The following is a 72,089-nucleotide window of genomic DNA, read 5'->3' on the forward strand; positions in this document are numbered from 1 at the left end:
AGGTGCTATAGTTGTGGGCAGCCGGGTCACATGTCGCGACAGTGTGAATTAACCAAAGATATAAAATGCGCGAGATGTGTGTAGAATGAATAATTTGATCATGAGATGTAATAATTGTGGTCAGGAAGGGCACACACAGGAAAGGTGTAAGATTTTACTAGAAAATAATTTTGATTTTTATGATAATTTTGTTAATAATAAATTTTTTAATTTTGTTAATATAAATCATGTAATAATAATAGAAGTAGAGATAAAATGAGAGATATAAAGATAGAAAATAGAAATTTTGAAATATATAGAACAAATAATGTGATTGATGAAGAGGTACGAAAAATTAGAAGGTTTTTTAAAGAAGAATAGATGCCCGAGAATTAATATAAAGATTAAGGAAGTAGAAATATCTTTTTTATTGGATACAGGAGCGGAGATTAGTCTGATGAGTATAAAGGATTTCAATAAATTTTGGCCAGAAAAAGAATTTGTTATAAGAAAGATAAGAGCCAAACAATTAGATGGTAGCATTGTGAATATTTAAGGTTATTATAGGATAAGGTTGCCTGGAATTAATAAAGATAAAACGTTATGGATAACTACTTTAAGTAGAACAGGATGAGACTGTTGAAGAGAAATGCAATAAGGAAATATACATTATATTAGATAAGTACAAGGAAGTTTTTAAAGAAGAATTAGGTACTCTAAAAAATGTTGAAATAAAGATATTAGAAAATTACCACGCTAAATTTTGTGGATTAAGAATATTATCGTTTTCTTGGATAGAAGAAATTGATAAGGAATTAAATAAATGGTTAAAAGAAGGTATAATCCGGCCAATGGTGCATAGTGAATGGGCCACACCATTAGTCCCAGTAAGAAAACCAGATAATAGCTTAAAGTTATTCATAGATTATAGAATTTCGTTAAATCCTTAGATTATCACAGTAAGGTATCCTTTACCGAGAATAGATATATTTAAAAGGAGCAACATATTTTTCGAAGATAGATTTCTCTAACGCATATTTACAGATTAAGGAGAAAACAAGTCGAATGTTAACAATTACAACACATAAAGGTTTATTTGCTTTTTTTCGTTTACCATTTGGATTGAAAGTATCGGCTCCAATATTTCAAAGAACTATTGCTGCGTTATTTCAGGGATTAAAAAGAATAATGTATTATTTAGATGATGTTTTAATATCTGGTAGAACAGAAGAAGAGCACAATACTAGATTAGGTGTTAGATATAATATTAGAAAAGGGTTTAAAAGCTAATATGAATAAGAGTGTTTTTGGAGTAAGGGAAATAAAGTATTTAGGACATATTATAAAGGGAGAAATTACTCCAATTGCAAAGAATATAGATAAGATAATGAACATGAGAGCACCAAATAATAAAACTGAATTACAGGCGTTTTTAGGAGCAACGAATTATTATCATCGTTTTGTTCAAAATTTTGCAGCAATTGCCGCATCGTTGAATTATTAAGGAAAAATAAAAGGTTTGAATAGGGAGAAGCACAGGAGGAAAGTTTCGAAAAATTGAAAATAAAGATGGTAGAAAAACCGATTTTAAATTGGTTTAATGAAAATTTAGATATTATATTAGCAGTAGATGCTTCTAATGAAGGTATAGGAGGAGCTTTATTACAGATGACAGATAATTTTGAGAAACCGATTTTATTTTTATCAAGAGGGTTTAATAGCACTGGGAAAAATTACTCCACTATCGAGAAGGAGGCTCTCGCTGTGAAATTCGGGCTAATGAAGTGCAAAGAATATCTGATTGGAAGAAGGTTTGTCTTATATACCGATCATAAGCCTTTAGTAGATTTATTCAAAAAAGAAAATAAGGAGCTTATGATTTCACCTAGGTTACAAAAATGGTTAATTTTAGTTGGTAATTTCAATTTTGAAATAAGATTCAGAGCGGGTAAACAAAATTGCTTACCATATATATTAACGAGATTGTTTAATAAAGATATCGAAGACAAAGATCCAGTAATCAATAGTTTAGATTATATAGAAGACGAAGAAGAATTAAATAGTAATGTTATAAGAGTTTTGAAGAAAAATACAAGAGAAAAACCCATAACTTTTGAAATATTAGGAGAGATATCCAAAAAAGATGAAGAATTAATAAGAATTAGAACTTGTTTGAAAGGAGATGCAGAATGGAAAAGTGAAGACAAAGCGTTTAAGAATATAAGGAGTGCAGTAACGTAGCTAGGAATTTTCCTTAGAGGGGGTCAATACATATAAAAGCCTGGGGGGATTCGCTTCCTAAACCCCCTTATACGAGCCTTCGCCCTTTTTGCCCGGGCCGGGTTTATCTTACAAATCATAAACATATCTTCGATAATATATAATAAATATATTTTTTAAATGCATCAATAATATGTTATAATTTAGTAGATTATTCTCAATGACTTTATAATAATACTATCCAGAATAATTTCAATAGTAATATTAATATAATATCCTTCTACAAACATCAAAACCAAAAAAATATAAATATTAATTGTATTTATTTGATATAAAGTCACTTTTAAGTCTTTTAACGTAAAATCTAAAAAAAAAATTTGCTCTGGGAGGGGTCCAAACCCGAAAACCACCCCCGTAGCTACGCCACTGAAGGAGTGAATTAAATATAGATGACAATTGTTTATTGAGAAGATATCGATTAGTGATACCCAATAAGTTAAGAAAAGATACATTAGCTGTAATACATACAGGACATCAAGGCATAGAAAGAATGAAGAATGAAGCAAGAGAATACATTTGGTGGCCCAAGATGATTAGTGAAATAGAGGAATTAGCTAAGAGTTGTGAAACATGTAATATGTGTGCAAATTTACCAGCAAGAAATAATGAAGATAAATGGCCAGAAACAAATGTGCCTTGTGAAAGAATACACATAGATTTTTTGGAATATGAAAGAAAGAAATATTTTATTATGGTAGATGCAGGTTCAAAATGGATAGATTGCCAACAGGTATCAGGTCTATCAACAAGAATAGCTTTGGATAAAATAAAAGATTTTGTAGTGTACCCAAATATTTATATGACTAATAACAATGCTTTATTATCGTTATCGGCGGAATCAGGAGATAATAATACAATGCTAGATAAGGACGCAGGAAAAGGTGGAGAACTTCCTTAATTAGATTATTCAAATAATTATTTTTAATATTTAAGCAAAAAGAAAATAAATTTTGTTGGATTATCTATATTATAATTTTCCGATGTCCTCACTACGTCATCGTGACGTCATGTCATCGTTACGTCATGTCATCGCTACGTCATGTCATCGTTACGTCATGTCATCGCTACGTCATGTCATCGTTACGTCATGTCATCGGTACGTATTTATTTATTTATTTTTTATTTGTTGATTTTTTTATAAACAGATGATCATACCAAATTTGAATTCCTGAAATCAGAAGAAGTAATTTATTTGTTGATTTTTTATGATCATATCTATTTTTAGAGACTATCATTTTCCTTGACTGAAATCGGAGTGCCAGATACCAATTTTTAGAGATTATCATTTTATTTGAATTCCTGAAATCATAAAAAGTAATTTATTTGTTCATTTTTTATGATCATATCTATTTTTAGAGACTATCATTTTCCTTGAATTCCTGAAATCGGAGTGCCAGTTATTTAAAAAAATTCTCTAAATAAGGGCACTCTTAAACAGACTTAATCAAAGTTTCCTTTTGAAGAAGTAAGATTATTAAATTAAGCTAAATTCTTTTTAAAAAAATGAAAAGATATATACTCAAATAAGAATATTAAATTAAGTTAATTATACTAATTATTTTATCTACTAGGCTATACCAAATTTGAATTCCTGAAATCAGAAGAAGTAATTTATTTGTTGCTTTTTTATGACCATATCTATTTTTAGAGACTATCATTTTCCTTGACTGAAATCGGAGTGCCAGATACCAATTTTTAAAGATTATCATTTTATTTGAATTCCTGAAATCAGAAGAAGTAATTTATTTGTTCATTTTTTATGATCATATCTATTTTTAGAGACTATCATTTTCCTTTAATTCCTGAAATCGGAGTGCCAGTTATTTAAAAAAAATTCTCTAAATAAGGGTACTCTTAAACAGACTTAATCAAAGTTTCCTTTTGAAGAAGTAAGATTATTAAATTAAGCTAAATTCTTTTTTAAAAAAAGAAAAGATATATACTCAAATAAGAATATTAAATTAAGTTAATTATACTAATTATTTTATCTACTAGGCTATACCAAATTTGAATTCCTGAAATCAGAAGAAGTAATTTATTTGTTGCTTTTTTATGATCATATCTATTTTTAGAGACTATCATTTTCCTTGACTGAAATCGGAGTGCCAGATACCAATTTTTAGAGATTATCATTTTATTTGAATTCCTGAAATCAGAAAAAGTAATTTATTTGTTCATTTTTTATGATCATATTTATTTTTAGAGACTATCATTTTCCTTGAATTCCTGAAATCGGAGTGCCAGTTATTTAAAAAAATTCTCTAAATAAGGGCACTCTTAAACAGACTTAATCAAAGTTTCCTTTTGAAGAAGTAAGATTATTAAATTAAGCTAAATTCTTTTTTAAAAAAGAAAAGATATATACTCAAATAAGAATATTAAATTAAGTTAATTATACTAATTATTTTATCTACTAGGCTTGAGAATTTTTTTTTATAAATTATAAGGTCTTGAACGCATGGATTTTTTCCAAATATTATGAGCTTGGACCTGGCTTGAAATTTTTTAATGTTAAATGTGAGTCTTATGTAACCAGTAATATATTTACAAAGAATTTTGGTATTGGGTACTAGCTCATTTAAATATATTTTGACTCAAATAATAGTTTCCAATCTTAGTCCTAATGGGTTGGACTCAATGACATTGCTTGGACTTAACCTAAATGGGGATGGGGGGGGGGGGTTTAAAAATTATATAAATTGGATATGATTTTTAAATAAAAGGTAACATCTTTCTTAAAAAAACTAATAAAATTCTCATTCTCCGTCATTTTTGACGGGCTATCTACTAGTGCAAATAAATATTTAAGCAAAAAAAAAGAAAATAGATTTGATATGAAATAAGTTCAATTATAGATGATTATTCAAAGTTATGAATTGTATTATAATTAGATGAACAACTATAGAAAATATAGTTTGTAACATTATTCAAATTATAAAGAGTATATAATGCTTGAAAAAAAAATCAGAAATTATAATTATAATGTTATGAAATACGAAATTGTTATTATAAATTAAATTTATTGTTTTTTAATATTAATTAAATTCATTATATATTATCTTGAAATAAATCAATTATTCTAATCCTTGTATTCCTTCTCTAACACTCACGACTCTTAATAACTATTCAGATTGGAATCGTTTGGTCGCGATTTTAACTGGTTTTAAAATTTCAATAATCTTATTATCTCTTTCCAATCTTCAGTCAATAAATAATCAGATTGCTCTGAAAAGAAATCTTCGATATTGGGTTTGAATAAAATCAGCCTTTCTAACATATCGTGGGGTGAATCATAGGCGTAAACAGGGGGGGGGGCAAGGGGAAATTTCCCCCCTCTTCAGAAATTTATCACTTTTTGTGAATATCATTTAAAGCTAATAAAAAATATACCCCTTAGTTTTTCCCCCACTTCATGACCCGCAAAAATGTATGCACACATCTTAAACAATAATTTAAAAGAAAGAATGTAAAAGTTGATATTTTTTATATAAAACTATTTATCATAATTTATATATTTTTGGAAAAAAGCATTTATATATAAAAAAAATGAACCAAAAATGTTTTTTAAGAAATATAATATAAGCCATTGATAAATCTTAAGACAAAAGGGAAATGTATTATAAAGATTAATAAAAGATACATAAAATTACTAAACAATATAATATATAAAATATAGTTTTTTATAAAGTGAGTAATTAATTAAAGTAAAATATAATTATAAAACTATTGATAAAATTAAATCATAAATTAAATAAAAAAATTAAAGCACAATAACAGTGGATTATTATATGTCGTAGATTTACAGTATATCTTTATTTATCAATTACCATATGACAATCAAATAATTATACTAATATAGCGAATTATATATTTTACAGAAAACTATAAAATATTGATAAGGTTATCAGAAAATATCATTTAAAAACATTGTGGGATGAATAATATGAAGATTAATTTTTAATATTATTTGAAATAGATGGCGTTAAATAATTAAATGCAAATTGTTGCTATATTTATTATCAAGAGCATTGATTAGTTAAATTTGTTATAATATTAACTGTAATATATCTCTAACTGTCAAATATGTCTGTAAAAGTGATATTTTACCGTATTTAACTAATTCTGTATAATTTAAGAATATCAACTATATGTCTACTTACTTTTAATAAATAAACCAAAAATTTTTAATTCCCCCCCCCCTCTTAAGAAAATCCTGGCTATGCCTATGAAGTGGTATTAAATATGTTATTTGAACCATAAGTTTTAAATGAAAAGTGTTGGGAGACTTCATTATTCAAAAGTAGATTCTACCCAATGTATGTCATTGATTCTACCTTACATTTTATATTTTTTTATGTTTAACGTTTTATTTTTGTTATAAAGTTTCTTTTTTCTGATATTTAAATTTTATTTTATATAAAAAAAATATTTAGAAAATATATTATTATAAATTTATAATGCATTACATTTCTTGTTCTAACGTGATTATACATTCTAATTTTACTAAATAAAATATAAAGAAAATAAAACTAAGCCATGTTATAATATTAAATAAACCATGGCAAATATGTGTGTGTTTTACAAAAAGTAATAAAGCATTTAGAAAGAAATTAATAAATATATTTTACAACTATATTATTTTGTACTTTTGAAAATTTTTTTTTTGCAAAACAACTTCTATAATAATCTATTTTCTTAAAATATTGATACTGAATGATAGTAATCAAGGGCGTCGCTAGCCTTTACAATCTCAGGGAGCTCAGCTTAAAAAAAACCCAAATTTGCGGGTATTGGCCCCCTTTTGCCCGGCATTCGGCCGGCTTTTATATTAATATATTATACATTTTTAAAATTTGCTAACTCTATACAATTATTCTGAATTATTTTGTCATTTATAATATTTTGCATACAAAATAAACTAGCATATAAATAATTAAAACAATACAATAAATTTCTAAAAATAATATTTTTTTAATACAAAATCTATTTATTACATTATAAAATATTTTCGATTGCTGACATTAAAAAATTTTGCGTAAATAAGTACAAGTGATAAAAAGGTTAATTAATTCATGCATATGCCCCTCAATTGATAATAAAAACCACATAAGGCTATATAATTTTAGCAAGTTACATTGACAAAAGGTCATGACACTCACGATGGTAAACCATAGAATTAATTATGTTAGATAAACTGATAAAGCAAAAAGAGCAAAAATCTTTAGAAGAAATTATACAAATATATTGAAGCTTTTAGTTATTTACACGGCAAGGATGCCATAATAGAAATGAAACATTTTTTAACTATAAAATAAGAACCAGAGTGATATGATGAAAGTAATTAAGATTTTATATATTATTGTCGCACCACCTATAGTTGGTTTATTATATCTTAAAATAATAATTGATTGTATATATATCAAAAATATATTCGTATTAAAAATTTAACTCAAAACTGTTTTTCAAAGAAGAAAAAAAATAGCTTGCATAAAAACACGTAAAAAAGAGAAGAAAAGATATCTAATTTATTACATCCATTGTGGGATGAATAATAAGAAGTTTAATTTTAATAATATATTTATTAAATAGATGGCATTAAATAATTGAATGCAAATTGTTACTTATATTTATTATCAAAAGCATTATTATTAAAATTTTAAAATTATTAACTGTAATATATTATATAACTGTCAAATATGTCTGTAAAAGTGGCATTTTACCTAATATTTTATAAATAATTATATATTATAAAGGATTATAAACTATTTATCTACTTACTTTTTATAAATAAATATCTTATACTCATTTGGATTTGGACTTTGAAAATAATAGTAGGAAGAGACATGATAATTAAATTTAAAAATAAATGAAAATGTAGTTGATTAGTGATTTTGAACTCGGCTAATTACAATATTAAATTTGTAATTATCAATTAAAAAATGATTATATTTATTTAATTAAGGTTATATAATAATTTAAATAATAAAAGTCAATTAAGCTTCGACTGTTAATGCTAAATTAATATTTAGTGAGTGATATTGATATATTTTTAACACAGAATTTGATTGCAAGCTGAGAGAGTGGACATATAATTTATATATTAAAATAGTATTCATTTAAAAAAATTTAGATGGTTTTATTAATTTTTAATAATAAAATTAAATCTATATATTACTCACTAGAATTATAAAAGAAATCGTTCAAGGGACAATTAAAAAAAATTATTTTTAGTTCAAGCGGATATTAAGGCTGCATTCAAAGTGGAGATGGATCCGTTTTTTACATCCGTTCCGTCAAAAGTCAATCTCATTAAAAATGATATATATTGATTTTCATTTTTAAAAAATTATAAGTAACGTTATAAAGCTCTATAAAATTTGCTGGATCCTTTTTTAAGACGGAAGGTATCGGAACGGACGCACTATGAACATATATATCATTTTTAATGAGATTGACTTTTTACGGAACGGATGTAAAAAACGGATCCATCTTCACTTTGAATGCAGCGGAGCAATTATAAAAAAATTTTTAATTAAAAATATTTTTTTTTTGCTTCAGGGGGCTATTAAATTTTTCAGGGGGCTCGAGCCCCTGGGCGCCCCTTCAGCAATGCCACTGATAGTTATTTAGTAAAAATTTGACATATTAAAGTTTAAAAAAAAACAATGTCAATCATAATATAATTTTATCATTTCTTTGAGCAACATATCAATATGTTTATTCGTTTCACAGCCGCATGGATTCTATAATAGTTAATCAACCAATAGTTATTGATAATGTTCCTTATTTTAGTAAATATGCATATATTTATTTATTATAGGGGTCAGGAATAATTAAAGCTGGTTTTGCAGGAGATCAAATCCCAAAATGCTATTTTCCTAATTAGTAAAAATGTATATTTATCATCATTTAATCAATAATTTAGTGTTGGACGTCCTAAACATGTAAGGGTTATGGCAGGAGCTTTGGAGGGAGATGTATTTATCGGGCCAAAAGCAGAAGTTATTATTCGTTAAAAATTAATATAACCTATCATAGGAACATAGAGGTCTAATGAATATAAAATATCCAATGGAGCATGGCATTGTTAATGATTGGAATGATATGGAGAGAATTTGGCAATACATATTTTCTAAGGAACAATTGCAAATTACATCTGAAGAAGTAATTAACCATTTAAAATAAAGTCTAGATATATTTTAGCATCCTATTTTATTAACAGAAGCTCCTCTTAATCCTCAAAAAAATAGAGAAAAGGCAGCAGAAATATTTTTTGAAACTTTTAACGTTCCAGCATTATTTATATCTATACAAGCTGTACTTAGCTTGTAATTATATTCTATTTAATAGTTTTAAATTTCTTATAGATATTCTTCTGGAAGAACAACTGGTGTTGTTATTGATTCAGGAGATGGAGTAACACACGTGGTCCCAATATATGAGGGTTTTGCCATGCCGCATAGTATATTTAGGTCAGAAATTGCAGGTGATTTTTAATGATATACTTTGAAATATATTTATCTCAGTGACAATGCTTCTTTTTAAAAGGAATTAGCTATGTCTCTTAACTTTTCAAAAAGGGCTAGCTTCATTTTCTTGCTGTAATTTTTTTTAAAGATCAACTCCTTGTTTTTTTGTTAAATTAACCTTACATTCTCTATGCAAAAGCAGTACTCAACAAAATCATATTTTAATTATTACTATAAAATAAAATGTTATCATTGATTTTTATCATTTGACCTAGATAAGCAACCACACTCATTGGGTGTATTTAGTGGTATAGAGATATTTAATTTTGTCTAGGTTAGTACAGGTATATATTTTAGAAAAAACTTTTTAATGATTAAACATAGTTAAGCTCAAAATATTAGAGCTAATAAATGGCTAAAACGTTTTTGCCAAAAACATTCAAGCCTCAATTTTGAAGAAATGAAATCATCTTTTGATTAAAGTCTCGTAGATAGGTAACCCTTATGAATAGTATTTTGTGCATCAGTAGCATAGGGTATATATGGGTCAGTGTCCAAGTTTTTAATTTTTTTATTTATATAGAGCTAACCTAATTTTTATAAATTATATTTAGAACTAAAAAATGTTATTAAAAGCAAAATTACAAATTGACTCCAGATTATAATTGAATATAAGTACATTATATATATTATATTATATCTAACTAGGGCTGTGCCGATCCACATATTTTTCACCGATCTCAATATTTTTTCAAAACCAATCCAATATTTATATATATTTTTTATATACCCCCTTTGAAATATAATTAAGAAATCAATATTTTTTATGAAAAAAATTGAATTGTACATTTAATTTTTATATTTCTACAATAATTAAAGAAAGTTTACGGATATTGGCAGTATTAAATAAATTTTTCATTATTCCTCCCCATGAAATTAGAATTCTGCAGATAATGCATTTTGCAAAATTATCTTTGTCTTTTGTAAAATATTTCTATAATTCAGATACCATATTTAACCCTTCACTACAAAGGTGGGGTAAATAATACCCCATGGCTTTTATAATCTTGGTAATTAAAAATCCTGAAGATAATTTGACCTGGTTTTTATAGTAGTTAATTATTTTGTTATAAAAACAAGTCTATCAAATTTCAAGATAATTGATTTGATATTTTTTAAAATATTTGCAATTTGTTGAGCTTGGGGTAGTATAGGTCCCACCTTTGTAATTACGGTATTTTTTTTTCCCAAATTTTTTTATTAATTAATATTATTGTATATTACAAACTAATATATTACAATTGAAAATAAATTTTTATTTTTAAATTTTTCATTGTTAAATTGTGACCCAAAATTTTATACTATTTTTTTTTCTTGTGGAGATAAATACTATAAAAGATGCATATGGAAAATTTAATATCATCAAGTTGAAGTATTGTCTATTTAATATTTGATATTTATAACATTTTATGTATATTGTGAGTCAGGTGATGATTAGAGATATAAATTTAGTTAATTTGCATTTCGAGAAAATACAATTGTAGTTTCATACATACCAAAGTATAAGAATATAGTGTTGCTTTCTACACACTACATTATGATAACAAAATTGATGTAAACTGTTGAGTTTAAAAAACCAGAAATTATAACTTTTTATAATTTAACAAAAACTGGAGTTGATACAGTTGATCAACTATCCTCCATATATTATATATTCAGGAAATCCAGATGGCTATTCACCATTTTTTATACTATAATAAATATATCAATAATAAATGAACTGATAGTTTAGAAAGCTAATAATTTATCGAATCTAAAAATTTATAAAATTATTGGCAATGGAACTGATAATTCTATATATGATCAGCAGATCTGAGAACCCTAGCATGTAGGATGTTCTCAATATAACTGATGAAAAACATATTCCATCAAATAAAAAGGGAAGATGTTATGATTGTCCAAGAATGAAGGACATAAAAACAACATTTATTTGTTTAAATTGTTCAAAATTCATTTGTAAAGATCAAATGCGTACATTTTGTCGTGAATGTTATTACAAAAATTTACATATTTGATGATTAATATTTTTTTTAATATTTGATATTTTTTTTATAAAATTTATATAATTAGTTTATTCAGGGATTTTAATATTAATTTTGCCCATTAATAGCTTAAACAGGGAAGGGAGAGTAGTATATTTAATGGGAGTTAAAAATTCGCAAAAAAGAAAAAAAATTAAATCAAATGATTTATTAAAATTTGCAGGTTATTTTTTGTGTTGTTTTAAATATAGCTTATATTCGGAGTATATGGCTAAATGGCATCTCTAAAAAAAATATACTAGTTTTATTCATTATCTTAAATAAGTATTTATCATTACTTGTTTGTGATATTTATGTATTTTTTAAATTAGTTTATTGTCTAATATGACTTATTAATTATTGTGTTTGTAATATCATATATATAAATATCATTAAAATCTCTTTTCAAATTTTTTTATATAATTCTTGCAAAATCATTAATTATATATAAAAAATATGAAAATAATGTACAAAATTATATTATAATTATTAAATACATAACAATTTTCTTTAATGCATTTTAAATTGATTAAATTTTGTAAATAAATACTGTAATATAATTTTACTTATATCATAAATAAAGTATCTAATAAAGTTAAATTCTACCTTATTATAATTATTTTATTAAGAGCCTTTTAAAATTATCTAATGTTATATATCAATTGTAGCTTAAATATTTCCTCTAATAAGAACTTGCTAAAATAATTATATATAAAATATATTAGGGATGTGCCAATATTTTTTATCAGATCAGGCCGATTTCATTCATTTTAAAATATCGGTTATCAGCCAATATTATAAAATTTGATCCGATATAAATGGGCTTCTTTAACAAAAATAAAATGTTATAAAAATTTTTAAAAAAATTTATATCTAAAATCATTTATTTTTATAAATAAAATCGAAAATCATTTTTATGTATATTTTTTTAATAATAATAATTAATTAATAAACATTCTGCCATATTGTTATTTTTGGGGGGAATTCTGTTAATAAAAGTGTGCAATATTCTCTTCAGAATCTGTTCTTAGTTAAGCTGGTGATATTGACAGTTACTATCACCGCAAGCTGACCTCTGATAAATTGGAAATATTGGTATTTCTAAAAATAAATCTTCGATATATTAATGTTAAATATTATTTTAAATATTTATTTCAAATTTCATAATATAATTTATTATGTATATAGATTAATGTTATTACTTATTATATAAAAGTGATTTAACAATAAAAATATTTTATATACTTTTAGAATTGCAATTGAATTGAATATAAACTATAACTGATCATTATAATATATTTAAATGACATAAGTTATGTATAGTTAAATTATAGATGTTATACTAATAAAAAGTATATTAAAAATTAAAACCATTGGTATCTTTACAGAATACAAAATTAGATATGATATCGGATCGGTAATCGGCTGATATTAACTTAATATCAGGAATATCGGATCGGCCTCCAAAAAGTGGCATCGATAAAAAATATATATCCAAAATTATTTTAATTTGATAATCAACCATCTTTTATAAAAAAATTTAATAACAATTATCTAAGAGGGACTTAAGTATAGGTATTATTATGTTAATAATTATAAAATAAAAATGTATAATATACTTTAATATGTTTAACAAAGTTTATAGAGGAGTTTGTTGAACTTTTAATAACTTTTTTACTTGTGGAATTTTGACATTCAGCTTATACCTTATTCTTTTTCACATGAATTACTTTATAAAATTTTCCATCTAGAATTTTAAGATTCGGATTTGATTCAGGAGAACCTATCTCCATAATTTCATCTTCACTACTATGATTGTTAAACATTCTACTAATTAAAAAATATTACATGTAAAATATATCCTTCTCTTATTTAGTTTTGGTGTTGTTATTTTTAATTTATCTATCTTTGTGACATGTAAAATTTCCAACTAATTTTGGTTATCAATATATTTAAAATATAGAGGGAAAAAATAAAGAAAATAATACAAGATTTCACAAAGAAAATAAAGTTACATTGTGTGATATGTAAATGTTTTAAACATGAATATTAAAAAGAATCATAAAGGATCTTAGATACAGATACTAGTATCTTATTAAAAATGTCAATAAGATACTGAGTACAAGATACAAAAGGATCTTGTATCTTAGATACAAGTATTCGCGGTACTGCCCAACTCTGACCGTTGGGCCTTTTATATCTGATATGTTAAGTCCTGCTGAAAGTAATGGGAATATAAACTGACGAAAGGTCTTTATGAATTAGAGTTAAGGACCCAATGGCATGAATGTCTACATTTATCTTTGAATACTAGTAGTGGAGTGCAAGTATTTACTGCTGCATGGAAGCTGCATAGATTGCAGATGTGTTGGAGGATTATATTACAGCTATCTGAATCTTTTATAGGAATCTGTGTGCCCAAGTTTTGATTTATGTTTTATTGCTAAATAAAAGCAGTTAATTAGTTCCTGTGAAGTGGGTTGGATATAGGGCTGAAATATCGGATCAGCACCAATATCTAGCATATATCAGATCGGGTCGATACCTGTAAAAAACCGATCTGATATTTTTCTTTTTCTTTTTGTTATTTTTCTAAATAATTTTTTCTAAACAATGCAAATGCATAACACCCCTTAGTATTTTAAAAGTTTTTTTATAAAAATAGAAAGGAACACCCTATTTATTTTAAATCTTTTTTAATAATAAGGCCAATTTTATTATTAAATAAAAGAATTTTTTTAACCCTTCACTACAAAGGTGGAAAAAAATCCCTTAACTACAAAGGTGGAATCTATTTTACCCCAAATTTTGATTAGCTATATTTCAGAACATATTAAAATTTGAGATCTAAAATTTTGAATATATATTAAAATATTTTTGGAAATAATAAATACAACATCTTAGATTAATAGTTACTTCTAAAAAAGTTATGCAAGTTTTCCAAAAAATTATAGTTTTATCACCATAAAAAATTTAAAAAATGCAAATTTTATTATATATTTTATTAAATCAATTTAATTCATTAATAAATATTTTATTAATTATTGCAAATATTCATTCTTATATGTGTTTGTGTATGCTATGTTCTTCATAAATAAATAATAAAAACTGTATTTTATAAACTATTCATTTAATTGTTAATGATAATTTAAAAGTATCTTGTATTTGAGATACTCTAATTTAGTAAAAAATACAAGTATCTTTTATCTTGTATTTTTTTGATATTTTGAAAAAGATACTAGTATCTGTATCTAAGATTCATTTTTTTATAAAGAATCTGTATCTGTATCTAGATTCTTTTTCTGTAGGACCTACCCAACTCTGCCAACGGTAACCCCTCAAGCCATATGCCAATGAATGATTTTTAATTTGAGAAGGAATAGTATAAACTCATTTGCCAAATCAAATGCTCTATTATATATCAAATTACAATTTTATTTATTTTATTTTTAAACAATTTATTTACTAATATTTGTCTCTCGACCTTATTATAGAAAGGTGCTAACTAACGCTCCCAAGTTTTATAAAAGCTAGACCTTTTTTTAAAAAAATATAATTAATATTATTGTTTATATTTATACCTTTATTTATTCAGAAGATATTAATTATTTTATTAGTAATTTACAGTGATGCACTACAAAAAATCAGGTAATGGCGTTGTTGTTTAGAAAAAGTAATTACCTTTACCATCATTTTTATTTTATTATTGTTTAATGTTTAAAACATTGTTAAAACAAATTATATGTGTATCTCATATCATTCTTCTTTCAGCTGTTATTTTTATTGATCTATTGGATTTCTTAAATTAAATTAGAGAATAGTTCTAGTGAAGATAATATTAATTGTGAATTATCTTCATTGCTCTAAAGAACAAACGAAGAAAAGAAACGATATTTAATATCTTTTTTGAAGAAAGATAATGTTGATAAAAATAATTTTTATTTATAAAGATATGTCTAATGAGATGAACTATCAAAATTTTTTAAGAATAAATATACATTTTTGGAAAACCTTAAACATTTTCCAATGATATACCTTTTTTATAAACATATTCCCCTGCCATTCTATTGATTGCGAGTGAGTACTGAAAAAAAGTGCTGAGAGATGATCTTGTTTATCTAAGGAAAATTGGAAATAATTGTTATTAAAAATTATCAATATATTTATAGGAATCATAATATTATAATAATGATAAAAATTATGTGTCATATTTATTTATTTAAATTTTGGGATTTATATAATAAATATATAATATCGACTGTTGAAATAAAAGAAAAACAATTTATGCGAAATCTTTTCATATTAACAGTTTCAATATTTTTTAAAAAAGTAAAGTAACGGCGTTATTTTTTTTAAAAGTAACACAAGATGTACGCTTTTTAAAAGTAACATCAATTTAAAGATTTTTATAGTAACGTAGATATACCGATGTTATTTTTTCAGAGTAATATCTTCAGCTCTAATAAATAAGCAGATTCACATATATTTTAAAGATATCAATTGTTTTATTTGATCAAGGTCGTGATATCACGCGCTATCTACGTCAGTTACTTAGAAAAGAAGGATTAAATTTTCACACCTCATCTGAAATGGAAGTTGTCAAAAATATAAAAGAAGTATTCTTTTAATTATATATAATTTAAAAAATAAAAATGTGGAATTTTAATAAAATTAGCTAAGTAAGATATTGTAACATTAACAAATAGTTTCTTACAGTGGTTATAATTTTTGAAATATCTGCTGCCCCAGATTTGGGTCTAGTTATCCCCTGACTGAGAAGCCTATAAGCGGGTTATACATAACCATAATAACTATATTTTAATTATTTATTAAAGATTTTACACTTTTTTTAGAAAATCTGTTACCTTGCATTAAGTCCCCAACAAGAAGAAAAAATTAATACTATTAAAGCTCAATATTTGCTTCCAGACGGAAATACAATTGAGGTTTTATTTTTAATATGATTGATATCTTATATATTTTTTCCCTGATTTCCGATATTCACAAATTTAAATTGATTTATAATAATTGACGTCGGGGCAACCTAAATTTTTTCACAATTTGAGCAATCCTTAATTTATAAAAATTTATATGGTTTTAATTGAACACCTCAATTTATTAAAAATATTTTTTAGCCTAAATTTAAAAAAAGGTAGCTCTTAAACAGTCTAAATGATCAGAGCATGTGTTATTCATCCTCTAATATATTAGATACATTTCTTAAAATAAAATAATAATTGTACATTAAAAAATAATCATTATCTTAGATATTTTTTATAAGTAAAATAGAGAATGATCAATTTATTTTTGAATTAAAAAGATGGTGAAAATTTTACTTGTGAAGAAATTATTGAAATTTAAAAATTATATTCTAAATCACTTATCAAAAATTTATAAATTAAAAAAAATATATTAAAGGAGAAATGTTATTGTTTATAAAAAAAATTGTCCTCATATTATCTGCAATATCGTTTTTCCTTTCACATGTCCTCTTTGTAACAGGGTTTCGCACCGTTAAGTATAGTCGGTTCGTTTCGGTTTTTAGTTTAAAATTGTATAAAGGTTTCGTTCCATTTCTGTTTTTTTAAAAAAAATTCATATCATTTCGGTTTATAATTTATAAAGGTTCTTTTCGGTTTGTTCCGGTTTTTATAGATTTGTTTTTTTAAAAAAATCTTTTTAGTTTATATTTTTATAAATTCTAATTTAATTTAACCATGATTATCTAATAAATATTTTTATTAAACTTAGTAAATATAAATCAGACAAATTAATTATTTTTATTTCATAAATAAATAATATAAAGACTAACATGCGCAAATACAATGAGGAATAAAATACCTCATAAATATAATGAAATTTATACTATTTATGTTTAAAAAGAGAATTAGAACGGATAACTAAAATATTTACTAATATTTTGGAATTTAATTTAGTTCTGCGAGAGTATAAACTTTGGGCTAGAAAATACTTTTTTTACTGATACCTGCATAGCTGAAATTGCCAGCACAGTTATAGCTAACTTATAAAGATTTGGTATACTAACATTTTCCCAATAATTCAAAAGATTAGTATCTTTTTTTAATCTCTCTATATTATCAAATGACCGAATTATATATTCTATTTCTATACATTTATTATAATTTTCTATGCCCTGTATTATTCTTATTAAGGCTTTCACGCGACTTTAATAAATATTCAAAATCATCATCTAAATTATCTTTCGAATGTGAACAAGTAGACATAGTATCTATAATTTCAATATTCTGATTACTAAAATTTTGTATAAGTTCCAAGTTTTAGAAAGATGTCTTTTGGCGATTTCTTTTCTTCAATTTTAAAAATATATTATATCTTGGGTCGAGATATATAGCTGAGCAATAAAAAAGTCATTTTTCAAATTTATTTCTCATAGAAACGAAAAGTCTGGCGGAGTTTCTACTTTGCTCGTTTGCATGATACATTTGATCCACGCGGCATAAAAATCGCCCATTTGTCAATTGTTCACTTTGTATATATTTTGTCAAAATATAAACTGGATATAAAGCTTTTAATATAACGCTAATTATTTTCAATTCATTCTCTGATAAACATTTTTCGCGATCATTGCTTTGGAGCGATATTTCTTAGCAAAAGTTTTTTAACTCTAGTAATCTCTCCAACATTAAATAGATTGAGTTCCATCTTGTGCAACAATCTGTTTTTTTCAAATTTTATTTGGACAGAATCCATTGTTGTCTGATTTCTTATTTTTTCGCATATGTTTCTTGATAATCACAATTTCATTTGAATTTTTAATGCAATCACTAATTGTTAATTGAAATGTATGTGAGGCACATCTAACCCATTAATATGGATCTGGCATTAGGTAGATTAATATTTTCAATATTAAAAGGCTCTTTATTTTCATCATCAATTATATCATTGTTATATTTAAATTATCATTATCTATATCATCAGTATTTAAATAAACGTTAAGCCTAGCATCTTCTTCATCTTGTATTAATAGCTTAATTAATTTAATCATATTTGCTGCATTATCTGTGGTTATCGTGTAAATTTGCTCAATTCTTATTCATTCTTTTAGAATATCTTAATAAATTTTTTTAAGATTCTAATGTGTGTCGTTCTTTTATCTCTCTCATGCATAGAGTTCTTAATTTTATTTTTCCGCTATTTATTAATTGAATGTTGATCCCCAATATGGACCTATCCTATCTAGTTGTTAACGAAATAAGGTTTGGTATATTTCCTTTTATTTTGCGAAAAATCAAACGCCATTTTTTAAAATATTGTTTGTATATATTTTCCGAATTGATAGTTAAATTTCCACCCAAACTATAATTATTGGGTTTATAATATTTCGAAATATTTTATCGTTCGTCAATTGATTTCATTGGTCTTTCGTGAACTGTTATTTACTCGATGCAGGAGCGGATTAAAGTTTCTTTATTGATATTAATTTATATTGTAGTAGTTTTGGCCTTAAAAGCATTTTGGATTGTATTATACTGATTTGCATTTTTCGTTATTTAAGTTTCTTTAATAGTCAAATTTTCTTTCTTTTTAAAATAATTTGAATTCCCTATCGTGGAACCTTTCTATATGTCGCTCGAGATTTGCAGCATGGTCAGCAGTTAAAACTATACCACAATCTTCAAGTTTACAAATTGATTGATTTTTTTATAATATGAATATCTAATTTTTGACTTTTCCCGAACCATTTAATAGATACTAATATACTATATGATGATGAATATATCAGAAAAAAAGCTTAATTGAACCAATTTTACATTCATTTATATTATAATATGGTTATTTTTTTATCTTTTAAAAAAATCTTGAATCATAGAATTTAAATGATAATAAATAAAATGTCAACAATATTTTAATGATCAGTATAATTTTTTATTTATAATCATATAGTTTTTTTAAATTCAAAATTCTAATATTCATTTAAGTCATTATAAATTATTTATTATTAAAATAATGTTAGTTAACAATATTATTATTCATAATGCAAAATAGAAAATATGATTAAAGAATGGCATTTGTAATGAATATTCTTCTAAATCTGTTTTTTTAAATGATAATAAATCTTACTATAAATTTTCAGCTTAAATAAATTAACTACATTTCATTAAATGATTTATTTTTATACTTTTATTTATGCGTTTTATATTAAATAGACTTTTTTTTTTTTTTCTTCTCTTTAGCTTTCACCTTTTCTGGTGGTAAGCTCCTTCAACATCTCTCTCCACTTTATGTTATTCATACAATCTCTTTTATCTATTTTATACTTCTTTATATTGGCTCTAACTTTATGGCCCCATTTTACGTTTGCCCATAACTTCCAAACTTTCAACTTTATTTCCTATGTAGTTCATAGGCCTTCTCATTGTGTGCCCATACCACCTAAGTCTGTTTACCATTAACTTAGTCTTAATGGGCACTACCTTTAAACTATTTAGTATTCTTGTACTGCGCACCTTATCCTTTCTTGTTAACCCAGCAATCATCCTCAGCATTCTCATCTCCATAGTTTGTAGACTTCTCTCGTCTGATTCTTTGGTTGGCCATGTTTCCGAACTATATAGAATAGTTGGTACTGTAGATTTTTCCCTTTAATTTGTGTGGGATTCTTTTGTCAAATAGCACTCCAGATAAAGATCTCCACTTTAACCACCCTTGATTAATCTTATTCTTTATCTCTTTTTCTATTGTGCCGTTTGTTTGTATAGTGGAGCTCTATTTGCAGCTTTTAATTGTCGATATCTGCCATTCATTTATATCATTACTCTCTGTTTCATCTCCTCCTATCATCATATACTCCGTTTTTTCTCTATATACTTTTAGCCCCTGCTTTTCTAGGATATTTATCCAACTTACTAATCTTTCTTTCATTTCATCCTTGGATTCGGCAAGTATCACAATATCAACTGCAAATATCATATTCCACGGGACTGTTTGAGGTATAAAGAGAAGTGGGCTGAGAGCCGACCCTTGATGAACTCCTTCGGCTATTGTGAAGTCTGCTGAAGTACCTGTTGTGCTACGGACCATTGTTGTATGTCCCATATACATATCCTGTATTATTCTTATATATTTTTCGGGAACTTTTTTGTGGCGTAGCGCCCACCAGATAAGTTTTCTTGGGATTCTATCGAAGGCCTTTTCTAGATCGAGAAAGACCATGTGTAGCTTTTTGTTCTTTTCTCTGTATTTTTCACTCATTTGCCTAATTGCATGGATAGCATCGGTTGTTGATCTTCCAGGCATAAAGCCAAACTGTGTCTCTCCTTTTCTATTATATCTCTTAATCTTTTTTCTATTATTTTTTCGTATAGTTTTAGACAGTGTGACATTAGTTTTATGCCCCTGTAATTTTGACAATTGTGTGGATCCCCTTTATTTTTGAAGATAGGAACTAGATAGCTCTTCCTCCATTTTTGGGGAACCTCTTCATTTCCAAGTATTTTATTGTACAGATTTGTGAGGAGATGTATTCCATCATCTCCTAGTGCTTTAAGGCTTTCTATTGGAATATCGTCTGGACCCCTAGCTTTGTTGTTTTTCATATGCTTGAGGCATGTGATTATTTCTTGTTCCGTTATAGGTTGTGTACAAGGTTTTGACAAGGGGAGTGTTCATCGAGATGCAATAGTTGAGAAGCTCCTGAAAATATTCTTTCCATCTATTCATTATTTCTTTTTCCTTTATTATCAATTTCCCATCTTTATTTTTGATTACTTTCGGAGCTCCTTTTATATCCCTAGAGTTCTTTTTCAGTCATCGAAGAAAAACTTGAAAGTTTTTATGGTTCTTACCAGGATTGAACCCGCGTCCTTGTTCATACTCGTGTTTCCAAGCCTACATCTTACCCATTAGGCCACCCCGGCGATATTAAATAGACTTACATTGAGTTAAAAATAATAGCAAGTTTTATATTTTGTTATTAAACTAAATATAAATACTATGTTTAACTTAAATTACCCATTTTGTCATATTCTATATAAACTAAGGTAAACTTTTTTTGAATATATTAATTATTAAGAAATTATTATAAAACAGTATTATATTAAAAGTGGTCAGTACTTGATTTTTATTAGATGTTAGTTATTAATGATAGAATTATATTATTTTCCCCTAAATTATTCACAAATATTATTATAAAAACTAATTAATAACTAATATATATATATAAGAATAAACTTGTAGCCAAGAATAGTTTTCTATGATTTTAAGATTATATCTTATCTAATTAATGGTAATTTGCCTAATCTCTATTAAATTGAGTATTTATTATAAAAACAATAAGCTTGGTATTGATTGATATTTAGATAATATAAAAAAATCTTAATTTGAAAATAAATCCGATTTTTTAAATTGCCCCCAAGGAAAATTAAAATTTCAAATTTAGGTTAATAATATTTTTTTTTGAACGTGTTTAAACCTGTTTAAAATATTTATAACAGTTCGGTTCGCTCTTTTTATATTTTCTTTATAACTGTTCGGTTACGGTTCAGAAAGTTTAAAGGTTTATTCCGGTTTGGCGGTTCGCTTCGGTTCGAAACTGCTTTGCAACATCAGTGTTGAAGATAATGGACACCGTCTATTATACTGCTAGTCCATTTCATGTCAAATCGATCAAAGGAGGCCCATTTTCGCCCTTTTAAAATTGTTAAAAATCTCTGGAAACATTTAGATCAGTAATAAATAAGAAGGCCGTTTGTTTTAACTCGCTAACACGCCTGGTTCCCACGATATAGCTTTAAATGTGCGAAAATTATTATCGCTTAAATATCAAAAACTATTTAAGGCATAAATTTAAATGAAAGCGAATATATTGGTCAAGCAGATTTTTCTGAAAATTTTACTGTTGTGGTTCAAGATGTAGTAACAAGGATTTTACTGGAATAAAGTGCAAGTTACCATTTATCCTCTTGTGATTTATTACAATTACAAAACACTTAATAATTTAAATCATTTAAGTTTCTTAATAATATCGGAATTTCTCATTCATAATATAGTCCGCTACTTAAATTATCCAATTTCTCAAGATAAAATTGAATCTGTATTTTATTTAAATTCAACAGATTCACAAATATTAAACATAACATTTCACTCGAATAGTGTTAATTAGTCGAGTTCTTTCGACTGACTATTAGTCGTAGTCTTGTAAATCGAGTAAAAACTTTAGCGACTAAAACGACTAATTTAGTCGACTAAAGCAAAATTTGGTCGATTAAAGCAAAATTTGGTCGACTAAAGCGACTAATTTAATCCACCCATTTAGTCGGCTTAATCGTCAAATTTAGTCTTCTAAATATAATTTAGATTTTTGAGGCGTACCGAACCTGCATCACTGTAGGGTCGGGGTTAGTGTTGTTAATTAGTTCTTCCGACTACTTGAGATATTAGAGAAGATGTACAAAAGTAATGTGACAATTGTCATAATCGTTATTTTTAATTTTTGAATTTTTTTGAAGCAATAGGATAAAATTATAATGCTAAATTAAAATTTAAATGTGGATGTACTATAGAAAAATGACAATTGTCATAAACGTTATTTTTTTTTGAATTTTTTCAAAGCAAATGTAAAAATATATAATGTAAACATGTTAAATTAAAATTTCAGTGAAGATGTTTCATTAAAAGTGACAATTGTCATAATCGTTATTTTTTAACTTTATTGAATTTTTTTTATAGTAAAGAGGTAAAATAAATATTGTAACGATGTTAAGATAAAATTTTAGTGAAGATGTATCATAGAAAAGTGACAATTGCCATAATCGTTATTGTTAAATTTTTGAATTTTTTTTATAGTAAATAGGTAAAAATAAATATTGTAAAAATGTTAAGATAAATTTCAGTGAAAATGTACCATAGAAAAGTGACAATTGTCATAATCGTTATTTTTTAACTTTTTTAAATTTTTTTAAAGCAAATAGGTAAAAATATATATAACATGTTAAGATAAAATTTCAGAAGATGTACCATAGAAAAATGACAATTGTTATTTTTTAATGTTTTTTAAAGCAAAGTGACAATTGTCATAATTGTTATTTTTTAACTTTTTGAATTTTATTTATAGTAAATAGGTAAAAATAAATATTGTAAAGATGTTGAAATAAAATTTCAGTTAAGATGTACCACAGATAAGTAACAATTGTCATAATCGTTATTTTTGAACTTTTTTAATTTTTTAAAGCAGATAGATATTGTAAAGATGTTTAATTAAAATTTCAGTGAATATGAAAAGTGACAATTGTCATACTCGTTATTTTAATCTTTTTTGAGTTTTTTTATAGTAAATAGGTAAAAATATATATTGTAAACATGTTAGGATAAAATATCAGTGAAGATATACCATATAAAAGTGACAATTTTTATAATTGTTATTTTTTAACTTTTTTGAATATTTTTATAGAAAATAGTTAAAAATAAATATTGTAAAGATGTTAAGATAAAATTTCAGTGAAGTTGTACCATAGATAAGTGACAATTGTCATAATTGTTATTTTTTAACTTTTTTGAATTTTTTTATAGTAAATAGCAGTGTTGTTAAACGCTACTTTTAAAAGTAGCGCGCTATCGCTACCACTATTTTATAAAAAAAGTAGCGCGCTATCGCTACCGCTATCGTTTTCAAAAATATCCCATGCTCATATTATCTTGCCCTTCTAAGATTTTAAGTGAGGCAGCAACATATTGCATAACCTAAAAAATTAAAATGGTTAAATATTATATAATATTATTTATTAATTAAAAATACTTCAGTATATTCTTTAATAAAAGTATGCTCCTCCACATTAAATGTATTCCCATTTGATCCAATATATAATTCATTTCCATTTTTTTCTCATCTAGAAACAATGCTAAAAGTTTCATAGCATTGTAAACACTATTCCACCTTGTAGTGTTTGGTGTCAATAAATAACGTCCTAATTTTTTTTTGAAAATATCAGAAGTCTTTGATGACTTATTTTGTTTATTCCAAAGAGCTTGGCATTTAGAAAATGTAGATCTTGATACTCTTTTAAAATCCTCATTTAATAATGCTTCTTCAGCATCCACTGTCGCAACTAAATTTAGGTTGTGGCAGGAACAACGATGATGGCTAGGTAACATAGAAGACTTTATTGAAGATCCTAAATATTATAAATTTTATTTTATATTTGTGAAAAATTAAATATAAAATAATTTAAAACCAAGGATGTCATGAACATCAATTATCTCAAACTCCATTTCATCATCCTCTTCTTGTTCTCCATCTTCAATATTTTTGTCAGGAATATTACTAGTATTGTTATTATTATTATCTTCCCCAAATATTCTATATTTTTATATCATATTATAAAAAAATTATAATAAATTTAAAACCTGAAGGCCTTCAGGAAATTAGACCCATTATCCGTAATCATCTTACAAACCTTGTTTTTAATTTTGTAAGACCTATGGATTTCTGCAATAATATTGGCTAGAATGTCATAAGTGTGACAGCCAATTATTCTCTTTAGAGCTAACGCTACAGATTTTCGTTTAAGATTTTTAGGATTATGTGCAGTTACTCCTAAATAAGCTCTAAAAATATGACATATTTTAAATCAGAAAATAAACATTTTTACCTACTATTGTGAGTCCAGCAATCTGCCGTTGTACAGACGTAGGAGACATCTGATAGATTTAATATCAAAGATTCTTTCATTTCCTTAAAGCTCTCCAAAATTCTTGCCATCAGTGTCTGCCGGCAAAATATCTTGGTCCGTGGAGAAAAAGTGTTTATCATCTTTATAAAAGAATCATTATCCACCAAGGATAATGGTTGAACTGTATCAATTATAAAGTTCATAATGAGTTTATCAGCCAATTTTTGGGATACACCAGGTGTTGATGAATCCATATTGGTTAATTTTGTTTGTATTAAATTTGATTTGGAAGTGGGTTTATCTTCTTCCATTACCCCAAAACTTTTGAGATATTTTTCAATCTCTTTATAATTTGAAGTGTGCACAGTTTAAAATTATAAAATACTTAGAATAAAAATTATGTAGGAGATAAGTACATAAAAATGATTGAAATAACTATTTTAAAATGTTTTAAATAATTTAGATAAAATTTATGAATATATAAAAAAAATGATTGGTTTTTGATTTTAATTTATTTTAAAAATTAAAGATTAGCCTACATATTGATATTAAATTTGTTTAATATATTACCTTTAAATGTTTTTTCAAATTAAAGCTGCTCGTATGATTTGAAGAGATAATTTTGCTGCACATCTTGCACCGAAACCGATATCCAGTATTAATTTTTTCTTCAAGGTTAAAGTATTTCTTGAATTTTGGGAAAGGATCATCTATATTTTGCTCATTTTCCAAAGAATATTTCAATATCTTCAACAATCTCACACATAACAAGATTTATAAAGCTTAATATAAAATGTAAAATGAAATATAAAATAAGATAAAAGCAAGGACATACCAATAACGGAATTTCAAAAATATATAATTTAATGAATGCGCGAAATATAAATTAAATACAGATTGCTATTTAACAACTGTTTATATCTAATATATAACAATAATGTATATTTTTAAATATAAATTTAAATTTCAAAATTAAATTAAATAAAAGGATTATAATTTTAGATTTTATAAAAAATATATTTTAATAATTTTTAGATGTATTTATTATGTAAAATTAAATTAGTAGCGAGCTACCGCTATCTCTATTTTTTAGTAGCGCGCTATTTTGACAACACTGGTAAATAGCAGGGATGTAAACCCGGACCCTGACCCTGAACTCTCCTGGACCCTCGTATTTTGGCTGAACCCGGACCCTTTTAAAAAGTGGAAGGTCCAAGGGTTCAGGGTGTTAAAAATTTTTATAGTGTTGTATATGCTTCTATATATTTAGACCCGCGATATCAGGTTTTATTAAGTAGTGAACAAAAACAAATGGCTATAGACCATCTTGAAGATTTATGGCATACCCAAAACTCTATTATTTACAATACATTGGTGGTTACAACAATATCTACTGGTTGTAGCGATAACAATGATAATGATAACGATATTGATGATCTGGAAATTTTACTATTAGATAGAGAAAAAAAAATTAAATTATCATCTGATAGAAAGGAGAAAAAAATATCTATTGTATCTTTAATAGAAAAATTCTCGGAAGTTATGAGAATAAATAGAGATGCAAACATTTTAAAATTCTGGGAGGAAAATTCTTCAATATATCTAGAATTAAATACCTTTTTGGATGTACCGGCGACACAAGTACAATAATTTATGTATTATAAAAATGACTATCTATTTTAGGTAAGCGTAGAACGTGGATTTTCATCGTTGACTAATTTACGTGGAAATCTGAAGGATGATATTTTAGAAGATATCATGATTGTGCAATTGAATAAAATATTTAAAATATAAATTATCTCATTTTGAATTATAAATGTGTATATATTGAAGTATAATAAAAAATGAATGAAAGAAGTCTATTTTGAGTCATTATTCTTATGTTTTCTCTAAACCCGAACCCTGGACCCGGTCATTTTAAATTTATTACCGAACCCGGACCCTTTTTTTTTGTCGAAGGGTTCACATCCCTGGTAAATAGCTAGGAAAACAATTATGACAATTGTCACTTTTCTATGGTACATCTTCACTGAAATTTTAACTTAACATGTTTACAATATATATTTTTACTTATTTTTTAAAAAGATTAACGAGTATGACATTTGTCACTTTTCTATGGTACATATTCACTGAAATTTAATTAAACATGTTTACAATATATATTTTTACCTATTTGCCTGAAAAAATTAAAAAAAAATACGATTATGATAATGGAACATATTCACTTTTAATGAAACATCTTCACAATACATATTAATACCTATTTGCTTTAAAAAATTAAAAAATAACGATTATGACAATTGTTACTTATCTATGGTGCATCTTCATTGAAATATTATCTTAACATCTTTACAATATTTATTTTTATCTATTTACTATGAAAAAATAACAATTATGCAATTGTCAATTTCCTATGGTATATCTTCACTGAAATTTTATCTTAATATCTTTACAATATTTATTTTTTATTTTCCTATAAAAATATTCAAAAAAGTTAAAAAAAATAACAATTTTGACAATTATCACTTTTATATGGTACATATTCACTGAAATTTTATCTTAACATCTTTAAAATATATTTTTTTACCTATTTGCTTTAAAAAGGTTCAAAAAATACGATTATGACAATTGTCACTTTTCTATGGTACATCTTCACTGAAATTTTAATTAAACATCTTTACAATATATATTGATACCTATTATTTGCTTTATAAAAATTCAAAAAAGATTAAAAATAACGATTATGACAATTGTCACTTTACTTTTGTTCATCTTCTCTGATATCTCAAGTAGAAGGAAGAACTAGATTAACAACACTACCCCGACTATACAGTGATGCAGGTTTGGTACGTCTCAAAAATTATATTTAGACGACTAAATTATTCGATTAAACCGACTAAATGGGTAGACTAAACAGACAACCAATTTGGTCGAGACTAAATAGATCAACTAAGCCGACTAAATTAGTCGCTTTAGTCGATCAAATTAGTTGCATTAGTCAACCAATTCATTATCATTCAATAACTAATGTTTCGCTTTCCTTAGCACATCTTGTTCTGATTCATATTATATTATGATTTTCTTTAATATTTTTAATCAGTTTTCCTGTTATCGAGATCTTCAGTCGATTTCAGTTTCAGTAAGAATATTAACCCAAATTGACCAATTTTTTTCTGAAAAAGTACTGAGCCGGTCTCGATTAAAAATCTGATGGCACGGCCCTCTTCAGCCATGGCAAGGGATATTTTTTTAAAAAATTCTTGCCAGGTCGGGCTCAAATTATGGACATGTTGGATGGAAAACGCCATTGACGTTTATGATAAAATTTTCTAAGTACTTAAGTAATTATTTGATTCTGATAGGTCGAGCGTTCCCTGGAGCTAGTCTAATTTGTTCTTCAATTTTGCCTCTCTCTTCTGTAGACAGATGCGGTAGGATGTCCGTCATCTTGCCTATCTGTTTTTGATGGCGTCGGTGCGTTTTAATCATTGCTTCCTGTTGTCAGGACTTCGTTCGAGAATCTTTTTTTATCTGATCCCAGGTGTCTTCTTACTTTCGTGTCGCCTTCATTTATTCTGTAAGTCTAGTTGCCTTCTCTGTCCGTGATCACACCTTTGCCCCATTTGTTGTCTTTGAACGTTTTAAACCATACTTTATAATCGACCTCTATCGTTCTCGCAGGCGATATAACTTTCTCTAATGGATTGACGCTTATTTTTGTTGGTTAAATAAATCCCAAGTGGTTCTTGTCGAGTATGGAAACATCGCTAAGCGAAATAACTGTTGCAGTATTGGGTGTGTTCCGGTAACAGAACAAAAACCTTTCCAGTGCAATCTTCTCGTCAATTTTATTATTCACCAAGCTTCTTCTCATGTGCGTTTTTTATGTCCTTATCATTCTTTCCGCCAGCCTATTAGATTGCTGATGATATGCTGACGTCACTGTGTGCTTTATCCCGTGATCTTTGCTTTTCGAATAATTTACAGGTGAAGTTTATGTCAATATCCGTCGAAATTTGTTCAGGTAATCCAAACAAGCTTATGGGTTGCATCAATTCGATGACAGTCTGTCCAGCCATGATAGAGTTCATCGATTTATGATGGGGAACTTGTTGTAAGCGTCCATTATCACCAACCAATATTCTTGAAGAAACGGCCCTGCGTAATCGATATGCACCCTTTCAAAGGGTTTATTAGGAAATCCATGCGTGTTGTATTTTTTTTGAATTGTCTGTCCATTCATTGCATGAATCACAATTCTTTAGTCTATGTTTATGTTGATGCCGGGCCACCAAATATAGTCTCTGGCCAATAGTTTTGTCATGTGTGCTCCCAAATGCCCTCTATGCAATTCCTGCATCATTGATTTTCTCATGCTGAATGGTATGATCACTTTTGATTCGTTGTAAAGGCAATTAGCTATTATACTCAATCTGTTTTCCATGAACCTGTAAGTTTTGTTTTGTATGACTTCGCCCTTTCTTATATCATTAACGACGTCCGTGATCTCTATCGTTTTGAGTCTCTAGAGCTACTTTCTCGAACTTTCGGTATATCCCATAGCTCCTCATCTTCCATCACGTGCACATCTTCATTGTCCGCAGCTAGAGGAAATCTGGATAAAGTCGGTTACCACGTTGAGCTTGCCCGATCTGTGGACTATCTTGTAATTGTGATCCCCCATCGCAATGTTCCATTTTTGAAGTCTCATTGAGATGGCGGTGTTATCCTTTAAACCTTTAGTGAAGTGTATAGTAGCGGTTTGTGGTCCGTTATTATAGTAAACCTCATCCCAATAAGATATTCTTGGAATATCTACGGCAAAGATTATTGCCATTGCTTCTCGCTCTATATTAGTATAGTTGACCTCAGCCTTCAACAACGATCTCGAGGCAAAAGCTATAGGCCTTTCCTTACCATTTTCTTCTACGTGAAATGGCAATGCTCCCAGTCTTTGTTTGAATGCGTTTGCCGCGATGCCAATAGGCAGGTTGGGGAAGAAGCTTAACGTTGGTGGTTGACTAATGACAATTTCCATTCGTTGAAGCTTTTTTTGTGACTTTCGTCCCAAGACCATTTTTCTTTATTCACTATTTTGTACAACGGTAGCTAGGTTGTCGAAATTTTCAATAATAGCTGGCCATTTCCAAGAACGTGGCAAGCTCTTCTTTAGATTTTGGTTCGGGCATGCTGGTTATTACTTCGATTTTGTCATTATTCGAATGTATGTCTTCTGAGTCGATGTCATGGCCTAAGAATCTGATTCATTCATGAATTATCTTTTACAAAAGTTAGGCGTTAATTCGTTCTTACGAATTCTTTCATATAATTTTTTGATGTTCTCAATATGTTTTTCGTCGCTACTACCAGTAATAAGAAAATCGTCAATATAGAAAATGACATCTTTAAGGTCGCCGAATATCTGGTCCATAATTTGTTGGAAGATAGCTGAAGCTGTTTTCAAGCCGAACGGTAGCTTGATGAATCATGAGTTAATCCCTGGAGTCTTCATATATTGGAATCTGCAGAAAAGCTTGCTTAAAATCTATTTTAGTAAATTTCCTATCCTTAGTCAACTTTGCAGCAGATCGTTTATGCGCGGTATTGGGTATTTGATACCCTCTAGAGCATAGTTTATGGTGTCTTTGAAGTCCGCGCACAATCTCATGTTGCCATCTTTCTTGAAAACAGGTGTCAGCGGTCTTGTCCATATGACTTGAGGTACAGGCTCTATGATATTATGTTTTAGCCAGACGTCTAACTCATGAGTCATTGCGTCGATCCTGGCATATGGCACTCTCCTAGGGGGTATGATTCTAGGCACAGCGTCATGCTTCAGGTGAATCTTCACTTGCCTGATCATTTTGGGTTCGTTGGAGCGTGTTGACTTAAGGTCTTTTTTCATTGTCGAGATCGCCTTCTCTAGATCATCGTCTACGTTACCCACAATGAATGTTTTAAATATATTAATGAAGGCGTGGAACCATACAGTATTAACTAGGGGCACTTATCACTTTTTACCACTATGGCCTCCAGCGTTTGTATGTTTCCTTCAAACTTCATGTTAACATTGGCTAAACCTATGTCTCGATAACGCTGCCGTCGTACCCTGTTAGGCGTGTCGTAGCTATTCCTACAGCCTTAGCTGTGTGCCTCGATAATATCGCGTACCTGGTGCCGGGGTCCACTTGCATCAATTATATCTGGTGGCATTAACCCCCAGATTGTTCACATCTAGACTCTGAAAATTGTACTCTTTGACGTTGGTGTTTGAGACATCCCCATCATCGATTTATTCGATGTTCATAGTATTGTTAGTATTCGATTGAAAAGTACGATCCTTATAGTCATAAGATCTGTTATTGGTATGATTGTCATTGTTGTAATGGTTGAGCCAAGCGAATATTTAGGAAAACCATTGCTATTTTGAGGGATATATCTAAAATGACCGCGACGTGGGTAGTTGTTCGATTTTCGCCTCTATAGTAATCATCGCGTTGATCATGACTTTGACTATGGTCAAAACGACAGTCGTGGCGGTTGTCATAGTAGTTGTACCCGCGATTGTCGTATAGATCATCATGGCGGTTGTCGAAAGGGTTGCGGTTGTCATGATGATTATCATAGCGTTGATCGAAACAGTTGTCATGACGAATATCATAGCGTTCATCTCAATGTTTGTCTCATCAGTTGTCGTGGCGTCCGTTTAAACGTTTGTAGCGGCAGTTGTCATGTCGTCCTTCGAAACGGTTCTTAGTGGTTGTCATACATTAGCGAGGTTGCTTGTTAAAACATCAATTTTTACAAGTACGATGTGCATTAGAGTCCTATTTGGGTTTCCCGGTCTCTTAGCTACTCTTGGCTCTGCCCATGTAATTTATCTCCTCTTTTATTCTAGATGATTCAATTGAATGTATGGCTTCTACTTTCACCATGACCTTGATATCATTTGGCTTCCTGATATCTTCCTCCAGACCTAGATTATATATGTCTTCTTCTTCTATGGTCATAGAGCTCATAACCGCTCTCCTGATCTCTTTGGAAATCGTAGCCACTCTGACCTTCTCAATGTAACGTTGAATGCCACCAAATTTGTATTCTTTATTGAGTCTGGCTATGCGCGTAGCCCATGCTGTAATCTCCTCCTTGCCTTGCATGGCAGCATAGAATGCGGAAGTTTAGCATTCTCGGTCTTTGAAGGATGTTGAAGTTTGAATTAGCCAAGAAGAGCTATTGGGTCTTGTAGGTCTGCCTCCGTACAGATTGCACCAATGTTGTTAAACTCGTTGTCAGGTAAACTTTGAAGAAACAAAGCGACCTTTTCCTCGTTGGAAATCTTTTTTGTATCGAAGAAATTTAGCAATTTCCCTATATAGGCGCTGTCATCGCTACTAAATTTAGGAAAACCTAACTTGACCAATTCGGTCATATAGGTGGAATTATTCGTTGCATCCATCGTTAAGGAATTTTATTTCGATATGAGCATTATATTTGCTTCGGAGAAAATAAAATCGTGAAAGAATTTTGCTTGGCCACCATGTAATATATATGAGAATGTGGATGAGTAAATAAAATTTTTTTTACAATGTTTTATTCAAATTCAAAATCTTTTCTTCAAATCATAAACATTTGTTTAATCATGAATTACATTTTTACATTTTAAAATCATTCCCTTTTCTCCAATTCATCATCCTTTTATATATGATATTTATTTTATTTAATATGTTAATATAAAATAATGAAACAATCATTTTTACAATGTTAACAATTTTAAGTTGGTCGCTCGAAGTGTTAACTAAAAATCTATTAAGTTAATCTATAATATTAAAAAATATTACTTTACGGTAAATGTATCATTTCAACAGGCGCCTTGTTTCTAGGAAAAAATTCTAAAATATATAACTAAATTTATCAATATTATGCTGAATAATATTATATTTCAAAATTTGGGCCCGACCCGGCTCGAATTTATTTTTAAAATGGTCTATATATAACACCCACGAAAACTCTTTCGGTAAACAATATTAAATTCGTTCCTGTTATCACATCAACCCTCGGAAACCTTTCCTTTCTGAAAATGATAGTAGGAAAAATTATCCATCGCACAGGCGATCCTAAATAATATTTCAATATTCGCCAACATTGGTTTGCCGTTCAAATTTTTTATCAATTCACGACTCACTGTATTCTATCATCCATCATTTATTATTATATTTTTATATGGCAAGTGATTCTTAAGTGATAAATTTAGATAATTATGTTTAGTTGAAATATAAAAATTTCATTTAAACCAGATTCATTTTTATTTCCACGTCCTGATTAATTTATAACTAAATATTCGGAAAAGTACTAAATGTGTCAAATTCTGGGTCGCGAATTAAGGTTTTCTTAATTATTGTCTAAACCACATTGGTTTCTCTCTCTTAGGCCTTGGCCTAATCTTTAAAGTTTAAAATGATCTTCGCATTTCTTGTCAGTCACTTTATGGCCAAGATGATGAGTCATTTTTATCTTATATACTTTATATGTTTGTATGTTTAAAAGGTGGGTCCATCTAGATACAGAGCTCCCGAATTACTTTTCAAACCCGAACTATTAGGCGAAGAGTATCCAGGGATTCACGAACTTCTCATATATTCCATCCAGAAATCCGATTTAGATTTACGCAAATTGTTATACCAAAACATTGTTTTATCCGGGGGTTCTACACTTTTTAAAGGTGATTTACACTCACTAATATAAGTCACAGAAAACCATTTTTTTTGATATTTTAAATTGTATGTATTAAAAAAATTTAAATAATTTTTTTGGTTTTACACGTTTTAGTTTTTTGTTTTTAAATAATTATAAAAAATAGCTTTTGGTCTGAGCAAATTAGATATTTATTTGGTATTTACAGTAATCATTTATTATACAATTCTGACGATTGGATTCTATCGTTGTTAAATCACCTAACTTTGACCAACTTCTTAGCCAAGCTTTTAGCCTAAAAAATTGATTTAAACCTCTAAGTTGAGTTTCAACTTGAAGATTGAACTAATTTTTTAGGAAAAAATGACAAGGCCGTTTTGGAGTTCATAAAAGTTAGATTATTTAACAACATTAATTCTATCAACCATGAACAATTTGGGTTGTGTTTATGTAATAAATTATATAGTTTATGGGTATTATACAAATTATTTCGTATATTATAACTAGTGTTTTTAAAAACGGCTAACTCAATATTTTTGCCAGAAAAATATTATGAAAACCTAGAGATTTTGCTCATAGGTGGCACATAGTATTGAACATCTATTGGCGAAATCTCGACGCTTAGACAATATTTTCCTGGCTATAATGTTGAGTTAGCCGTTTTTAAAAATCGGCTCAAATCGAGCCGTTTAACAACACTAATTATAACCTTAAAATATTTAGGTTTTGGTGAAAGGTTGTTCAATGAAGTCAAATCCATGGCTCCTAAGGATGTTAAAATCAGGGTAATAGTATATTTTTTTTATTTACACTATACCATTTCTTAAGATTATTCAATAAACCGAAAAATGATCGTTTTATTAATTAAGTTTTTAATTTTTCCACAATATTAAAAAATAATGAAATTTTATAACCTAAACTAAACCTATATTTTAAGTCTTCATAAAACGGCCCTCTATGCTACCAATAAACCGATGACGTTAAGACCTTCCTTTAAGACTACCCCCTAATTTTAGCTGCGGTTTCTACTCCTTCCTTCTTCAACACTTGTGTTGTTAAAAGGCTCGATTTGCCAATTTTGATTTAACTTAATAGATGCCTAAGCCTTTCTACCTTCTATAAGTATACTCCCCAGACTTGCATTATATCTTTTGGTTTAATTTTAGGCGAGTTATTTTTAAAAATCTGGCCGTTTACCAACACTATTCGACACTATCCCTTCATTCTAAAAATATAAATTGGGATCGAAACCCACTGTATCCCTCCAAGTCATTTTCGTAAAAATTACAAAAGGTATTTTCCATACTTCCAACTTTTTTAAAACTTGATGAAATTTGGAAATATAAAAAGAGATTTGTAAAATTTATGAAACTGTATGAGTGATGTATATTAGTTCTTTTATGAATTTTAAAGACTGATAATCGCATGTCAGATGAAATGATAAGTGAAATAATGCATTATATAAAAAATTAATAAAATTGAGACAAACATATGGAGGCGCGCAGTACAAAATACTGACATTATTTTAGGAAACTACATATCCAATGATAAAGCACGCCCTAAAGAATTGAATCTTACTAGTAAATTTTGATCATTTTCACGAAAAGTTAATATATCTAAGTCATCAAGATTATTCTGCACCATTTGCGATTTTTTTAAAATTCTTTATAAATCTTATACATTAATTCTTATTAAAGTAATTTAAAAGATGCTTATTCATTTTTTTCTATATTATAATATAAAAATTCATCAATTGGAATATTTATTATTTTTGAGATATATCGATAACTTTAATTTTTTATATTAAAGTTATCGATATTAATAATATTAAAAATATATAGCATAACCGACTGTATTACATACTTTTTTATAAATATTTTTAATTTATATACTCTTTATTGTTCTTCTTTAATACATGAAAATACTTTGTTAAAAAAATCTTAAAAGGTATCGTAAATTTACTATGTGTACAACCTATTTTAATCCTATAGAAAAAATAAGCCTTTGACAGATTAAAATATATAATCTATCTGCTCATATTTTCCGAGAGGAAGTTATAATAACTAAGAATAGAAATCTTTATTCGAAAAAATTAATTTTTTTAAATTGAGGTAGGGTATCGCTCTATAATGACTATAATTGAAAAACCAAAACCCCCAAAACTAAAATACGCACTATCCCCCCCCCCCCTTCCGCCAAAATTAATGAACTAATTGTGTCATATCACCACTCACTGTTCTAGAGGGCCTCTATAAATTATATTTAGACACCCCAAATTAAATATTTTTAATTAGATTTTAAATATTATATAGATCTCAGCTCCTAAAGAACGCTTATACTCAACTTGGATAGGGTATGAAATTATTTAATTTGGAATAAAATTTAAACCGATAAATAATTAAAATAAAAAGTTTATACTTTTTTGGTCTTATCAAAAACTACAAACTTACTTTATGAATAGTTAAACTTGGAAGACAATTTTTATTGGAATAAAAAAGATATGTGAGAACTGTTTTCGTACTTTAATTAAAACTAAATTCCAGAAATTACTAAAATTGTTGATTAATAAAAACTATAATTGTTTATTCGTACTGAATATTTTATTCCTCTTATTACAAAATTTTTTGCCCCCATCCCTCCATTAAATTATACCTGTCAATGGCAGAAAGCCGAAATATAGTTCGAAGCTTTTATGGCTAGCCTGACCAACCTTGACTAATCAAATTCGAAAATAAAAAAACATAAATTGTTAAACATTGAACTACACTTCAATCAGAAGTTGGCTTAAGAGTAAAAGTTAGGATTGATTCTGGATATATGAAATTGTAATATTTGAGTGGAGTACTATATTATAAAAATATATATATTAAAATGAGAAGGTAAACTTTATAAAACAATTTTTATATAATTAAAAGGCCTGTTCTATAAGAAAAAAAGAAACAATATAGCCTTAAATCGATAGATTTAGGGATTTTGAGATAATGTTATGCGCTATTAAGAAACATAGTTATGCTTCAAATAAACAAAAGAATATATTATAGTTTAGCCATTCGGAAAAAGTGTGAGATTAATGTATGTAGTTTAGTGAGCGGTATATAAATGTTTTTAAAAAATAAAGTGGAAGACCCACGCATTTGATAGAAAGAGGAAAGGGATGTAAAATACTTGGGTAGAATTGAATGGAGTAAGATGCTATCAGATAGGCAATAACCAGCAATGAAAAAAAAGCAAAAAAATCCTTCAATTTCCGATTTCATGGGTTTACTTTTAAAGTTAAACAGTGGAAAAATTAATTAAAATACATTTGTTTTTTTTATCTTGTACAGGGGATCAATATTAGCATCATTAGACACATTCAAAAAAATATGGATAACCAAGCGAGAATATCTTGCAGAAGGGGAAAGAATATTGCACAAGAAAACATTTTAAAAAATGTATTGATGCTAGTTATACATTTTATGTAAATGTTAAATTTTCATTCGCTTAAATTTCTATATTAATGAATAATAATATATTTATTTGTATCAAAATAGTCTCCATACATATTTTATTACAATTTAACATGATGATATACTTGATCTTTTTATACCAATAAATATACTAAGTTTAAAAAGTTTTTATAGGGTTGGCTACATTAAAAAATACATTCGATATTTTAAACAACCCAAAAACGTTTTATAACCCATAAGAGAACGTTTAAAGTTATTTTTTAATATTAAATAAGTTTTTTTTAAGTGGTTGGAATATTTTTAAGAAAGTTGATATTCACAAAATGTAGTTCGAAACAATTAAAATACACAAAGACTCCGACTTGCGTTAGTTTGCATCCGGGATTCGCTTTAGATTTATAAAGTCTCAAGCCATTCTTTTTTAGCTTAATTAACACACTTTGCATATAACCTAATCCATTTTTACCGTAAAAATGAAATTCGGCTACTAATTGTTTAACCTTGTACCGTAAGAAATTGCTATCACTTAAAGCGTTTAAAGAAGGCCATTCCCAAGTCTCTATATCTATTTTGAGGTAATCTATGACCTGATCTGATTGATTTAAATGCTTCATAATACTTGGTAAAGTAAGATAAGCCTTTTTTTCGTCTTTAAAATCGTATTCATCAAAATCTTTTAATCCTAATGCGTGAAAATTTATTTTATTATCCCTCATGTGAGATTTAATCTTTATGGTTGGATCGAAAGCGTGTACTTCGCAATTAAACATACGTGATACGGAATCATCAAAAGACCAGTCGTTGCCTATTCTTTGATACAAAATATAATTAATAAATAGATTTTTATTTTTTTCCAAATATTTAAATTAGCATGTTTACCCAAATGAATATACGATGCATGGAGATTTTGGAATATAGCTTGGATCCATGCACATGAACCAACCTCCGTTACCTTTGTTACCTATTCTTTGAGCATTTTTGCAGTCATAATCCCAATTATTTGCGTAACTTGTGAAATGTACAAAATAAATAAATTACCGATCAAATAAGCATAATTTTCCCTAATTATTACATGTCAACTCAAACTATGAATAGACTATAAACTTAAAAATGGAAACGTCGCCTTGTCGGCATAAGGAGTAGCAGGTGCCTTCCCCTGGGATTTTTTTGATTTTTTTAAAAATAAAAATACGATATTTATTTTTAAAAAGTTGTTTCTTTCCAAATAAAGTTTGATAGAGGCGGAAATACTCGAAACAAAAATTCTAAAACTTTGCATTAAATTGGAATCATATAAAACACTTGATTATGCTTGTATCTGTCTTGAAGCACTATTGGCATAGAGGCCAGATATCTTCAGGCACTTTTATCGGGGGGGGGGGGGGTTATGGCACAAGATTGTCATTGAAATTGAAGGAGGGTATGTAGTTGAAAAATTGTCATAATAAATATAAGTTATAATGGATAAGAATTGATTTCCTTTGCTTTTCTTTTTTCCAAAGATTCCTTTTTTTGCTTAGGGCAATAGAAGGTAATATCGGCATTGGCTGGAGAAGGGGGGGGGTGTAGCAGTGCCTGGTCTCGAGCAGTTTCGCTAAACTTTTTATTTAAAAATTTAATTAGATGAGGGGGTTAGATTTAAGACTGGGCTATTTCTTCGTCAGTTAAAATCATCATATGAGATGCATTACATTTATTAATTTAAAAAACAGAGTTCATACAAATGTATCTTATAAGATCAGATATTTTTACACATCGCAATAGAGGTAAAATATGGTAAAAATAGTAAGTTTATTTTATTACTATCAAACTTACATTTTTTTTAGAAGAATTTATATAGGGCAATGTGTAAATTTTTTTAAAGTTATATTATTAATTTAAGTTTACCTTTTTGTCGTTTATTGTTGCATGTTCAATTCATACAAATTTTAATAATAGAGACGATTTACTAAAAACCAAATATTGATAAATTTTGGAAGATACAGCAAGCTGCCGACAAAACTAGTGCCCATGTATTGTTTACATTGTTGTTAGGATTTACTGGTCGTATTGCATTGCGACCCTTTTACAATTATCAAACCAACGGAATTAAATGTAAAAACACCTTGGTCAAGTCTCGAAAAATATTTTGGATTTCCATATTAGTGTTAAATGTCTACTCTGCCTTCCAAAAAAAAGTGTATTTCAGCATCTAAGTCATCACAGCCAATATAAAATAACATATCTAAGTTTATTTTCACATAACTTGTCTTAAATAATTGTATAGTTATATATACAAACAAGATTTTTTTTTGCTTAATATTATATAGAATTATTAATTAAACTAATGAGCCATTCTCAAAAATTGTAAAAAAAATGTTTTTTTAAATTTGGAACCCCCTGAAATTGTAAAGGTTAGTGACGACACTGGGCTATTCAGATGAAAAATATTTTAAGAGAAAGATTATTACAAATTTTGTTTGTAGAACAGCTTCTTCTTCTGGGTTAACTTATATATATAGTAAAAATAAATCAAAATAAAAATATTTCAATTAAATTTATTTTTCCCAAATTTCTATAGCTTTATGAGAGTTGAGAGAAATATCCTTTTTCATTAATGTTGTTTATAAAATGCGGAAGTTTTTTGTTTTTAACAATTATTCTTTTTTCAAAAAGAACTAAATTAAATTAGAAAATATATATTAATAAAATATTATAATTGCAAACTTATATTCACAAAAAAACAATTTTGAAAATTAAAATTTCCGTGATTTACGAGGAGTTTATACCCGCGCCCGGCAAAAAATTGGGAAGGCCCGTCACGCCTAATAATTTTAAATTTATGCATAATCATGTCATGACCAGGGTTTCCAGGTCAAAATTTTCAAATTGCGGAAGAAATTTGGTATTATGCGAGAGTAATATAAAATTTGCGGTAGAAATATAAAAATTGCTAAAAAAAATTTTTGCGGGCGCCTATCATTTTTTATTTAGTTTATATAAATACAAAGTCGGTAATTATTTTTCAAAATAAAATAAAATAACATCTTGATTTATTAAAATATATTAATTTATAAAAAAAAACCAACGATCTTTTTTAAATATAAATGAATGTAAACAAGAATTTTATAAAAAAAAACGATTTTAATTTTACAATTAAAAATATATTTTATGCGAATGTCTGGCAAAACGACCGCAATTGGAAATCTACAGTGTGTGTATATAACATTATAGGGATAGGCGCTTTATCACGTATCACGTTTAAATACATAATAAGGTATACTCCCAAAATAATAAATAATACAGATGAAACTACAGTAGCGGCAATTGTAATCACTTATCTTATAGTACAACATTCACAGAGATACTTATCATCACAATGTTGGTAGAATTCTTTTCCCATAATATTTAACGACTCTAATATAAATGAAAACTACAAAAATGAGCAAGGCTATCATCAATGTTTTAGGATCTAAATCCAGGAGGTCAATTCTTGACGATTTGAATAATGGGCATACATATGAAATTCTAACAGATGCTTCTAATAAGGGAAATATTAAAATACCTCCCTTGATCCTCCGCTATTTCATCAAAATTAAGTTCGTTTCAATGAAACTATTAAATTTTTTCCCCTCAAATAGCGAAAAATCCAAAGACGCTAACCATATAATGGTAAATATAGCAGATTCGAGATTATCATAAATTGCATGTCAGCTTTCTGATCTGATAATACCTCAGTGAATTTGGTAAAAACAGAGTGTATTTACAGATTGAGTCAGCACAATGTTGGTTGCGATATGTTCCTAATACCCGCCATCGGAATTTTAAAATTTTATAAACCTTTAAAAAAATATTTTTTAAATAAAGATTATAAAAGCTGTCCTAATATTTTGAAAATTTTTTTCAATAATGAATGGCAGAGGTATATTTAGGAATGATTTCACGTGTAGGAAATCTACTACATGCTGTTAATGTGTAGTTGCAATCAGAAGAATCTTAACAAAGATTCACAAAATTATGCTGCAGATGTGTTCATCTTTACAGTTAAAAATTGACAATAAATTTTATGGCGCCATTGCTAAAACTTAATTATATTTTATTTGAGATTTAAATAATAGAACTAAATGTTTACCGTCGTTATTGAGATATTTATAAAATTACTGGCATGACATATTATATATTTGTTTAATCATTAGTTCGGTCTCTAATGTTGTTAAAGCAATCCTATTTCTCTCCTTTTTCCAGGCATTCCTCATCAGGCTTCAATTGCGCTCGGATGAGGCATTAGAATGAGGTAAGGAGAAGACATACGCATATTTTTCCCAGGCATGGGGATTTATCGTTATTACGAAAAAATTCTTCCCATTTCTCCTCTGCTTTTAGACCATCTAACTTTAAGTATTTTGGCGAATCATAAAAAATATTCCTCAAACAAGAAATCAATGTCTTTCGGTATTTTTAATATATTTATTAATTATAAAAACCATCAATTGATGGTTTCTGTTCCAAGGTCATAATATTTATACATTTGTAAATAGAGTTATTAAAATCAAATTTTGATTGTAAATATTCTAAAATTGTCTTAATAAAAATATCTGCTTCATTTAAAAATGTATTAATTAGAGTATTATTTGAACATTTTAATATAATAATTTTGGCAATAGCGCCATAAAATTTATTATCAATTTTTAACTGTAGAGATGAACAGAGCTGTAGCATGATTTTATGAATCTTTTATATAAAGAATATTCTGATTGCAACTGAATATTAACTGCATGAAGTAGATTTCCTACACGTGAAACGAATCCCAAATATGCCTCTGCCATTTCATACTCGAAAATTTTTTTAAAAATTTTAGGACAGCTTTTAAAATCTTTATTTAAGAAAACTATTTTTATAAGGGTTTGTTTTTAAAATTCTATCGATAGCAGGTATTAATGACAACCACCTTATAGGTATATATCGCAACAACTCAGACCACTTCACCAACTCTTTTAATTCATTAACTCTTTTAGTTGATGACTAAATTCGTTAAAACATTTCATCACAATTATTTTGACATCCACCGATAATACATTTATTGCCTTCTTGCAATAATTATGTAGTATATGGCATATACAGCTAATTGGTATTAATTTATTATTGTGCTGCCTCAATTAGGTAACTTTGGTTTTTGCCAAAATTTACAGAGGCATCATCAGAGCAGAAAGCTGACATGTAAACCATTGATAACCCTGAATCAGCTATATTTACCATTATGTGGTTAGCTACATCGTTAGATTTTTCACTATCCGAGGAAAAAATTTTAACAGTTTTATGGAAATGTTCTTATTCTTCTTGAAATAGCGAAGGATCAAGGGAAATGTTTTAATATTTCCCTTATTAGATGCATCTATTAAAATTGAATATGGATGCCCATCTTTCAAATCGTCTAGAATTGACCTCAAGGATTCAGGTACTAAAACACTTGTGATAGCCTTGCCCATTTTTGTTCTGCCACAAGTAAGGTTTGCACTTATATTGGAGTCGTTAAATATCATGAGAAAAAGATTCGACCCACAATGTGATGATATAGCTCTGTGAATGTCGAACTACATGATAGATGTATACGATTTCCGCAAATGTAGTTGCATCTGTATTATTTATTATTTGAGAATATTTTTGTATTGCATCGATGTTGATATACTCCCCTGTACTGACTTATATGAATGAAATGATGTTGATTTATTATTGGATAAAAATAAAACAGGATAGAAAGAAAGTTTTTCGAATAAATATTTAAAATTATTTTAAAAATATAAAAATCATCAATTAATGTCTCTCAAAATTATTATTTATATATTAAAAATGTTAAAATACTAAAAAAAAATTGCGGGAGAAATTAAAAAATTGCGGTAGTTTTGCGGGAGATTTCTAATTGCGGTAGTTATGCGGGAGAGAGATGTCTGCGTGTAAACAAAAAATTGCAGGAGTCCCCCGCTGATGGGGGGAGACATGGCAACCCTGGTAATGAATAACATTTTGCGTTACGATTCTCAAGCAATACAATAAGAAATAAACGCGTTACTCGTTACCTTTTAAAACAAAAAAAGACTGACGTTCCTTTTCCTTAGGAAATGTAACGTGCTTAGTAGCGACGTTACTTTTATCAAAGTTAATTTACAGCACTGCAAATAATACATACAAATTTAATCCTAGCGCAATTAATATGTTCATTATATTATCTTGGATATAATAAAACATATATTTTTTACTCTTGAAAGAATCTGAAAAATTTCATTGTTGATACAGAAGCACGCACATTTTTCACAACCAACATGTTGACAGCAATGCTGTTGTTGCTTTTACCGGAATTCTATTAGAATAAAATTATTGTGTAACTATTTTGAAAAGACTATGATTTTTTTGGCTAAATTAAATCTGCTTCTTTTTAATTAAAAATGGTTAATTATATATATATCCGATATTAAGCTCGGGTTTTGGATAAGGTTTCTACAAAACGAAATGAGGAAAAATAAACATATCTTATTTAAAGAAATTTGTTGAAAAACCTATAATTAAAGAAGCTGGACAAAATATCAATTCTGAATCTCCTTTTTTTTGACAGTGAATCCGTTTATAAATTTAGAAGAGGATTTATTGTCAATAAATTTTAAAATGAATGAGAAAAACAAAAAATCTTTAATAAATTTATTGAATAAAATCCTTATTTATTAAATATAGTATATAACACAACCCCAATTTCAGCCATTGTAAACACGTTTTTAACTCAAAAATTCCGTTTTAATTGCTAACCTCTCTTCCATATCAGGCACAATTTTTGTAAATTGATTATTAAACATTAATAGCAATAGAAATACTTTTAAAATCCCATAATTTATTATGTTTTCATATTTTTAAATATTAAATACAACGGATAACTTGATTTTATTTAACATTTATTTTAATTTAAAAAAAAAAATATTTATATGTTAGCGCCAATGTGTTTTCCGGCAACGTGTTATTTTTTCAACTTTAAATCATTTTTTGAGCGCTTTTTAAATTTAAAAATCTGATTTTACAGAAATGCATTCTATCATGTTTGGAATACCTACCCTATGAATTTCAGACAGTTTTTCTATGAACTTTTGAACTTAATTTAATTTATATTCGATTTTTCATATATTTTTTATATAAATTGTAAATGACGGGCAGGTATTCCAAACATGATGGAATACATTTCCGGTAAAATCAGATTTTTATAAACGCACTCAAAAAATGATTAAAAGTTGTTAAAATAACATATTGCCAGAAAAACAAATTAAACACTAACATATATTTGAGTAAACGCGTTGCCGAATTTAAATGCTCTCCTTTTTTGTAAATGAACGTTAAACGCGAATACAGTCGATTTTAGAACGGAATGCGAAGGTGGTATTACAAATATTACCTATTTCATATTCTAAGTAGTGTATTCACGAATCCCAGTTAAAAAAAGACGAAAGTAGTTATTTTATGATTCTTAAGCTTAGGTAAATTGGGGTTAAAGGTCGCTCTGAGCTGCGAAAAATTTTCGCACGGCTCTACACTTGTAATGGCGCGAGGCCTCCCATCCTTGAATAGAATTAATGTAAAAAATGAATCTATATATCGTGCCTATAAATTACGGGCGTTATTTACACCAATCCTATATACTTTGACACTTTATAAATGTAAGGCCAGATTCTATATTCTATAAAACCATTATTTTGACAACTATTTATTATATTTTATAAATCAACTTACTTATAGGGTTTATTTCCAAAATCCTAAATGATGGGTGTGGGGGGGGGCTAAGGTATTTTATACCGATACTGCTGATACTTACCTATCGTCGCTTGATTATTGGAGTGCCTCCATTGACATTTTTGAAGAAATTTAGGTAGACTTATAAATGGATAGTGTTATGTTTAATTTGAATAAATATATTAGGTTTTGACAGAGTTATATCGATTTACTTTGCTTAATTTACATGATTTAAATACTCTTTATGTTACTCTACTTTATTTAATAATCCAATTAATATTATATGCTAGAAGTGAATAAATGATGCTAGAAACAATGATTTATTAGGAGGAATAATTTATGTATCTCAATTTTAGCATTCAAATTTTATTTTTTCAGAGATCTGTACCCGGCCCTAAATCAGGCCCTTTATTAATTTTTTTTAATATACCCGGGCCGAGCCAAAAAAATCTAAAAAAAAAAATCTGGGCAGGGCCACAAACGGTAACTCTGCAGGTCTCTGTATTATATATTCATTTCCGAAATCTTTTAATTAAATTGCCAATAATGTTATATAAATATGCTTTTATAATGTTAAAAATATATTATTCATCTTTAATAATTAATTGAAGATTAAAAAAATATAAAATTTTAAAAAAGTCATCTGGAGCAATATGACAAATTATTTGGTTATTAATTAATTATCTTTGTTTCAAATGCATTTTGAGAGTTTCGAAAGACAATAAAAAAAATTAATAATAATAAAAATTAATTCTAATGCAGTATCCCAAACTTTCTTTGAATTTGGTCAGTAGGTTTAGCAAGAATAATTATTTTGAAACTTAAAAGTCGAATATCTCCATTTGAACAAAAACACAACTGGAGACATCCAATAATCGAGCGACACTGTATAAATGTTAATAATTGCCCGAACCACCATAATTATAAAGTTTAAGTATTCTTTTTATTTGATCGAGTTAAAGTTATAAATGTTACCAAAAATCTTAAATTTTTTTTACTATTGCGATTTTAAGTAAATTGTTGATCCATCTTTATATTTTAGACGAGATCTTAAATGATTTTTATATATCTGGAACAAAGTAGCTTTTTTTATAATGAAAATTTTTAAATATATTTGAATATTAATTGCTCATGCTTCTATTTGTAAAGATGTATATTTTTGATGATTTTATTTAAAGAATTGATGAAATAATAGTATAATATATAATTTTTACAATACTATAAAGTCATTCCCAAACAAAACGTTTCTTCGGAGGTTTTGGGGTATGTTTCTGCTAAAAAAAATTTATTTTCGAACCAAGGATAATAATATGTCGAATTAATTTTTTTAAATATAATATAATATTTTTAAAAAAACATAACTGTGCCTCAGACACTATTAAAACGTTAATAAAAAACAAAAAAATGCTTTGAAAAAAGCGTTCTGCTTGGAAATGGCCTAAGGTTTACCATACCCTAAAAATTACAAAAAATGCTTTGTAAATTATATAAAGCATATCGGTATAATTTATTATGTGAACTTACCAATACTGGAAATAATTTCATGCATTTTTTTTTAGTCATTTCAATGGACTCTTCAGTTATCTAACAATATATAATTGAAAAATATTAAAATTATGAAAATATCAAAAAAATAAGAAAATAAGAAAATCTAAAAAATTGTAAGAAGTTAAGATATTAGAAAGGCGATAGCAAATAAAGGAAGAACATTTAATACGATATTTAGAAAATGATATGAAATTAAAAGACATTTTGAAATTATATAATTAAAAAATAGAAAAAGAATGATCAAAAAAAATATTGAGAAAGGTAACAAAGAAAATAATATAAAATAATTTAAAAATATATATTATAATAATTATGGTAGACAAAAAAGTTTAAAAAAATAATAAGAAAATTGAAAGATAAAATAAATTGAAATGGTAGTAATAATTAAAAGTAATATGGAAATAGATTAAAAATAACGAAAAAGAAATTACATCAGGAGATTTAAGATAAATAACAAAATTAAAAAATAAAATTAGCGAAAAGAATTCTCCAAATTATTTTAAAAATAATTCGATTTAATCTTAATATTCTCATGTGGGACTTTTCCTTTTTTCGATTTGACCTTTTCCTTTTTTTCGAATGACCTTTTCTCTTTTTGATTGACCCTATTCCTTTTTCGATCGGACCTTTTCCTTATTTGATGGATATTTTCGATAGGACCTTTTTTTTAGACTTTGTTTAGTCTAATTTTTATTAGCCTTTTTCCTTTTTTGACCGAACTTTTTCCTTTAGATCGCTCCTTTTCCTTTCTGAATGGAAAATTCTGTAAAGGGTATGTTATAATTTATAAATTATACAAAATATTTTACATCAGATTGGAAGGGATATATTCCATTCTTATTTTTCAACAGATATTGGTTTCTTTGTATTTCGTATTCATCTGGAATTTTATCCATTTGACGAATAGAATTTTCTTCAGCATTTTTATGAGATATAAGGGCCTGATATTGAACGTATAAAGGTACGATTTTTATGATTGTCACATATGCCAAAAATAATAGTATCGATAATTTTAGGCTCCAATATATATAATGATTCATGCTTGATACCGATTTATAAAACTTTAAAATAAGAAAAACTATTATAATATTAATATCATTAAAATAAAATTTTTAAATGTCATTTTGAAATATAAAAAAATAATAATTGCGTGTCAATATACTATAATTTATGCAAATAAGTCGACATGGTATATAATTCGATAAGATACATATAAAAACATTATTTTAGGAGTTAATACTCTTTTTTATCTTGGTAAAATTATACTAACAATAACTTAATATTTTAGCTGAAACTATAATATAATCAAAAATTTTATTCGAGTGCGCTCAAAAAAGCAATTATATTTGAGCGTTCCTTATGTGCATGCCTAAATCAAGAGAATATATTTTTTTTACCGCGCTTTATGACGAGAGGAGAATTAGCGACGCCATTGTCTTAAATTTAGAATAATCTTTTATTATAAATTTTTAATAAGCAAATAATATTTATTGTATTGATGAAATTATTTTAAATTTAAATTGTTATTTGGTTAGACTTTGATAATTTTAAATATATTTTTATATATTTCACTATTAAATTATGTCATAAATTTAGATAGCGTATTTGACATTTAGAGCCCAGCACATAATTTTTAAAAAAATAGGAGTTGGCTTTTGAATATATTTTTTAAGTGTTCGGGTAGACCAACTTAGACCTAATTTAAATGGGCGTACTACTTGTGTAAAAAAATTAAAAATTTCTAGAATTCCTATAACAGGTTCGAAGTCCTGATTTCCCAGGTAACACATATAAAAATTCCCCATAAAACTAGGGAACTGATTGTTATATTTAGATTTAACTGTTCGGCTACGGTTCAGGTGCTTATGAATTTTACAGTTACGATTTAAAAAGATTAATTAAGGTTTTAAAATGATTTAATTTTTAATAACATGGCTTTAAGCTGATTATAATTAAAAAAATTTAAAAAATGTGGAGCGTAATTTATAAAAACTATTACCCTTATAAAAATTATTTAAAAAAACACTTCAGACAAAATTAAAATATATCAATTATCAAAAAAACATGGTCATCAATTTCAGAAAATGGTTGTGCACATACATTGCAATTAGTGATGCAAAATCGATCTCTTTGAGCCGATTTTTTATAACTGCGAACTCAATATTTTATCCAAAATATCTAAGCTTTGAGATTTCTCTAATAGATATCCAAACCTTTGTGTCATGTATGAGCATAATCTTCAAGCTTGAGTAATATTTTTCTTGATAAAATACTGAATTAGCCGTTTTTAAAAATCTGCTCAAATGGATAGAATTTGCATAATTGCAATAAACATAGACTTATTACGGGATTACAGGTGTTTCATTAAAAACAAATACCATCAAGGGGTTAATAAATAAGTTTGAGCTGCTTATAAATACATATTCCTCATTTATGTAATAAACGAAAAATGGTTTAATTGAACATTTTTTCAAAATTATTCTCACAAAACTTTTTAATATTTTTATAAAATGTTTAATATAATATTTTATCCAATGATACCAATAATAGTTTTAATAATTAAAACATTCCCACAAATTTATCATCAAAATTTTATAATTTTTAAGTATCTAATTATTCTTTATTCATTTCAGCATTTTCCCAATCTACCATAAGTGCTAATTCTACATAATTGACCCAACACACTGCTAAGTCCAAACCCAAAAAGAAAATAGAATTGTTGGAATAAAGATAAAATCGACCCAGCAACAAAATTGTTACCCCTCCCTGAAATGGGGAAAAGAAAATAAAGGATATTACCAACCATAATTGTCCATCGATTAGGTAAACAAATTACGATATCATAAAATTAAATACACCAGAAGGTTAAAATTTTATCCGAATATAGTTTTTATTAGTTTACATCTATAGACAAAAAATCTTTTGAAATAATTAATTATTAAAAATTAATTTTTATGAAATTTTCAAAAGATTTTTACATGACAGAATTTTAATTTTTATTAAAATATAGAATCATTTATATGTAAATTAAATTTTATAGTAAAGTTTAAACATTCTTCTATAATTCTGGAAAGTTCTATGAGAATTTATCAGCTGCAGAGGTATCATTTGCACGGCCCGGCCTGGATTTTTTTCCATTTTTTTCGGCCTGGCCCGCGTTTTTTTTAAAAAAATTTTCAGGCCGCCCCGGATTTTTTTAAAAATAAACTATATATTTTTGATTTTTATAGCTAATATTTCAAATATTTGGTTTTAAATATACGACCCGGTCCGGTTAATTTTTTTAAAAAAAATTTTCAGGCCAACCCAGGTATATTTAAAACAAATTGAAATACGGACCGGCCCGTGTACCCAGGCCGGGCTTAAGACCGGGTCTGCAGGTCTCTAGTATTTAATATGTCTAGATATTATTTCAATTATGATTAATTAAATTTAGAGTAGTGGGGCTAGCTAAACCATACAGTTAATCCGTTTGAATGATTTTTTTTAGTAATTATTATATTACATTATTCAATATTGTACGAAAATACAAATCCAACAAAATTAATAAGGGTCAATTATTTAATATTAATAATTATTTAGTAGTCTATTAAAATTTGATGAATTAATATTATAATGTAATTAGGCTATTAAAGTATATGAAAATTGTATTTCAAGAATCACTAGCCAACTTACAGGGAAATTTATCAACATTATCTGTCTTATTTTTAAGATATTAATCACAATAATTTTATGTAATATTTAAACAATATAATCAATTTTTAGCAATATTTAATAATAGAGAATATGTAAATATTTTTATTAAATGCTATTTTTAAAATTTCTTATATTTTAGATTGATTAAAATCAAGGATCGGTTCAGGTTCGGATAAAAATAACGGTTCAAGGTTCAGGTCGGTTCGAAAAATTAATATATTGATTCAGTTTGAACCTCTAAAACCCGGTTTGAACACTTTTGTATTCAAACCTACATTCGAATTATATACAGAGAAGAATATTTTTATTTATCATAATTAAAATAAAAAACACATACATAAAACCTTCATTTTTATTAATTGCACAATATTTAATATAAAAATATAACAAATAAATATCAATGATTAATTTTAATATGAACAAGTACTTAAAATTTTTTTATTAAGCCACACAATTAAAAAATCGTCTAGCTCAAACAATATCTATAAGGAGATTATATAAATCTAATTGTTGAAAAACATCTTTCCACACTAACTTGGGTAGCCGGCACTACTAGTATGTTATCAGATTTGTATGTCATTTATAATATTATATGTAAATAATTTATATATTGGATTAAATTTTTCTCTAAACATTTGTTAAATTTGGATATATATATATAATTATTTTATTTATACTAAGGTGGAATATAGCATAAATTGTAATTTATTACATTCATTCGTTGTATTTTATAAAATGATTTTTTATTAATATATTAAATAATTAACTCTTAATTTTAAAAAAAATATATATAGATATTTTATTAGACCATAGAAAAAGATTGTAATTTTATATTATTTTTAATAAAATTAAATTTCCATTTATACACAATTCCCTGTAACATGGTGGCAGCGGAGGAATACTTTTAAAATTTCTTTTAATTTTTTTCTTTAATAAATATAAATTAGATTATGGACACTGGAATTGTTAAGCCAAATGGAAATAAATATGATCAAACTAGATGAATCAATTGTGGGCATTGGAGTTGTTATAAATGGAAACGATTATGATCAAACTAAATTAAAGATGATTCTAAAAGATTATATTCATTGAATTCTAATTATCATATCAGATTGGATATATAAAGCAAAAAAATATTTATAAAACAAAGATATTGTAAAAAATAAAAAATTGATAAAGTTATTAGATCAATAAAAAATATAATAAATATATTATTTTCACTTTCACATAAATATTATATAAAAAAAGTAAATTAATTAAAAATTTTTGATGTCCAAGACCATTATCTTATCTTTTCCGGAATATAGTGGCGATATATATGCTTTCTTATATTGCTAAGGCTGAGAATTTTTTTAAAGATAGTAAGCACAACAGTAGATGTGAGGTTATGCTATTAACTATTAATTTACCTGATAACATCTTTTGCTTAGTTAGGGCCATATCAACAGATGAGGAGTTTCAATCTTTCGACGCTTTATGAAAAGTCTCAAGCTTTTATTTAATATTAAACAGGAAATTATCATTATAATGACTAAAAAACATGAAATTTTAGTATCTAAAGAAAAAAATGATAATAATATAAATATACCCATAGGATCACATGGTGAATTTTAAAAGAATATTATGACTGTAAAAATAATGATAATCTTAATATTAAAAAAATTGAAAATATGATATTTAAAGAAATTTCAGTACTAAAGAAAACTGTGATAACGTAAATATAACCCATAATATAAATGAAGTAGATGATATTCCCATACATAAAATTTAAAAAAAAATAGAATCCAGATCGCATTTAAAGATTGGCACTTACAAGTATAAAAATATCAAGAGAATAGGCAACGTAAAAAAACATTTACTTTATATAATTAATGATAAAATGGACGAATTTTCCAAATATAAAATTTTAAAAACAATGGAATCTAAATTATGTTTTAAGGTCAAAACATATGGAAGTTTTGACAACTACTTTAAAATATTATCTTCATTGAAGATAAAAGAACAATAATTTTGAGTTAGTATTTGCTTTAAAAAATAAGGGCACAAAGTTTATATCCCTAAAGAGAAAGATGGCAGACGTACACATCTTTTATTAAAAAAATACATATAATATAAAATTTATTTTAGAAAAAACGCATAATTTAAATAAATGTAAAACGATATATTATGAAAGAGATTAAATTAAAATAAATATAATACGCGACTATGAAAATGCATATAAAATATTTAGAAAAATATATGATTAATAATATATTTTACTAAAAATTTTAATTTATAAATAAAATTTTGATTTTATCAAAATTCAAATATAAATAAACATAATTACGCTCATTTAAAGTTAAAATTAATATAAGATGATATAACCAACACGCGCCAGATAAAACCTAAATAAAATTGATATTATTTATATAAACATAAAAATCGACTTATAAAAATAAACAAAAAATTATATAAAACGCGACATAATATAAAAAAATTAGATAAAACGCAATATAAATAATATAAAAATAAATTAAAACGCGACATATAAATTCGTATTTGATTAATCATTCCATTCAAATTATTAATTCTATTTCAATTACTCGACGATTCTTATTCTATTCCGACGAATTCAATAATTCCTACATTCGAAAATCATTCATATACTGGAAATCTTCGCATATATTTAATAACAAACAATGATAATATATGACAGAAGGATGACAAAGTCAATGTCAAAGGAAATGAACAAAAAAAACCATTATGCAAAGATTGAACAACTAGCGCACAAGATCAAAGACTTAGAACTATTTTTTATGCCCAAGGAGAATCTAAGCGAAGTTTTTGGAGGATGGAATGTTAAATATGGATTTATATATATAATTATTTTATTTATACTAAGGTGTTGTATAACATAAATTGTAAATTATTTCATTCATTCGTTGTATTTTGTAAAATGATTTTCTATTAATATATTAAATAATTTACTCCCATACGAATTAACTAATAATTTTAAAAATCGATTCAACCGATAGGGATTTTAATTTTTTTTTAACCTTAAAATATGTATATAATGATAATTGAGCTTTCTAATTGGTTTATTAAATTTATTCTTAGATAATAACTTTTTATGCTACCCTGCTCCTATACTGCATAAATTAACAAGCATTAAAAGTTCCTGGTTGGTATGATTAAGAACAAGATGTATTTAATAAAATAAAGTAGCTTTTGTCAACAAATAAAACTTTAATTCCTTATTCGTCAAACTTGCCAATTATATTGGAATGTGACGCCTCCAACACTGGTTTTGGAGCTGTGCTACTTAACATAGTTAAAAAGGGTTTTAAGAGAATTTGCTTCGCGAACATTATTGGAATCAGAAAAAAAGTATGCACCAATAGAAAAAGAGGCACGAAACTTTTGTTTGGAATGGAAAAATTTTATACTTTCATTTTTGGACGAAAATTTATATTGCGTACAGATTACCAACTTTTGGAAAAATAATTTGGTGATAAACGTGAACTACCAAAAATATCCAATAGTCGATTTACGCGCTGGGCATGGAAAATGCCCGCATATGATTTTGAAATTGAATATCGTCCAGGAAAAGAAAATATAGGGGCTGAAACATTATATAGACAGCCAGTAGCACATATGGAGTCAAATAACGACCTAAAACATGCATTTAAAATTAGAGCTATAATTTTTCTCTATATAAATCTTGATCAAGTTGAATTGAAAAGGTTAGAAATGTATGTAAAAGATTACAATGAAAAAATTATAAAAAGAATATTGTATATATGATAAAATAGAAAGAAACAAGGAAGGATAAATTGCTAAATAAAGTAATTAAGAACACTGAGCGAGCGAGGATGGAGTTTGATATGAAAAATGATGCAGAGTTAGTTTGTTTTAATAATCGTCGAGATGAATTGTCAGTATATCGTGATGTCATTGAATGGAATGAAAAGTTGGTATTTCCAATTGTATTGAGGAAATCAATTAACTATTATACACAGAGGGCCTCTAGGAATAAAGCTATGAAATAAATTTTTAGAATGTGGCCTAATTGCGATAAAGACATTGAAGAATATGTTCGTCAATGTATGCCATGTCAAACCTGTCGAATATAATGGAGGTTCCTTTATATTCATGGAATATCACTAATATGCCATGGAAATGCATTCATATGTATTTCATGGGGCCTATCGATTTGTATTCATGGTTAGTATGAGTTGATACACATTCTAAATGGGTTGAGGTCGAGTTGATGAGAGAGACCTCGTTTACAATAATAATCAGGGCGCTAAAAAAAGGGTTCGCACGTTTTGGAACGCCAAGACAAATTGTGTCAGATAATGGTCCTCAGTTTATTTCTGTACAGATATATATTAAATTAAATACATTAAACATCTTACCCAATGTCATTGACCTTACCATCCCAAAATGAATGGGTTAGGTGAAAAAACAATACTAACACTTAAGAGTCTATATTTCAGTGGCGTCACAAGGGGGCGCAGGGGCTCGAGCCCCCTGAAAAATTTAAATAGCGCCCTGAACGCAAAATTTTTTTATTTTAATGGCTCCTTAATGTCCCCTTGAACTAAAAATAAATTTTTTTGATTTCCCCTTGAATGATTTCTTTTATAATTCCATTAAGTAATATATAGATTTAATTAATAAGACTATTTAAATTTTTATTAAATGATTACTATTTTAATTATTAGATTAGATTAATACATATAAATTATATTTTCACTATGTCAGCTTGCAATACAATCAAATTCTTTATTAAAAATATAATATTAATAACTCACTAAATATTAATTTAGCTTTAACAGTTAAAGCTTAATTGACTTTTATTATTTAAATTATAATATAACCCTAATTAAATAAATATAATTATATATTATTTGAAAATTAACAAATTTAATATTGTAATTAGCCGAGTTTAAAATGACTAATCAACTGTATATTTATTTTTTGAAATGTATCGAAATGTATCAAAATAATTTATTGAGAACTATTAATTTAATATGATCAGAATATATATATATGTTATTCTATTTTTATAAATTGTAATAAATTGTATATAAAAATACATTACAGTTCTCCCCACTATAAATTGAATTCATCATAATAACGTAATGGGGGTTTCGAAACTCTTTTTTCTAGAGTTGTATTTCCATTATGTTCTGCAATGTCCAAATCCTCAGTCATTGTCATGGGTGTTTCTTTAGCTTGTACGTGAGCTTCCCTCAGTTTGTCAGCATGCTTGTTTTTTACAATACCCACAGACTCAACATCATACAATATCGCACTCTTCCGTTGAACCACTGTTCCTTCATGCCATCCCGCAGTTCTTTCGTTTTTTACCCAAACCTTTTACTTCTCTTTAAATTCACGGGGCTCAACGTTCCTATCATTATAATTTTTTTGTTTCCATAACGCGTTTTCAGTCCTTTTTCTCGTAAATAATTTCCATTGATCTAACGTCGTCCTGAGCGGCCTTCCAAACATCATTTCGGCAGGGGATTTACCGGTAGTTGCGTTTGGAGTATTTAGGCGTGTAATTAAAACATTCGCTAAATTTAACTGGTCCGGAGTCCCACTTCTTCTTCCAGCTTAGAAACGCGTCTTTATATATAACGCTCAGCCAAATCATTCGATTTGGGGCTATAAAAGGCCGATCTAAAATGTTTTATATTCTTTTTAAAAAGAAACGTTTTGAATTCAGATCCAGTAAACTGAGTACCGTTATCTGAGACAATGTAACGAGGTAAACCAAATCTAGCGAAATAATTACGCAGATTATTTATTACACTCGTCGAATTAATATGTGTTAAAATTGCAACTTCAACCCATTTGGTGAAAGCGTCTACGCAAATTAACCAGTACCTTCCAGACACGGGGTCTATCAAATCAATGTGTATTCTTTCCCAAGGTCGGGTAGGAATATTCCAATTGTATAATGGTACTTCTCTGGCTCCCGGTCTTCCTTCCTGACAACTCTTGCAATTTTTGACGAATTCTTCAACATCTCGATCAAGATTTGTCCGGAAGACATAGTATCTTCATAAGTATTTTATCCCCACTATCCCCAGATGTCCTTGATGGATAACATTCAAAACCTTTTTTTTTAGGTTATCAGGAATGATGATTCTATCATTATAAAATAATAGCCCTTCTTCGAAAGAAATATTATCTTTAATTAAGAGGAATTTTTTTAAACTTTCCGAATAATTATTCATTATCAATATGCCAATGATTTTTTATTAATTTAATGATCTCTTTTAGATTTATATCATTGATCGTTTCACTTATAACTTTACTTCGAGTGAACGATAAATCTTCTATTAAATTGATCTTTACTTCTCTAATTTCATTTTCAATTTTTTTTAAACATCATTAATTTTTTCTCTCTCTACGCCCAAACGGGACAGAGCGTCGGCGCATTTGTTTTGATTACCCGGCCTATGAATTATCTCATAGTCGTAATTTAAAAGCTTCGTGGCCCATCGTATTAAACTGTTGTTTGATATTTTATTTTGGTCTCTTTTATCACCTAAGATATATTTTAAAGGTTTATGATTTATAACCAAAATAAAATGTCTTCCATAAATATATTGATGAAACTTCTCGATAGCGAACATGATCGCCGAAGCCTCCCGATCAATAGTTGCGCAATTCTTTTCAGCCGCCGAAAGTGTCCTCAATGCATAAGCAATCGGTTTCTCCTGGCCAGTAAGAAATTGGTGTGCAATAACAGCTCCTAGACCATCTTCGGAAGCGTCACAAGAAATCACGACAGAATATCGGCTGAATAAGGAATTATTGTTTCTTCTTTTGATAATAACTCTATTAAATATTTCATCTTCATTAGTTGACCAAACCCAACTCACATTTTTACTTATTAGTCGGTGTAAAGGCGCACAAATAGAATGTAAATTTTTAATAAACGATTCATGATAATTTACCATTCCCCAAAACGAACGTAATTCTTTAACATTAGACGGTGTTTTACAATTTTTTATAGCATGAATCTTATCTTCGGTCGGGTGAATTCCAAATTCATTAATAACATGACCTAAATAAGTAACTGACTTTTCTCCAATTTTAATTTTATCGGTCGTCGAGTCCAGCCTTATCAAATCTTCTTAATACTTCTTCTAGATTAACTATATGATCAAAATTATTCTCGCCTGCAATAATTACATCGTCTAAAAATACACTAACCATAGAAATTCCTTTTAATAGGTTTTGCATAAAACGTTGAAATATTATCGGAGCGCTAGTCAACCCAAAAGGAATTCTTTGATATCGGTAATAACCGACATGAGTCAAAATTACTAAAGGTCTCTACATTCTGGACTAACTCCGAATTGTAAAAATGCATCTCTTACATCTATCGTTGAAAATATTTTACCACCCGCGATCCTATTTGTCAGGTCGACGAAAGTTGGTAGTAAATCGTTATCTATCGCTAAATATTTGTTGATTGTTAAACAAAAATCTCCGCATATCCGCACGGCATCGGATTTCTTTAAAATATTAACCGTTTAGCCCAAGTAATTGGAGTCTTTGTTGGATCTACCTTCTCGATAACGCCTTCATCTAAAAGTCTGTCCAACTCAGCTTCAACGGTTCGACGCAACGGAAATGGAATTCTTTTAAATGGCAACGCAATTGACACTGTATTTGGTTGTATCTTTATGACAGCTTCCTGTAATTTTATTTGTCCTAATTTTTTTTAAAAAACTTGCGGAAATTTTGAAACAATAGTATTTAAACTGGAATCTTTCATATTTATATTATTAATACGTACTTCTTCAGGAAGTTTTATATCAAATTCTTAAAGAAAGGGCATTCCAAAAATGAGAGAATTCTCACCCTTAACTACCCAAATAGGTAAAAATTTTGAAATATTTTTTACTTCGACTAAACATTTCCCAATACTTCGATTTTGATATGGTTATATCCCACTAGTTTATAAGCAGGTGATAATGGTGGTTTGCCTATGCGACTCCAGATAACCTCATCTATCACACTACACGCCGCGCCAGTATCGAATTCCATAGTAAGCTGCAGCCCATTTATCTTCGCATCGATTGTAGCTTTATTAGCAAAAGACAGGCGAGGTGTCCGTGGTAAAATCATTTGTATAGCATGTGTTCTACACTCTTTCGCTATGTGGTTTGCTTTACCGCATCTAAAGCATATTACTTTTTTTTGACTGAAATTAATTAGGTTTAAAACTTGGTTTATAAAAATTATGGTTGAATTTGTTAGCATTATAATTATTATTATTATTATTGAATTTGTTTACGTTGTTATAATTGTTCCTAAAATAAGTATTTTTGTAACCTTGCATAGGCTTATGTTTAATTATTTTATTAACTTCTGTCAGGGTTTCCTTCTCCAATGAAGGCAGCGCGATAGCTAGAAGCACAGTATCTTCAAAAGTAATATTTCCTTCGGCAATATAAAAGAATGTAAATAAGATAAAATTTTATAAAAAAAAACGATTTTAATTTTACAATTAAAAATATATTTTATGCGAATGTCCCGCAAAACGATCGCAATTGGAAATCTACCGTGTGTGTGTATTTCCTATAACGTATCACTTTAAATACATAATAAGGTATATTCCAAAAATAAGAAATAATACAGATGAAACTACAGTAGCGGCAATTGTAATCACTTATCTTGTAGTACAACATTCACAGAGATACTTATCATCACAATGTTGGTAGAATTTTTTTCCCATAATATTTAACGACTCTAATATAAATGAAAACTATACTTGTAGAACAAAAATGAGCAAGGCTATCATCAATGTTTTAGGACCTAAACTTGACGATTTGAAAAATGGGCATAATGCAAATTCTAACAGATGATCTAATATGGGAAATATTTGATTCTCCGCTATTTCATCAAAGTTAAGGTCGTTTCAATAAAACTATTAAATTTTTTCCCCTCAAATAGTGAAAAATCCAAAGACATAGCTAACCATATAATGGTAAATATAGCAGATTCGAGATTAACAATAAATTGCATGTCAGCTTTCTGATCTGATAATGCCTCAGTGAATTTGGTAAAACCAGTGGCCCCTACACTTTCTGAGCGAATGAAGCAGAATACTCCCCTGAAAAGTACCCCCCCCTACCTCGAAAAATGATAATTATTTTATGACACCCATACATTTCAAAAATAATTTTTATTGCATCAATTTTTAATATAAAATATAAATAAAATGCAAAAAATATATACTTTATAATTATTATTTTTAAATTAATAATTTAGATAAATTAGGGGATGAGAAAGCGAAAGAATTTATAATTTCATCAATATTTAATTGTTTAAATAAATTTTTTCCCATTGATAATATGGTTAAATTTTTGAGAAATGAATCATTTATGGTACTACGAAGTCTTGCTTTAATTAATTTAATTTTACTCATGACTTCGGCAGTACATGAGGTTATAGGAATGGTTAATAAATATTTATATAAAATTCTTAAATTAGGGAAAGCAGAAAAATTTAAAAGTAGACTAAAATTCTTAAATTAGGGAAAGCAGAAAAATTTAAAAGTAGACTATAAGGTAAAATAAATGAATAGTTTTCCAATCTGAATCGTAAGTCCCTGAATTATCATCATCATCATCATCAGAAGAAGCTAAATAATGTATTGGTAAATAAATTTACAATTCTCAGAATCTGACGAATCTTTAGATTCTTGAACCTCTAGGTCATGATTAATATTTTGGCCATCTTATAAATATATCTAAACTTCAACATTTCTTCGAAAATTTGACTTGAATTTAAATTGTAAAATTCACAGATATCCTCGATATCTTCTTTAATAATTGATTTTTCTGTCATTCCCTTTGGCATAAAAAATGATGTTTGGTGTAAAAATTTCATCTAATCATCATTAAATCTTTCGTTAAACTGCATAATAATTAAATCGAGTGCAGCATAAAACACACCTATTTTAAAGCTAAAAAAAATTTCTGTATCTAATGATGAAAGTATATATACCTCTCCTTTTTGGATTGTAATGTTTGAAGTCTAGAACTTTCAAAATCAAAAGGTAGATTTCTCTCCTCCATAAAATCTTGTGCCTTTGAAAAAACATCCAAAAATTCAGTGTTATTATCTATTAGATTAAAAAATAATTAAGACAATATATATTATACTTCTCAAATTAATCAAGCAATCTTTTGCCAATTGAATTTGATTTATTGCAAACCCTATATCCTTCGAAATGGTTCGCAATTTTGTACAAGCCAAACTTGTTATCAACAAAATTTTATCCAAAACACAAAATGATAAGATAAAATCAAACTTTTCTATTCTAAAGACTATAGCACTAGCCATAGTGGAAGTGGCAGGATCTTCAGAATCCTTTAAATTTGTTAAAGCTGCCCTCAAGGCATCATAAAGTAGAAAACAATAGCTTTATATGACGATAACCAGCTTCTAAATAAAAAAACATTTTAAATCTAAATAAATAAGGTACTATTACCGAGTGGTATTCTTGATGCGTAGAAATCGTTGCGATTTTTTCAGATTATCACACTGACATTCTTTGAGTACCTCATATCTTTTTACACCATTAAAATAAATATAAATCTCGTCTAGTATTCCTAGAATAGGTGACTCTGCTCTAATCAACTCCTGCACACCATTGATTCTTTCACTCATGTTTGAGGCGCCATCATAACTTTGCCCAACTAGAAATTCAAGGGATAAATTTATCGAGCCGAGTTTGGATATTATATTATGCTTAATATCGAGACCTGTGGTATTTCCCGTACAATATATGTCAATCAGTCTTTCAACAGCTTCGGCGTCTCACTATTTTCAACATATCTTACTATCAAAGCTATTGCTTCTGATTTCAAAACATCATATGTGCCATCAACTATGATCGAAAAGCACCTGTTAATTGTAATCTCATTTTGAATTTTTTTTATAACCATATTTTTCATGGTTTCAATGAGAATATTTATGTTATTATATGATAATAGATTTGAATATAATTTCTTTTTCTTTCTTCATTTTGTTGTATATACATTATATCGTTAAAATTAAGCCCATAATGTCTTTTTCTAATGTGATCTATTTATGGTTATGCCGACCCGGCCCGAAATTTTTTAAAAAAGTTTTGCCGGGCCCGAACCCGAAATTTTTTTAAGATAATTAACCGGCCCGGCCCAAATTTATTTAAATATAGAAATTAATTATTATAATAACTTAAAATAAAAGACATTAGTTATATGGCGTTTAGTTTCTAAAATAAACATAAAAAATTCAATATAAAATTGATAAATTTAGATATATTTAAAAAAAATTCAGGGTCCGACCCCGACCAGATTTTTTTTAAAAAATATTAGGACTGGCCCGAACCCGATTATTTTAAATATAATTAGGTCCGAACCCGGCCCGAGTACGGGTCGGGCCTAACTTTGCAGATCTCTAATTGAGATATTTATAAAATTCCTGTCATAACATATTATATATTTGTTTAACCATTAGCTCGGCCTCTAATGTTGTTAAAGCAATCCGATTTCTCTCCTTTTTCCAGGCAATCCTCATCAGGCTAAAAATGCGCTCGGATGAGGCATTGGAATGAGGTAAGGAGAAGAAATACTCGCATATTTTTTCCAAGCATGGGGATTTATCGTTATTACGAAAAAATTCTACCCATTTCTCCTCTGCTTTTAGATCATCTAATTTTAAGTATTTTGGCGAATCATAAAATATAGAGAGAATTACAATCTCCTCAAACAAGAAATCAATGTCTTTCGGTATTTTAAATATATTTATTAAATTATATAAACCATCAATTGATGGTTTCTGTTCCAAGGTCAATTTATACATTTGTAAATAGAGTTATTAATATCAAATTTTGATTGTAAATATTCTAAAATTGTCTTAATAAAAATATCTGCTTCATTTAAAAATGTATTAATTAGAGTATTATTTGAACATTTTAATATAATACTTTTAGCAATAGCGCCATAAAATTTATTATTAATTTTAACTGTAGAGATGATCAGAGCTGTAGCATTGTGAATCTTTTTAAATAAAGAATATTCTGATTGTAATTAAATATTAACTGTATGAAGTAGATTTCCTACATGTGAAACGAATCCCAAATATGCTTCTGCCATTTCATACTCGAAAATTTTTTTAAAAATTTTAGGACAGCTTTTAAAATCTTTATTTAAGAAAAGTATTTTTATAAGGGTTTGTAAAATTTTAAAATTCTATCGATAGCAGGTATTAATGACAACCACCTTATAGGTATATATCGCAACAACTCAGACCACTTCACCAACTCTTTTAATTCATTAACTCTTTTAGTTAATGACTAAATTCATTAAAACATTTCATCACAATTATTTTGACATCCACCGATAGTACATTTATTGCCTTCTTGCAATAATTATGTAGTATATGGCATATACAGCTAATTGGTATTAATTTATTATTGTGCTGCCTCAATTCGGTAACTTTGGTTTTTGCCAAAATTTACAGAGGCATTATCAGAGCAGAAAGCTGACATGTAAACCATTGATAACCCTGAATCAGCTATATTTACCATTATGTGGTTAGCTACATCGTTAGATTTTTCACTATCCGAGGAAAAAATTTTAACAGTTTTATGGAAATGTTCTTATTCTTCTTGAAATAGCGAAGGATCAAGGGAAATGTTTTAATATTTCCCTTATTAGATGCATCTATTAAAATTGAATATGGATGCCCATCTTTCAAATCGTCTAGAATTGACCTCAAGGATTCAGGTACTAAAACACTTGTGATAGCCTTGCCCATTTTTGTTCTGCCACAAGTAAGGTTTGCACTTATATTGGAGTCGTTAAATATCATGAGAAAAAGATTCGACCCACAATGTGATGATATAGCTCTGTGAATGTCGAACTACATGATAGATGTATACGATTTCCGCAAATGTAGTTGCATCTGTATTATTTATTATTTGAGAATATTTTTGTATTGCATCGATGTTGATATACTCCCCTGTACTGACTTATATGAATGAAATGATGTTGATTTATTATTGGATAAAAATAAAACAGGATAGAAAGAAAGTTTTTCGAATAAATATTTAAAATTATTTTAAATATATAAAAATCATCAATTAATGTCTCTCAAAATTATTATTTATATATTAAAAACGTTAAAATACTAAAAAAAAAAAATTGCTGGAGAAATTAAAAAATTGCGGTAGTTTTGCGGGAGAGGGATGTCTGCGTGTAAACTAAAAAATTGCGGGAGTCTCCCGCTGATGGGGGGGGGGAGACATGGCAACCATGTTCCAGAGGTATGTGATTCTATATGGAAAACTTTAAAAGATATCTAATTCCAACTAGAGAACATTCTGAGAAATTAAATTTAGATTTTAATATTTTTTAAATTTCACAAGAACACTTTGAAAAATATGGATTTTCAAACTGCCTTGGCTCATTACAATTATAGATAAAATGGTTTGGTTTAGATGTGAAAATAAAGTAATGATGGCACTTTCAGAAATAGTAGTTTATATCAAAGTAAATTTTAAATATTTAATAAATAATTTTAAATTAAGAATTAATTTAGAGTTAGAAAATCAAACATTTTTATTCCTCCTCCTAAATCTATGCATATCATAGTTCCATATGTAATTATATGATAAATATCAGTCCAGAAGAACAACAATGTACATTGATGCACTGAATACACACCTAATATTATATATATTCCCGATTATTTAGGGATCAGTAGAACTTTAAATGCATCAAGTACCAATTCAATAGGAATAAGGGATTTATTTAAATACTATTTTAATTCTTGAATTTATGTATAATTTAGAATTTTATACCATTATATTGGGGTTTCAGAAAAGATAAGAGAGATACAAATATTTACTTATGCATAAAAATTACCTAATTGAAAGATATATAGTTGTATAAAAATCAAATATTTAATAATGGAATGGATCCTTCCTTAAGGGCTTTTAATAAGTAAGGCACAAAGCACACCTTGCACAAAACTCTCATATAGCAGGAATAATTTTTTAAATATAAATTACAATAAAATTACTAAATATATACTTCATTAGAATATTTTATAAAAATAATGGAAAATTTTAGAATAACCCCAAATAAATATAAATTTTTAAATAACACCTCATAAGATGGGAAAATTTTGTATATTTTCTCATAACTTCATAATTGTAGAATGCATGTTATTATGATTAAATGTATAACTTTTTTGTTTTACTTATTTGTCTATGATTGAAGTTAACCTCCTATTAAAAAAATTTCATAATTATTAAAGTCTTAGATTCCTATAAATTTTTTAATTTTAAATATGGGCTAGAAATTGGCCTGAAAATTTCTATTTGAAGACATCGCAAGGCCTGATCAAAAACCAAGGTCCATGCAACTTTCATATTCTGATTGTATTTTTAAATGAATTGTGACTTTTTATATATATTTTATTTCAGTTCTCAACTAAACTATAAAAAGTCTTTGGCGAGTTTGAGAAAATTTTCCCAAGTGTTAGGAGCTGGCTTGGGATTTTTATATTAAGCATAGGTGTAATATTGAACACAGAATATTTATATGGCTCTCAGGTAAAAGCTAATTTAAATATTTGGTCGGGGTGAGCTGGGTTAAAATAGAATAAAAAATAGATAAGGTTTTTAGAGATTTACCTATCTCCATGTTTGGGAAAAAAATTTGAAAATTACTAAGGGTTGGCCAGGTTTGAGACAAAATTTTATAAAATTATTATGGGTTGGGCTGAGCTTCAAAAATATTTTTATATTGGGCTGGGCTTGGGGAAAATTTTTCTAAATTATTATAAGTGGGAATTTTTTTAATATTAAATATTAGGTATAAGTGATCAGTAATATTTAACAAATAATATTGGTATCATCAAGTTAAAGCTCTAAATTTATTCTTACTCAAACCATAGTATTTACACTTAGTTTTAATGGATTGAACCCGGCCTGAAGGGGGGAGGGGGTAAAAAGAATAAAAATTGAATATTATTTTCAAATAACAGGTAACATCTAGCATAAAAATAAGAAGAAAATTCTCATCCCCCGTCATTTTTGACGAATTCGGTACAAAAGAGCGAAAAAAATATGATTAAATGTTCCCATAATTTATAAATAAGGTCATGAATTCTATTAATAAATATTATTATTTTTATTGTTATATATGGTAAATATTAAGTATTTTTTAATGTTTAATAATAATTTTTTAAATATATAATAAAAATATTTTCTTAAAATTATTCTTAATATCATTTTGTTCTATATATTTTTAATCTAATCTATATCTTTTATCACTAGCCTAAACATTCAATAAAGCAAGTGTTGTTTTAGTTTTTAAAATATTTCATTCTATTATGTTGAGAAAAATCTAGAATAAAAAAGGCAGTATTAAATATATCTCTACATTATTCACTTTTTTGATAAGTGTCCCTATCAAAATAATAGGCTTTCGATTTTTTATTTTTAGTGTTAAAGCCTTCTATATATATATATATAAACTAGCTATTTCTTTATTTAATAGTTTAGATTTTAGAATGATAAAAAATTTACAATTATTCTATATATTTAAAAAAGGTATTTTGAAAAATAATATACGCTAACTTGCGGATTGAATATTATTGAAATTATATAATTTTTTGTTTTTTTATAATATAATTATATAATAATTTTAAACATATATTAATAGATTAGATGAAATGTAAATTATATTTATAAAAATTTTATAAAAAGTTTATAAACTTGAATATTTAATTGCCTCAGTTGGGATTTTCATGGTATTTATTTTCTACATATTAAAAATTTTCTCCATGTTGGGAACATTTGTTGGGAACATTTGTTGGGAATATTCCCAACTTTTCGCTCTTTTACTTTTCGCTCTTTTGCTTTTCGCTCTTTCGTTCCCATAGCATTTTTGACGGACTATCTACTAGTATAGTTTATAATCCTCTATTGTATACAGTTGTTTATAAAATATTAGATAAAATGTCACTTTTATAGACGTATTTGACAGTTTAAAATATTACAGTTAATATTATAAAAATTTTACTAATAAATGGTTTTGATAATAAATATAGTTACAATTTGCATTCAAGTATTTAACGCCATCTATTTAGTTATAAATAATTTTAAAAATTAAACATTTTACCTGCAATAGATATAATAAATTTGATATCTTTTCTTCTCTTTTTTACGTGATTTTAGGAAAGCTATTTTTTTCTTTTTCGAAAAACAGTTTTGAGTTAAATTTTTAATACAAGTATATTTTCGATATTATTACAAACTATTATTGTTTTAAGATATAATATACCAAGGTGGTGCGACAATATAAAAAATTTTAATTGCTTCATCATATCATTCTGGTCCTTATTTTATAGTTACAAAATGTTTCATCTATAATATGGCATAATTGCTATGTAAATAACTTAAGGCTTCAATATATTTGCATAATTTCTTCTAAAGATTTTTAGTGTTTTAGTTTTTTAATTTATCTAACATAATAAATTCTGATATGAGTTAACATTATGAGTGTCATAGCTATGACTGCAAATTAACCAGCATCTATTATTTATTTGGCTATGTAAGTTAAGGTTTTACTACAGCTGCTGAGAGCATTTGATTGCATATTTTAGTTAAGCAATATTGGTCAACTGTGTAATCGCTTAAATATCATTAAAAGTGGAAGAAAATCTTATGGAAATTTAATATCTCACATTAATTTTCTCTATTACTTATCTGGCTTCCAACATGTCATCTTAGTGGAAACTCTAACCATCATATAGTTTTATGATTTGGATTGGTCGTTTATATTCTCTTCTTCAAGAATTGTTGATTTGGTTAGGCCTACAAATTTTTCCTTATTAGTTTATTCTATAAATCATTGTCTAAAATAAGAGTTATATTAGTTTCTTAACCTTTTGTCAATGTAAGTTGCTAAGAATTATATTGCATTATGTAGTTTTTTAAAAAACCATTATCAATAGAGGCTTATGTATGAATTAATTAATCTTTTTTATTACTTGTAATTCTTTAGACTCAAATTTTTTTTATATCAGCAATCGTAAATATTATATACTGTAATAAATAGATTTTGTATTAAAGAATATTATTTTTAGAAATGTCTTATATTGTTTAAATATTTATATGCAAGTTTATTTTGTATGCATTATAGAATAAATGACAAAATATGAAATTCAGAATAATTTTTCAGAGTTAGTAAATTTAAAAAAGTATAATATATTAAATATAAACCCCGGAAAATTATTTTTGAGCCCCCTGAGATTGTAAAGGCTGGCGATGCCCCTGCTATATTTTTCCACTAGAAAAGATATTAAGGAGCCAGAGGAAGCTATGGAAAAAGTTTTGACTGCAAACAGAATGGGCGAGCACCAATCAACTGGACATTCACCGGCAAAATTGGGCGCAAGAGAATCTAAAACTGGATTAGATTGGTTTACATCCAAATTTTAAGGATGAAATGGAAACGATATAGTATGCGAAAAAAAGACAGCGCATGATGAACACATTCAAATGAGGAAATTCGAGGTTTAACAATGGGTGTAATCAATGGAGAGAATAATTATAAAATCCAGAACTTATAGATATTCTTATTTGGTAGAAGGTAAGGATAAAACAATACGAAAGTATGCGGATCAACTGCGAAAAGGGATGTAGCGAAAAAATAGAGAAGTCAGGGAAGGAGGAAGAAAATATGGAGTGGGATATAGTTGAAATTTTGGAAAATGTAGAAGGATCACATATAGAGAAGATAACGGCGAAACGGAAAAGACTCATAAAAATTTGGGTACACAGGATATGTTTTTATAACCTCGAGAACTATAAACAACAATGAGGCGGAAATAACAACGATCGAGGAAACATGCACATCGTCTGATTGAGGAGTTTTAAAATATAAAGTGTGGGGAAATTTGGCTATAAATGCCATATATTATAGTTCATACATTTTATATTACATTCTATTTGGTTATATTATTATGATGATTGACATTATATATTTTCTAATGAATGCAACAATAAAGTCATATATTGTATAATTTAGTATAAACTTAATTTTTAAAAATCCTATGATGAGCCATCATTTATAGCTTCAAATATTTTTAATTAAACTTTTTTTCATGACTATTTTAGGCCAGGGAATAATAAATAATCATCAGTTGATGATAATTAACTACATGTTACTAAGATTATTTTAAGTATTAGCCACGAGCGTGTATAACTTCAAACTGTACTAAAATGCTATTTGTGAATGAATGAGATAAATATTTATTAATTAATTAAAATTTTTTATCATTTATTTATATTTTTAATCTATAGTGTTTATTTTAATTTACCTACCCCCATTGGATGCCAACCCTCTATTCCCCCCCCCCCCCCACCTTCAAATAAAATGGAGGCGGGTCACCCCTATCCCCTTTTTCATGTAATTGTTGAATGTAGGTGCTCGATTCAAAAACTCCCCTTTTATTAAAAATGTACCATTTCCTATAAAAAGCATCTTGCAGTCCCGTTAATATATAGCTAGTATAAATTACTAATTTTAGTTAAATCAATTATTTTAAAAATTCCTTACTATATATATATATATACTAAATTCAAAAAGAAATTGGCCTAGGAAACTAGTTGCGCGATTAATAGAATATGATGGGCTTCGACAATATATCGATGAAGATATTACTAATTAATAATTTTTAAAGTACATTAACAACTGAATGGAAACTTTATCTTACAGCAGAGGAAGAGGTTTCATCTTATGATTTTGAACATTATACATAAACGAAAGAAATTAAGAGTAAATAATCCGTCAAATTTAATGTTCATAAACATTAATGGACTCGATATGAAAATGGATTCCAAGTCATTATATCAAAATATGTAAAGGGAATCATCTCGGGCAAAATTTAATCTAATTAAGGAAAAATACAGCCCAGAGAAAACGAAGAAATAAAACATTTATGGAAATTTGTTTAAATTCATATTTTTATATAAAATAATTTGTATAGATAACGGTGGCATAAGTTATCTTTGTGAAATAGACTTCATTAATTAAACAATATTTAAAATTTATTTTTTTAAATAATGACTCTTATTAAAATTTCAAAAAAAACTTTTATTTATAGAAAAACTTAAATAAATTTAATCCGAGGCCTTTAAAAACAAGCCGAAAACCACTCTGCAAAATTGAAGGGGGGAGGGATAATATATTGCGCTTGTCAATGTCAAAAGATATAACCTGCCATTTTTATTTCTAAACCTATTTAATTTTGACAAAGTATACGTAATGTCAAGAAGAAGAGATAGAAATCGCATTTCTTCTTTATATTTAAGAAACCTAAGCTATAATACCACGTAGAATTTAAATTTAATGTAAGTTTCTATAATATTTATAGGATTGAGGATCTACGCCCAATGTTTGTTAAATTTGGTCCTGTAAAAGATATTTATATACCTCGGGATTATTATACAAAAGAAGCTCGTGGTTTTGCATATATACAATATCCTTTTTATAATAATCTTAGAATATTTATAATTTATATAATTTTTATATTTATAGAATTAAAGATAAAGCATTTATGATAAATTTAGATTACCTGATGTTTCTAAAGGTTATAGATTTAATTAATAGAATGAAATCAGGGACTTGCTGAGATATAAATTTTAATCTGGCCTGGATTTAAATCAAATTTGTTTAACTCAGCTTGATATATATTTTTCATCATCTTTTGACCTGACTTGGAATTTTATAAATTTTAATAATTTTTTCAAAGGGAAATTAAAGCAGTAAATGAATATTAAATGTTCTATTATAGACTCTAAAATTTTTCCACTGAATAATTTAAAAGTCAACCTGGCCTAGATTTTTTAAAATTTTGAACATGGCTTAGCCTAGATTTCTTAAAATTTTAAAGCCTGGATTTTTTAAATATTATCATTTTTTGGCTTGTTTTATGTCAGGTTCTAGGCAAGGCTTGCAGGTCTCTGATTACTATGTTTCCTATAAAATTTATAACAATATCCATTTAAATTTTGCACTCTTTCATATAAAGATTGTTGGTAAAGATTTAAAGATAAAGATCCATATAGATATATATATATATAGTATATATCAATAAAGATAAAGACCTAAAGATAAAGATCCTTAAAGTTAAATATTTTTAGGGCAATATTTCATTCAATATATTTTTTTCTATGAGTAATTTGAATAGTTTTTGCAAGTATAAATAAATAATTACAGTTTTTATTTATTAATATTAATTAAATTTAATACAATCTTCTAACAGAATTTATATGATATTCCTTAACTAAAACCTACATATCAGGATTGGCGAGATGCTGAAGATGCTCTATATGAACTTAATAGAGTTGTTATAAAAGGTAGAGAAGTTGAAATAGAATTTGCTCAAGGAGATAGAAAAAGTAATTTATTAAAAAATATTTAAAAAAAAACATTTATTGCAATAATTATACAATATTTCACCATACAGCTTACTAACATCGTCAATTAGAACAATAAATTTTAAAAATTAAGAGGTTATCTAAGAAACAGCAATGAATCATTGCCGGCAGCAAATAAACTAAAAAGTAGAGTTAGTTTGGTGCAGCCCAAAACCATGAAGTTTTTTGCAAGTTTTTTGGCTTGGCCCTAAATTTTTTTTGTCCCTCTTTTAAAATAATTTTTGTTAAGTATAAGAGATAAATATGCTTAGCATGATCATAAGTTTTAAAAAATGCAATTGGACTATCCTGTAAAAATAATTTGCACACGTCTGGACTGTGACCCTGAAAAGTATCCTTATATAAAAAATAATTAGGAGCAAACTAAATTTTTCTAAAACCAGTTTTTAAAAAATTTTTTAATATTTAATTTAGGACCATTTATTGACACACTCTAGCCCCTTAGGGAATTAATAGTAGACAACATTGTTTACCAGTCCAATCATATTCATTACAATTAAATTTGTCTGATGTTTGGCCTAAAAAGATGTGTAAATGTTTCACCAAATATCTCTTCAAAATCAAGAAAGAGGGAAATGTGAGTGAGGTATTGACACAATTACTAACGTTTAGTTTGGCTGAATATATATCTTTACAAAATCTGAGTTGGGGTATTTTACAAAAAAATGATTTAGCTAAAGGGACCACAAAATATGGCCTTCATTTCCTTCTTTTTTTTAAATATTTTGGTTTCTATTATATTCTAACATCAATTCCATTAATGTTTTTAAGCTTCTTCCAACAATTTTTTTATCTTTATTTTAACATTAAAACAGACGTGCAGAGGCACATTTGCACTGCCCAGTCCAACCTTAATTTTTTTCAAAATTTTTTTTTGACCAGGCCCAGTCCAGGTTTTACTGGATATTTTTTAAATATATATTTTTTAAAATTTTTATAGCTAGTAATGGCGATTTAAGTATTTGGTTTTAAAATATAGGCCC

The 72,089-nt window shown here is 27.3% G+C and overlaps 3 protein-coding genes across 5 annotated transcripts in view; 2 read left to right on the top strand and 1 right to left on the bottom strand.

Annotated features, from left to right (window-relative positions):
• Positions 1–8,948: 8,948 nt before the first annotated feature.
• LOC135927347 (alpha-centractin-like) lies at positions 8,949–37,718 on the top strand. Of its 3 annotated transcripts, none has more exons than XM_065463314.1 (12): positions 8,949–9,037; positions 9,080–9,144; positions 9,185–9,260; positions 9,298–9,423; positions 9,463–9,587; positions 9,627–9,745; positions 16,328–16,425; positions 16,663–16,755; positions 34,003–34,177; positions 34,873–34,934; positions 36,462–36,502; positions 37,476–37,712. In XM_065463314.1, the coding sequence occupies exons 1-12, from the start codon at positions 8,996–8,998 to the stop codon at positions 37,576–37,578; spliced, it is 1,125 nt and encodes a 374-aa protein (XP_065319386.1). In that variant the 5' UTR covers positions 8,949–8,995; the 3' UTR covers positions 37,579–37,712. The 3 variants fall into 3 exon arrangements, with proteins under 3 accessions (XP_065319386.1, XP_065319388.1, XP_065319387.1); XM_065463316.1 differs by lacking the exon at positions 37,476–37,712 and adding an exon at positions 36,815–36,992; XM_065463315.1 differs by lacking the exon at positions 36,462–36,502 and having other exon boundaries at positions 37,476–37,718.
• A 161-nt stretch (positions 37,719–37,879) lies between these two features.
• Positions 37,880–46,915, bottom strand: LOC135926811 (probable methyltransferase-like protein 24). Its single transcript, XM_065462742.1, has 4 exons — positions 46,866–46,915; positions 43,832–43,932; positions 38,478–38,606; positions 37,880–38,408 (listed from the first exon to the last, which is right to left on the bottom strand). Exons 1-4 carry the CDS (start codon positions 46,902–46,904, stop codon positions 37,880–37,882), a joined length of 798 nt encoding a protein of 265 aa, XP_065318814.1. The 5' UTR covers positions 46,905–46,915.
• Positions 46,916–69,887: 22,972 nt separating this feature from the next.
• Positions 69,888–72,089, top strand: part of LOC135925848 (serine/arginine-rich splicing factor 12-like) — a 12,868-nt gene continuing 10,666 nt past the window's right edge. The window contains exons 1-3 of the mRNA XM_065461370.1: positions 69,888–69,999; positions 70,041–70,145; positions 70,964–71,067. Of these exons, the coding sequence (XP_065317442.1) occupies positions 69,932–69,999; positions 70,041–70,145; positions 70,964–71,067 (277 nt within the window). The 5' untranslated portion in view covers positions 69,888–69,931. The remainder of the gene's footprint in view (positions 70,000–70,040; positions 70,146–70,963; positions 71,068–72,089) is intronic.

The sequence above is a fragment of the Gordionus sp. m RMFG-2023 genome, chromosome 3, assembly GCF_954871325.1.
Source record: "Gordionus sp. m RMFG-2023 chromosome 3, tfGorSpeb1-WG-v2, whole genome shotgun sequence".
NCBI lineage: Eukaryota > Metazoa > Nematomorpha > Gordioida > Chordodea > Parachordodidae > Gordionus > Gordionus sp. m RMFG-2023.

What these genes read in the sequence shown, in the direction of transcription:
- LOC135926811 (XM_065462742.1), bottom strand. Translation starts at nt 46,904, where the DNA reads ATGACTAAAAAAAAATGCATGAAATTATTTCCAGTATTG. An exon ending in TGAAATTATTTCCAGTATTG is followed by an intron (nt 43,933 to 46,865) that starts GTAAGTTCACAT and finishes TTATTCTAATAG; the next exon opens with AATTCCGGTAAAAGCAACAA. An exon ending in TGCATCGTATATTCATTTGG is followed by an intron (nt 38,409 to 38,477) that starts GTAAACATGCTA and finishes TTTGTATCAAAG; the next exon opens with AATAGGCAACGACTGGTCTT.
- LOC135927347 (XM_065463314.1), top strand. Translation starts at nt 8,996, where the DNA reads ATGGATTCTATAATAGTTAATCAACCAATAGTTATTGATAAT. An exon ending in TGCAAATTACATCTGAAGAA is followed by an intron (nt 9,424 to 9,462) that starts GTAATTAACCAT and finishes GATATATTTTAG; the next exon opens with CATCCTATTTTATTAACAGA. An exon ending in ATTTAGGTCAGAAATTGCAG is followed by an intron (nt 9,746 to 16,327) that starts GTGATTTTTAAT and finishes TATTTGATCAAG; the next exon opens with GTCGTGATATCACGCGCTAT.